Here is a 60948-nt window from a genome sequence, read left to right on the forward strand (position 1 = left end):
ATCAGGGCGGCGGAGACGCAGCTGAGATGGGTGGAAGTGCGTGGGCAGGACGTAGGTCAAAAGAGTGCCCACGTGTGTGACCGAGGAAGGAGCGGTTTGGCTCCGAGCTGAGGTTGAATCAAAGATAGTGCTAGTTGGATTCGGATTAGAGTCAGGATTGATCGCTCTAGAAAAAAAAAACAGACACCTACTTTATACTGTCTCCATTCCAAACTATAGTTCACTAGCCAAACTTCTCTAATTTTGACCATGATATAAAAAACATCTAAGACATCAAATTAGTTTTGTTGAACCCACAATAAAATATATCTCAATAGTGCAGTTTTTTTAGTATCTTAGAGGTTATTATATTTTCTGTAAGTTGATTAAAGTTTGATTTAGAATAATAATAAGTAAACTGTGATTTGGAATGGATGGAGTCATAACAAAGCTTACTCGGATGTTGTCTTTGGTCTGCAGGTATCTACCACCTTACACCACATTTTTGCCCGTGCCGGTGGAAGACCACCACCAGTATAGGGAGGCACAGTCCAACGAGAAGAGCAAGACCACCAGCAGCAAAAACATTTGGCAGAAGCTGCTCATGTCGCCTCTCTCGTGCCTCGCCATCTTCATCATCGTCATCTGCATCACCGAGCGGCGGCAGATCGCCCACGACCCAATCAACTTCAGCGTCCGCAACATCGTCGTCGAGATCATCAGGTGCTTAATTATTACGTCAAAAAATGTCAGGCAATATTATTCCATCTTCCAAGCACAACAATGGAACTTCGGCTCAACCAAACCACTGTAACATGTTGCAGTGCGTATGGCAACGTGGGATTCAGCACCGGGTACAGCTGCGGTAGGCAAGTGAAGCCCGACGGCAGCTGCAGGGACGCCTGGGTCGGCTTCTCCGGGAAGTGGAGCAGGGAAGGGAAGCTCACGCTCATGGCCGTCATGTTCTATGGCAGGCTCAAGAAGTTCAGCATGCATGGGGGTCAGGCATGGAAGCTGGGCTAACGGTGTTGAAATTCTATCACATATGCGCGCGCGTTGTACATTTCTCTCTACGTCGTCCGATCCTAGCAGCTATAGATCTACTGCCTGACTCCGAAGAGTGGTACTTGAACTAGGATGGAATCGTGGGAATGTATGACCAAGGAAGTCTGTCTGTAATATAACATGAAAAAATGGCTGCTAGCTTGTCTTCCCCTGATTCCCTCCAACTTGCGAAGCAACGCTATTTGACCATGTACACAGGAAAACCCTAGATCGCAGGGTGCAACTCTTGTGAAAATGGTATAAATATTGAAAAAAATAAAAATGTGAACATAATTCACATCCAAAAATATACTTTGAAGATTAAGAAAAACTGAAACCTGGCACATCCATAGTTCATCTATATATAGATGTACTTTGTAGAAAAGTTAAGACTCAAAATTGTTTCTGGGAAAAATCATGTGAAAATGAAAAGTTTCCATCGAATTGGACGCTTAAGATTCGTGCATAGGGTGAGGCGACATTAATTTGAGGTTCTAGTGGGTTCGGCAGAGAGATATGATAGATGAGCAGGAGGATGGGTCCAATAAGTGGGTCATATTTATTTACTACAATAGGATGTGCGATAGAAATACTGGATTTGAATTTGAGCTTGGGACATATCGTTGTCTCAAACCATCTGTTTATTTCATCATACATTGAACTAGGGTGTTACTAAAATAAACGCAACAAAATTCAAACATGTATTTTATTCAGATTATAAGTTTTTTTTATAAGCTGAACAATTCAAATATAGTTTTTAAAAACTTAATTTACTAGCTATATTTTTTCGTAATTTTTAAAAAACCACATGTAAAAATTTGAAATAGTTTTTTCAACTGTTGAAATAGGGTTCATAAATCATAAGTTGATGAATTAAGTGGTTAGGAATCTAGAGAGGCTTGGAAAGTGTGGGAAGTAAGAGACAACGGAAGGCGGTTGGGACTTGGGAGGCTAGTGAGGATAACGAGATGGTGCAATGGACCATGGCGATAGCAGGCTCGTTTGTGGGCTATTGTGAGCCGCCTAATTTTGCTCCTCTGGTTCCGGACCAACGTTGGGAGGTTCTGGTCAACACTTCATGTCTGTCCAAAAGGGAAGGAGGAAGAGAGGAGCATGGTCATATCATCTGGGAATAACAGATTGGGACATGATTCTGTGTACTGCTCGGTGCTTGAAAAGGAATGGTTATGGATGAGTGGATGGCAGAGGAAAATCCCATTCCAGGATACATCTTGTGTTCTGTTTTAGCAGCACAGCACAAAGTCCTGAAAAGTGTCTTCTCTTCATCTACGTCGGGTCACGAAAATGTTGTTAAAGTTTCATAAACATCATTTTTAATCTTCTCTTTCGAAGTCATATCACAGATAAGATAAGAAAGCACATCTTTTAATGTTGTTTTGTGGTGCCATATGGACCATTACAGCTTTAGGTCTTAATCTGCCTCTGAGTGTGTTATATATGTTTGGGACCTGGCTATATACTAAGAATTTAAAAGGATTTGGAACCATTAGTTTTACTAGGGAGGTTGCTAGCAGGTGTTAGTCACCGTAACTATATAGAAATGATTTGGTTTTTGGAAAAAAATGAAATATAACTCTTTCTTATTGCAGATTATTATCTTGTAGACTATGCATGGATTCCGTACTTGGGCTATCTTGCATAAGTTAGCTTCACAGGATTTGATTGATGCGGCATCACTACGATTGACACATGTGGTCATGGTATATGGGTGACAGTCTAGATTAGAGTTGCCTATCAAAGTATTTAGGTAAAATTGCTTTTATTTTATAAATAGGTCATGATGAGATCGGGAGTACTGTCAAATTGATGTAGTGCTCTTGAAATTCAATAAAGCTTATTTTAACGAAAAAGATAATATTATATTGTATAATCAACAAAAAATGTTCCTCTTTAATCTTCATTTCCTTTGAGAAAACATTTTAATATTGTTTCAGGAGTCCATTTTATAACTATTTTAGATGTTTGTTTGATTATTTTCTTTGAGAACGGCCATGATTTTAGATGTCAAAAGCGTTTGTTCATTTTATAACCATTATGAAAAGGGCTTGTTCTTTAACGGGCTGCCCATACAAGTGTGTGAATAAGCAAGTTTGTCTTAGGATGAGGCCCATGGGAAGGGTGGGCTGGCCTGTCAAGCATTGCTCTACTTTTGTTTTTCCTTTTCTCCGAGCAGTCCTCTAAGCATGATTTCTCGCTCCTAAAGTTTTTCTTTTATGGAAGAATTTAACATTTTACTGGATGAAAGTCTCAGCGCATCTCAATGGCAAGGTTTAATTTCTTGAGCTCTAGAATGCAAATTTGGTCTCTAAGAGCATCTTCAAGAATGCCCGATAAACACTTCCAATAACTAGTTTTGGGAATGAATAGAAAAAACAACGCTCCAATAGTTGTTCAATCCGGTTCCCAAACCGATTCCATCCTGAGACAAATTTATCCCTCCTCTCCAAGCTCCCGAAACCTCCAAAAAAAATGGGCAGAGGGAGTAAAACTCCGCGAGTTACTGCTCATACTAAAAAATCAGCTTCTGAGCCCACATATGGATGATGTGGTAACAATTGAATCTTTTTAGGACCAATTTTTTGGAAACTGTTGGTTGGATGGATATTTTTTCCTCCCAATAATTTTGACAGGGTCCCAAAACTAGTTTTTTAAACTTTATTTTTTAGACGCTCTTGGAGATGCTCTAATGCACACATCATCCCATCGTTGTTTCTTTTCAAATATATATCACTATATTAGTTTACATACATATTAGATACAAGAAAAACATCATAAGGTGTTCAATTGACTATCACACTTACCACTTTCTTCATTTCAAAATATAAGATGTTTTACTTTTATCTTATGTCAAACTTCTCTAATTTCGATCAAATTTATAGAAAAACAAACTTACATCTACAATACCAAATAAAAACACTATAAAGACGTTTGATGGTGGATTTAATGGATGTTACTATGTTGCATATGTTGGTGTATTTTTCCATAAATTTAATCAAGGTTAGAGAAGTTTGACTTATAGCAAAAAATAAGATACAGATAGGGTACAAGGAAATATTTGTAAAAAAAAGGTGGGATTATTCTGCATGCAAAATGACCTATATGAATCATACAAGCTTTTCAGTGAAAGCTTGTATCCATGCCATCGGTCACGATTCATGAAACAAATCAGGAACCAGATCCAGCTTATTTTTAATTTTGGTAGGTTTTCAGGTACTACGATCAAGAGTCCAACGTGAAAGTTGGCAAATAGATGAAGCCCATGGTTAACAAATTTTCATGTCATCCACATTGAGGGATGGTTCAAGCGACTCTGTTGCCTTAATTAGGTGTTGGCATCCCCTCCCACCACTACTTCTATTGTGCCATCATTGGAGCTGGCTCACAAAAGCCCACATGCTGGCAGGATGGGGAACCAGAGTATTTCTCCCTCACACTCTCACAGTGAGGCCTCCATTGGATGCAGAGGGAAGCCACGCCCAGGGAAAGGAGGCCCCGAGGGGGATTTCACTGGACTTATCAAACCCTGTTGTTTCCCTCCCCTAACCCCTTTTCCATTTGGCTTTCCCTCCCGTGGCTTCACTCCCCCTCTGCCTCTGCTGCCTGCTTCACTCCCCTCCGCTTCTGCTGCCTGGTGCTATGCGCAAATAATAATACAATTCCAATATTACAGCAGTTGTATAGCTCCCGTTGTATAGCTCAAATGTAGACCAAAATTCAAGCAGTAATAATACAGTTCCAATAGAGATTACGGCTCCAAAATTACAGCTCCAATAGAGATTATGACTCCAAAATTACAGCATAATTGCATAGGTAATTTAGCACAAAGCAAGATAGTTCTCAAAGAAGCTTGAATCTGCACCTATTGTCAAAGTACAGCTCCAAAGTCGAAATAATACAGTTCTATTCATCATGGAACACGAACACAAATTAAAAGTTCAATCTTAGCTAGCTACCCTCTACTCCTTTGTGTCCAGTGCTAGCAGCAAAGAGATGAACACACAAGACGAGGCAGGTAGACATTTCATGTCTAATTCTGCAGAAAAAAACATGTAACATCAGTGGAATTAGTAACTTAGCAATGAGATGAATAGAGGAAAAAACCAAACAAAGCAGGACGACTGACGAAAAGAAATACTTGGGATTTCTTTTTCACATAGTGCAACTTATCTTAACTCTGAATTTATTTACCACTGCATTTCCATATACTCTTGCCATACTCTCTCTAACACTCCAGGTCATGTTCTAACACTACAATAGGTCACGTTTAGATAAACATTCATACAGGTCCAGTAGGTCATTCAACAGATGAACACTACAATAGATAAACATTCATTCATTTAGTAGATAAACATTCACACATGTTCTAACACTACAGTAGATGAACACTACAACAGTCTCCAATAATCAAATTAGAGTCATCCATTCAGATAAACATTCAGGTCATCATAAATATCCACAACATCAGATGAACACTACAGTAGTCTCTAATGCTAGAAGAAGAGGAGAAAACTAAGACAAGCAAACATACCTGTGAATTTTTTTCTTTAGCCAAACTAGTCGAACAACTGGATTTTTAGCCATCATAAATATCTGTCGATTCATCTCAGATTGAAAGAGCTCATTAGCATCTGCCTTCTGCTCAATAGTTAGGTCTTCTATACTATTCACAACAACAATGTACTTTTCTACAGAATAGTCATCTTCTTTTTTCTTCTTCTCATCTAGTTTTTCCTGATTTTTTTCCATCTGGATCTTTCTCAAGTCTATGAATTCGCCGAGTTTAGCTGCCATTTGACTTTGCTTGCATTTTTTTTCCACTAGCACTTTGTTGCTCCTCTAGATTGAGATAGGGTGGTGCAGATTGCACTTCTGGGCCCTCAATTTCAGAAAAAGGATTTGTACCAAAATTGATGCCAACAGAATCAGAGCCAGCAGCCGTGTTGTGTGTACTTTGTTCAGAGTGACTTCTTTCAATTGGAGGTCGTGTCGTCATGTTAGGTGGCTCGGTTGATGTAAAATTCAAATCTCCAATGGCTATACTTCCTATTAATACACACCAAAGATACACTCTTAGGTATTATTCAAAGTTATTCAGCACCATAGGCACATGTTCATTTAAGAAACAGAGCAAACAAATGGTAAGGCTATAATGATAGATAAAATTGTGGTATTGTTCTTTTAGACTCATGAGCTGAATAAAATAAAGAGCACACTTAGGTATTGTTCCTTTAGACTCATGATCTGAATAAAATAAAGAGACACTTAGGTATTATTCTTTTAGACTCATGAGCTGAATAAAATAAAGAGCACACTTGGACAGTTCTGAATACTCTTACTGCAGCACAGATGAGCTGAATAAAATAAAGAGCACGCTTGTACAAAAACAAGAACAACACTAAAACAAGAACAGAAGCAATGAACAGCAAGATGAAAGCATTACCTTCATACAATAATTCCAAGTTGTTATATAAAGGAAATGGCTTCTTGCGGAACTTGGCAACTTTGTGGTTATCCTATTGAAGTAAAAAAAACATATGATTAGATGGTTTGTATAAAGGTTAGCTGTTATATAAAGGGCTGTTATATAAAGTTGATTCTCCATTTAAGAGATCTAACCTTAATCAACTTTTCCCAACCTTTTGGCTCTGCAATGATCATACCCAAACTGTCATTCCAGCCAACACCACTTTTCCTCGCTTCTTTTATTATCTTATAACTTCCTTTTAGCTCTTTCTCCTTTTCTTGCACTTGTTGCTTTGTGAAATGTGTTGTTGGAAACATATCATTGAATTTGTTTGTGATATTCCTCCAACCTTCAGCTGTCCAGCCATTTTGTGCCCTGTACATTGGGATATTGACATGCTCTTTCATTACATCCACTAGCCCTTTCTCATACGTGTAGCTCCATGCAACCCTTGTACCCTGGGACGTTGACATTGTTGAAAAATGGTGAAAGATAAAAGCTAAAATTCTAAAAATATAAATGTAAGGTAAAATGCTGAAAATGATGAACGATTCTCCAAATTACCATCTAATTATTATAGGCAGCCCACATCGCTTGTGCGATTTTATCTCGTAATGTGTTGCCATCACTCGATTCTATCTCACTTGGATAACTGTTATCCCCCTCCGGCATATCAACAAAAGTGGTTGGATTGATATATTGTGGTTGGTGATCTAGCCAATTATCTTGCCCATTGTGCGCTCTAATTATATTGTGAAATACCGCTGCTGCTGCAGGAATCTTGATCTGAGTCTCAATTGGATAGTGTGTTCCCACTTTCAGAATTGGAAACCGTTTTTTCAACACCCCAAATGCCCTTTCAATATGATTCCGAAGTTGTGCATGCCGATGATTAAACAACTCCTTGTAGTTTGCATACTCATTTCTCTGCGATGATCCACGCCTTCTAAACTTGCCAAGGTGGTACCTAAGTCGTTGACACGGTGCTATGAATGATGGAGTGTTAGCATATCTGCCATCTGTAGGTAGAATTTCCCTGACGTTACATGAAACCCCTTCGTAAGAGCAGAACGTAGGACTCCTACATCAGACGCAGATCCTTCCCACCCACAAGAGATAAAAGTGAATTTGAGATCAAAGTCACAAGCGGACATAACATTCTGGGACAATGTCCCTTTTCTATTTCTAAAAGGAGGGGCCTTATCTTCATTGAGAGTAATAAGGATATGTGTCCCATCGATGGCGCCAATGCAGTTCCGCACGTAAAAAGGAACCTAATATTGTTGGAATAGTGTGTTTGGAATGATACAAGGGCAAGAAGCATATATGACTAACCTGGAAGAACGGCATGAACCGAGGGTTTGATAAAATCTTGGCATGTGTTTGGTTTGGATTGGAAGCTTGACGAATCTATGAGTCAATGTTGGAATTATAACGAAGACCTCATTGACTTTCCTATGAATTGTCTCACCGCTATGTTGGAATGCTTTCTTCAGCATTTCAATGCTAGCATTATGGGAGAGTATGAACAAAAATATTCCTAATTGCTCCTCAATCTTAACACCATGTGTGTCACGTAATAAGTTTTCTGCTCTGAGAAGGCTATAGCTCTACAGATCTCAACCTCCATTCTAAACTCTGACTTGCACCAATTTTCGTGGCCTTCTAGGATTTCTTTGACCTTTGTGGCACCAGGAAGAGATGACGTGTGTTCTGGTATCTTTTCATCATAGAGACATGTCATGACAGCAGGGACAATAACAAAGAAAAGTTCATCGTCCAATTCTTCCTCATCTAACATGAACTGCCTAACATCCTCCTCCCAAGAACCCATTATCTATTATATAGGGAATAGGGATAATATTATTAACTAGGATATAATATAACTAAAAACAAGAATTATAACTAATGTGCCAAATATAAAAGAAGAGTTCTATGAACTGCCAAGCATAAAAGGAGTTCTCTAAACTGCAATACAATTTTCAAGTAGACCAAAACAAGATTTGCTTTGAGCACTACCCAAAGTAAGTAGACCAAAATAAGTACTTACTCAAGGAGTAGTGGAAGTCTTAACAGCTTTTTTGATATATGTTAATAATGTCGTTGTAACTTCTTTGAGACTTCCAGTCAACTAAGTACTTGTTTCTTGTTAACTCTGATAACTCATATATAGTACTAATTTATAAATTTAACATGCATAATATATTATATATAGGATGTGTTTAATGAACTGCGGCAAACGACGAATGAAAATGTGTGAGTGTTTAGTCATAATTTGGGCAACTAAAGAATGTCACCCAACTGTTTTCCTTTGTGCAACATCAAAATACAAACACAATCCTAAACAGTACATTTTTTATACACTCAAGACCGAGTAAACAATCAAATCACAGCAGCACAAACCCTCTCTTCATGATGAACAATCAAATCACACGATCCTGCATCAACCCTTTCACAAATAGCATTCAGCACATACCAGATCAGCAAGCAGTCGTCGAGCTTGTTGACGTCATAGCTGAAGTTTACCTCGGCGAGGATGGCCTAGAACTTGAGCTAACATCAAACCAAAAAAAAACTTCAGAATCAGCAGATCCAGGAGATCTAGGAGATGGGCGCCATAATCTCCCACAGCACCTTGACTACCTCTTACCCGCGCCTGTCTCATCACCGTACGAATCAGACCTAGGTCAGACCTAGGAGAGGAACTTGGACAGGTTCTTGGAGCTAACTTGGAGTAGATCTTGAAGCTCGGACGGAGGTGGTGGCGGTCGCGAGGCCGGCAACGGAGATGAGGAAGAAGCCGGCGAGGGGCGAACACGGTGGTGGCGGCGGGGGGCGAGCTCGGTGGCGCTGTGGTGGGCAAGCTCGATGGCGGTGGCGGGGGGGGGGGGGGGGCAAGCTCGGTGGCAGCGGTGGGGGCAACGACTGCAGTGACGGTCCTTCCTCTTCGTCGCCCTCACTCGTGCGCTCGCTCGCTCGAGTCAGGGAAGAGCCGCTAGGACCCCTGCGTGCTGGACGAGCCGCCCCGGGGAAAGTACGGGGCTCGGGTCGCCCTCTCTCGGGTGCTGGGCTTCCAAGTGCAAGGGCGCTTCTCCATGGGGCCGAAATCCGCATGGGAGCCTGGCCCAGGGAAAAGGTGGGGAAACCCCCGTGGATTGGGTCTTCCGAAGGAGGCCTGAGTGGATCGGTAGATCAACGCTCTAGCTTCAATTGAGGATAGATGGTGGTAGGGGCGCAGCTTGCACAGATCCGGTATGGGAAGGGCTGGACCCATGCTTTTCACCACGTTACATGGGCGGGCACATAACCTACACATGCGGCGATACTCATGTGGCGGTGCCCACGCAGTTCTGATTGTGGTCGTTTGCGGTCGTGGCTTGATATGGCCCCGTTCTATGGCGGTTGTGGTGGACTCGATGAGCGGATGGACGAGGTGGTGGCCATCAATAATGGAATCTATATGTCCAATCCTTGGTCATTTCACGTGATCTAAATCCACCTTGTTTGGGAGCAGTCTATGCTAGCTGGACATCCAAATCTGCGAGTTCGGGCCGAATCCGGCTAATGGCTTCCTTCCTGAGGGTGGCCGGCGGTTGAAGATCAATAACATATCTAAGGGCCTATCTTGGTTGATGATCCGCGTGGACATCTCCCACCGGGCACCTTGCGGGATGTGGCGCATAATGGTTGTGTTGCCTATGCGACTACTTCTCGCGAAGACGTATTCAACTATATATGCTTAGTGTCTCCTGTACAATCTTGGAGACCAATGCAAGTTACCTTGACATCGACTAATGGGATTACTTACTTGGGTGATGCATTCCTTATTCACATGGATCGTGTGAATGTTGCTACTTGATACTTGGTGACATGGTCATTGCGGAGTGGAACGTCTAAAGGTTCCAAGTCATGAAGTTCATTGCCGGTCGTAGTTGGTCAAGATTGGGTGGTACGGCGGCATTGCCGTAGAAAGAAGGGGACACAGCACAAAGGGATTTGGATTTAGTGGTACCGATTACTCGTCTTCAGGAAGAAATCTCTAGGTCTGACATTAGTTGCACCTAGCAATGGCCTTGTTGAATGGACTGGTTTGAATAATTCATATATGAAAACCTATGGTTTATACTTTACTGTTTGAACTATGGCCGTGATGGTGCACGCATACACTGTTTGCTTGTTGGCGGCGTTTTTTTAGACAACTTTTCTCGTGATCCAAGTATTGCCATATTAGGCCCATAACTGAAGATCAAGTTATGTGTTGTGTAGTTTGCCATGACATGATATTTGACATCATGTCATTTTGCATGCTAAATAGTTATGCAGATGTCGGGACGTAGCACCTTAATGGTCTAATTTAATGAAGACAGTTGTGAAAACTACATTTAGAAAAATCACGTCGATATTCAAATAAAAAGCGTCCTATATTTAGGAACATACGGTGAGTAACACAGGAAAGCCGCTCTAGAAGCAACTGCAGAGGTGACATCAGTGAAAAAGCATATACCAGCAGTAGATGACTGAGTGGAGCATCTACAAAAAGATGGACCAAATATTCAAAGTTCCACAATTACCGGTCCTATTCGATATGGAGAGGGCGAATAATATGGCTCCTTGGTAAAAGCACTGAGATGCCAAAATTCCAGTTATCCTTGCACCTTTTATCTTGTGAATGATAGTCAACTTGGCTGCACAAGTTGGCAGCTTTATCCAAGGCTCGGCCATTGCCGACCATTTGTCTGTGCACTGAATATTCCGTCCACCCATGTGAAATTGCCACGTATCCCCACAAGACTCTGACGTGCTTGCCCTTGCTGCTTTTAATTGGTTTGCAAACCGGAGCTTTCTTGCATGGTGGAAATTAACCAAACAAAAGCAAGAAAGCCTTGGAGAAAGCTCCGGTTAGACTGAAAGAACTACACTGTTGAATTTTTTACGCCTAGCTAGCCTGATTGGAACCTGAAATTGCCGCACAAGTTTGTGATCCTGACCTGATATACCCAGAGATTATTGTAATTTATGGGCGTGGACGATGGACTGCCCAAGTGTCCATTTTGGGGGGTACATGCACTAACCTAAAGCATTGATGAGCTGTTGCGTTGGGTGCAACCGTGCGAGCGATCGCGATAGCCAACACCCATCTGGCCATCTGCATCCGCGTTTCTGTTTAGCCCTTTATCAGCTAGTGGCCGGGTTCAGTTCAGTCGGTCCTACAACCCCATGGGCCGTGTCAGCCGCCCCCAAATTATCGTATCCTTTTGGTTGGCCAAAAGACATGATAAAACTGCCACACACGTTGTGGGTGGGCGACGGTTTCCAGTGGCACACACGGTACAATACGAACTGCTAGCTTGAGTGACAAGAGGGAGACAACGAGACAGCAGAACAGAACACGCCATACCGCCATGGATTAGATTTGCAGAGATGAGATGTCACGTGCCCCCGCAACGAAAACATTGCAGGAGTAGTATAATTATTTATAATCAGACCACAACACAACGTTTCGGAACTAATCAATTCAGAATAAGAGCGTTTACAGCGTGTTGGAAAGCGTCAAAGGAGACCGAGTCAAGGCTTTCAGAAGTTCTTTTTTTAATGGTACAGGAGGGGTAGGTTCCCTATTGGTTATATATTAAAAGAAAAAAAAGTTTTTACATCAGAATCAAGAACAAGAAGGAAAAAAACAAAAATTACAAAACAAACTGTAACCATGAGCCGATGGTATTTTACCTTTTGCCTTGTATAAAACTCTGGAGAATTTCTTTCTGAAAATTTCTTTACATGTTTGTATTGTGGCTGCTTGATCTTCAAAGATTAAATCATTTCTTGTTGTCAATATACTCTAGGACATGATGACTATTACCTCCATGAAGAAGGGTTGTGCTAATTGAAGGATTTCAGAGTTTGATATCTAGTCATATTGTCATCAACCTACAGACCAATCAAATTCCAATACTGTTCGTAGAAGGGGCAGTATAGAAACAGATGCAAGACAGATTCCTCTATATTATTCTGACACAGTACACATGTGTAATAGGATAGTTGCATATTGTATTAAGCCTGTCTTTCAGAAGGAGAAAAAAAAGACTTTGTGGTTTACTTAACAACTGCATTTCCATAACCATTTGTATGTTGGGTGGATTTATATGACTGTATTCCTTACTCGGAATATATCGCCACGTGACATGATCAGTTGATCACATCCACATCATCTGCCAGTACTCCACGATAATGCAGCAAAAGCAAGAGATTACTGCTCCTGATTAATTAGACTGGCCGGCTGCCATTCTGCCATGCACGACACGTCGTCTCGATCGGGAATTGCAGGTCCATCTGAATAGTACAGTACAATACATCACCAATGTGAAGCCGGATGACCTCTCGTTCGTTCCTTCACGCGGCATCGATGGTTATCCGACGTAGCATTGGTTGGTCAATTTAGTTGGTTGTTGTTGGCCTCTACGTATTTCCTATTTAATTGCCCTCTGAATTCTGTTTCATGCTCCAGGTTTAGATGCTACTGGTGTTGGGTTCGCATCGGCGTACAACAGTTTTCTTCGGATCCCGACCGACTTTCTGAGTAGTGTGTGGATGCCTGCCAAGGAAATTTGAATTGAAAGTTACACGGGCTTTACCGTCTGGATCATGTCCACTACGAGAAAACGATGGGTGCGTGCTGCGTGGTTAGAAAGATGTTGAAAACATTGATTTGGGGTTGCAATGTTTTCCTCCGTGGGATTTATTTTCAGAATCCATCTAATTGCTAATGATTTCAGGTTTAACATGGCCTAGAATTGCGGTAAGTGATGTGGATCGAAAAAACTATATGCATGATTAATAAGAGTTTATAGACCTAAAGTGAGAATCCAAAAAAAAATTTAATAACCCTTGTTGCATTTCGCTCAAATCAAATTTATGGATGACAACTTTTAGGGTGAGTAATAGAATTTTCATTTAGATATATATATCAATACTAAGAATTTCACTTTTAGAAGTCTAGGTTTTTTTTGGTTTCTATTACCAGCAATGTGACACTAATTCACTGTTTTAATTAAGCTGAGGATGGAATACTTCATATTTTTTTTCCTTATGAAACGTATTGCAGTGCTATTAAATTTATTTTCCATTTTTTTAAGAAATACATAACAAAACAGATACTCACGTGAACATATGCGCGCTCACTCTTGTGATTGCACACAAACACCCTTGACACAATGCTGAGAGCTTCTCGGTTGGTAAATAGTACCACTAGACTTACTTAAGCTGGAACTCCACTACTCGAGTATGCTCATTTCTATATAATCATAAAATTTCTCATACTATTGTATCATAAAAATCACATAGTTCTTTGTAGTTCAACAATCAGGAGCATACTGTCCCCCGATATAACCATGAACTCATGCTTCAAAGATACATGTTTTCTCAAGAAACTCTGGTCCATTTTGGTGAACAAACTCTTCGAACACTGCACTTACGGTACTCTCGCGGTGCACGTAAACAAGAAGTGACCCGAAGCCACATTGTTCAACACTTCAACTCCTATGTCAAAAACATTGAACTCCGAAAGGAAGAAATTTTCTTTTGAAACGGCACTGCCCTTTTGGCCTCGTTTGTAACGCGGAGAACAGGAATTTCCATCAGACTTGTAATAAGCCAAGAAAATATAGAAACTTAGTAAGGGTCAGTTTGGCATACTCTATCTTCCGCGGCTCTAGCTGAAGTTCTATCAAGTTCTATCAAATATAGTTTAGTAAAAAACGACCAGTCTATGAAGCACTGGAGGAGTCCGAACCATTTTATACGGAGAAGGCGGAAAAAAAATCGGTTCCTCCGGCTCCAGACCATATCGATGAAAGGAAAAAAAAAGTTGCAAACCTTTTTAATTAATACCGACTGTTGCCGCCAGTCGCCAGCGCGCCCTGGCCTATCCCCATCTTCCCCTCTTCCCCGTGGGGGGAGTTTTTTATTCGCACGCTCCCACTCCCCCCGGCACCACGAGCAAAGCAAAGCAAAGCGCCGCAGCCTTTGCCTCCCTCCCCCCTGTCCGCGCTCCCTCGCTCCCTCCTCGCCCATCCGCCCACCAGGCCACGCCGCCACCTCCCCCCTCAGCTCTCCACGCTCGCGTCCAGCGGCCCCGCACCGAGAAACCCTAATCCCGAGGCCGGTCCACACCGGCTCCTTTTGAGGCCGGCGGCACCGAGCCGCGCCACCGCCATGTCCGTCCCCGGCGTTGCTTCCCGCGCCGCCGACCGCTTCTACTGCCCCCCAGCCCGCCGCCACCTCCTCGACAAGCAGCAGAAACAGCACCCGCCGCTGACTGCGGCGGCAGTCGAGGAGCCGGCGAAGCCGACGCCGGAGCTCCGGCGAGATCCTCCCCCTTCGCCGGCGCCGGAGACGGCGACGGCGGCGAATAATCTCGAGAGCTTCATCGCCTCCACCGCCGTCCGCGTGCCCGCACGGCGCCATCCCCGGGTGCATCCTCTCCTCCAGCGCCTGTCGCCTGCTCGCCGCTCGTGCCTTGGCGTTCGACGACTGACTGAAGGGGGTCCGGTTGGGCTGTTTTCCGTGCGCTTGCAGGCGGGCACGCGAGGGAGGGGCGCAGGCGCGGACGGACACGGGGGCGCGCCGTACTACGAGCTCGCGGATCTGTGGGACGCGTTCGGGGAGTGGAGCGCGTACGGCGCCGGCGTGCCGCTGCTGCTCAATGGCACGGACGGCGTCGTGCAGTACTACGTGCCCTTCCTCTCGGCTATCCAGCTCTATGGCTCGCGGCCGTCAAGCAAGAGGTATAGTATAACGGCCGCACTCTTCTGTTGGGATGTTACCATCGTTTAATTGGTCAGGCTCCGTGTGATATTGGTGGTTTCTGCTCCTTTTGCTCTTGTATGCTCTGAGATCATTCGATGAATTCGCCTTAAGAGGGAATATTTACTTGATGTAATTTGCGGGTACCGACGTTGAATTGAATGGGATGGCATTGTGGACAATGACTTACTCTGGTCTGTTATTCTGTGGATATGTTAGGCAAAACGTATTTGAAGGGTTTTTACCAGTCTTTTGTATGTTTTCCAGATATGCTGAACCCAGGTCAATACGGGGAAAATGCTGAGGTGCAGCGTCTGGCTGCTAATGAGCAGCTCATGAGTTGTGCTAATTTAATGCTTTTTGGTGTGATAATTGAATTCATCATTAAATCAAATACACAAAGAAAGGAAACAAAAATGAAGAAAGTTCTTGACTTCTTGTAGTTTCGCATGAGCTTCTGCCTCATGGTCTTGCTAGTTGTATGGAACTAATGGATGCATGTTATCATGACATGTTCATGATTAAGCTGGTCGAGGTGCTCTTCTTGAACCATAATCTCTTTGCCAATATTTTACATATTTCAATTGTTGATGAGGGTCTTCCTTAAATATCATAGTGACCATTTCCTGGTATCTGACAATGTGTCTGATTTTACCTTTAATCTTGCAGCACTACTAGGTGTGGACTTTCTCTGCAGTTCATTTCAAAAACCTGTCTGAATATTTTCCATGTTGCTGTAGTTAGTCTTGGTTAGGCATCTGAACAAAGTACACTCCATTTTTTTCAGATTAAGTAAGCTCTCATACTTTAATGCTGCATGAGCTTCTGTATTATGTCATGTTTGGTTTGCCCAAGCTAGTCAAGCTAAAATTTGGTACCATTGACCATTTTGGCTACCATTTGGTTGGGTTAAAAAATGTGGCATGGCGCCTCTCCCTTTGGCTACCTAGGTTCAATTCGATGGACAAAGTTGGCCAAAATTAAGGCAACTAAATTGATGACTTCAATTTGCATTCCATATTTTGGCTTTGCTACTTGGTGACAGATTTGGGTGCAAATCAAACAGCCCCAGCTGGATGTTCACACTATCATAGTTAGACTTGATTAGGCATCTGAGTGCATATTTTGTTGAACAAATTAGATTCTTTTTTCTTCAGAACAACACCCCCTTTTTTATTTCTCAAAATGACAAGTAATAATTCAGTCAGGGTAACTTGTCCAAGGTTGTCAGCTTAGTTTTAGACACCAGGATTGTGAGTGGACTGATCAGATGAACGGTGTATCGGCCCAATCATTGGTTTTACCAGTCAGATTGTGATTCACGTCACTAATGGTAATAGTATTAAACCAAAGGTTAACTGTACTTCATGCTCAAGTTGCCTAATACCATAGTTCAGAACAACTTTGACCGACTTCTGAGAGCTGGAATTTAAGCTATCAACAAACCTAGCAAAGCCCTGAACTAGCACAAGGAAGTGGCCATGAAAGCTGCTCCTACACCTCAAAGGATTGCTCCCACTACTTGTAATTACATCACATTTCCGTAAAAAGCATTCTAAGTTAATGCCATCTGTTCTGAAGTATTGCAAACAATATATATTTTCCTATAATGATACCATTTCTTTCATTCTATTCTTTTATATTTCTTAGAAAAATTATATGACAATAATTTCATCTGTGGTATTGATTCAAAAATAGGCTGTCAGAATTGTTTGAACACAGAAAGAATGATTGTGTTACTGCACTGCTTGTTATTTAGTTACTGCTCCTGCAGGCTTCAACTTGGATGATAAATCTTTGGCTGGCTTCCCTCAAAGATGAAATTTTATGTCTTGAGGCAGCCAGACTTCCCTGAATTTTTTTTCGAAACTTATAAAACACAGTTTTCCCAGAAGTCTCTGATTTGTTTTTCGGGAACAAAAGCCTCTGATTCATAATTATTTTGCATTTTTATTACGATAGCATTTATCTTCTTGTAGATAATGGAGGTAATCTCTGGCCTTTGCAACAAACCAAGGATGGATGTGGACATTTTTTCTCTCTTTTAAAACGTGAGCACTAGGATTTAAAATTTAAACCTTGGTGGGTGGAGTCGTGCACCCACAACTCTAGACAACAGAAACTGATTTGTTTAGATCGAAAGATAACTAGTTACCAGTGAATCAATAGATTAGAAAGCTCGCTTGTGTTTTATTTTCTGTCAAGCTTAGAAACATTTTGTGCTATTTCTTCTGTGATGCATTAATTAGTACAATTATTGTGTACTCTTCTGATCAACTTTCCCTATACAATGATGATCTTTTATTCCTTTTTGTTTTCAACTGCAGACGATTTAATGAAGACAGTGATGATGGCAGTTCTCCAGACACAAGTAGTGATGTAAGCAGTGTGAGTGATAATGAAAGGTCCATTGGAATAACAACCCAGTGCTTAGCAGAAAATATTTGCACCGATCAAGAAGATTTTTCCAGTGATGACAGTGATTCCAGAAACCAGGAATCATCCCCTATTTTCCAATATGTGGAGCATGATGCACCATATGGAAGACAACCTTTAGCAGATATGGTATGCCTTTTGTGGTTCTTGTCCAACCAAATGTTGTATTTGTAACCTAGATGACAGTTGTTCTTTTATTAATACCTACAGATTTCAGTATTTGCACGTACGTTTCCTGATCTAACGACATACAAGAGTTGTGATCTTCTGCCATCCAGTTGGATTTCTGTAGCCTGGTAATTCCTTTAACTCATTTAGCTATTGACTCATTACTTACATCTCTGTATTAAGCAATGGAAGTTGTGCAGGTATCCCATATACCGGATACCAACAGGACCCACGCTACAAGATCTAGATGCTTGCTTCTTAACATTCCATTCATTGTCAACAGCACTAGATGGTGAGCTCTCTTGTTTCTTCTTCGTGCAAAATGATACTAACTAGCATTCGTTGCCCTGTCCAAATTAGATGTCTAGTTGCATATCAAAAGAAACTGTAAACATGAAGAATTGCAATTCTGAATCATCTGCTAATTGAGATGCAACATGGACAGGTATGTTAACTGGGCGTCCTGAGACAAATAACTTCCATAACAATAAAATTGCTGATGTTCCTGGGAAGATCACACTGCCTCTGATTGGTCTAGCTTCTTACAAACTACATGGTTCCATGTGGATGTCAAATCAGCACCATGAACAGCAGTTAACTACATCTCTTCTGAAAGCTGCTGATGACTGGCTTTGCCAGCGGCAAGTAGATCATCCAGATTACCGCTTCTTCCTCTCACACTAAAATTGGAACTTGATCCATGCTATCGCCTGAATACCACCGCTCAGATGCCATTAGTTAATCTATGAACTTGCATTATAGCTATATAGTCCACAAGCACAAGTATCAATATCCTTTGAGTATTATCATTTGTGGGGCTTCGTTTATGTTATAGCCCGGTATTGATATCTAGGTCAGGATTAGGTGGTGGTTGTTTTGCTGTTGTGCTGTAGGAACTAGTTAGACATAGATCACCTAAATCGTTTTCAGTAGCAAATAAGGGTGGATGCTGTGCAGCTGAGCTAGGTAGGTGGTGATTGGAGTGGTGGAGTGATGTACATTGGTTTTGCTTCAGAGGTGGTTCTTGGATATATTGATGATGGCGATAAATTATTTTTTTAATTTCCCTCATTGGGTTCTATATGTTGTAACCTATATATTTCTCTGAGTGCGGGAACTACAATCATATATGTACTTGATAGATTATACAGATACTATTTTCATTTTCTGTGCTTATTGCTTGAAAACAGTTGCAAATGTTGGTGTTGCTGGACAAAAATATACTTCATCAGGCCACGAATATAAGCCCACTATTTAGGACATTGATGCAGTCTCTAATATGACACTTTGATTAGCAATATTCATAGAAATGTATTATCTTAAATGATAATAGTTATATATTATGAAAGCATTTGTCATGTTGAATCCAATTATGCTAATCTTGTATTGCCAATCGTTATAGAAATATCTAAAATTTTAGATACTGATGTCATAGACTCATAGTGATTAGCCCAGATGGTCATAGACTCATATCTAAAATCTGGTTTTGGATTAGCCCAGATGGGCTTACATTTGTGATTTTAAGTAGTTAATTGAAGTGACATCTCCAATATGACATGATACTAGTTCAAAAGGGTGAATTGATGTCCAGTTGTCCACATCAATGCATAGATAAGATGATCAGGGAGCCCTGTCGTGGCTTCTATATGTAGGAATTTTCAGATTTTACCGGCTACTGGTAAGTGATGCCAAGAACAATATTTCCAGAATATTCGGTGAGTATTTGTTGTATTTGAGGAACATGAGTGAACACAGACACGTTGCTGTGCCAGCCATCAGAAACAAGCTGTGCCAGCCATCAGAAACAAGCGGATACTGTACTGTACCGTAGTGTGTATAGTTTGTAGGTCTAGCGTGCCCACAGGGCGTGTGTGGCTGTAGTGTGTGTTTGTGTGGCTTAAAAAAAACAAGCAGATACGGGCACACCACATTTCAAGATTCTATTTGGGTCATTACTCATTGCTGAACAACGATTTACACAGGAAGATACACTCTCCAACAGAGAACAGATACCCAGACTGCTTGCTACTTGGCAACGTTGCACCTGAAACTGAGAAGCTGAAACAAGCATGCACGAAAAGAGAGCGAGAAAGGAGCTGGCACAAAACAAAAGCACACCGCAATATAGCACCACTGGCCCGGCTGACACACACGGCAGCGGCTTGGCTTCAGGAACGGACGCCTGAGGCCTTGCCAACGCCAGATGCCGTCGCCGGTGGGTGGCCGCGGTCGCAGTGGCAAGGGCTCGAGCTGAACGCGGCGTGGGTCTCTGCCGCGGCGGTGACGCTGGTTTCGCCATTGGGCGCGCCATCTTGAGCCGTGCGGGGCGACGGTTGGTTCCCGTGGCCGGTGGCAGGGCTAGGACCATCGTTTGTGGGTGGGTTATACATGATCTCCACGGCCGGGGCACCGCCGGCGCCTGCCGCAGGCGTGTGTCGCGCGAGCGCTTGCGCGGCCAAGAGCTGCACGACCAGGAGAATGGGGAGGAGAGCTCCGGTGAGGTACCCGCCTGCCATTGCTTGCCTAGCTAATGCCTGTCGTGAAATGAGGTCTGGGGAAGGACGGGAGGGAAGTGTTTATGTGTTCAGTGCTGAGACTGATCGAGACAAGGTGATGGCTTAGAACGTGTGTGCCATGGATGCCTTATATAGGCAAGCTTGAGATAGCGAGTGACACACTGTGGAAGGATACGATGTTTGAGTCTTGCAGCTTAAGGTGGTGCTAGCATCAGCAGTGTAGTGGGAATCAGAAATTTGAACCAGAAACATCCTGCCGTCAGCATAGCATTTGAGGTTTGATTGCAGTAATTTGTAGAGTGTATTACTGTATTTGGGAATGACACATGGCAGTGGCAACGGCGCCGGTAGGTAGCATTTGTGGGGCTAACCCACTAATGACTTCACTGGGACTGACCAAGAATTCGACAATCATTTGCATGAATTATACAGGAGGCAAGGATCTTTTAGAATAAAAGTTCCTGATCGAATCATGTTTCCGTCAGATCCTGAATGCAACACTCATCCATTTGTTTGGTCTGAAAATGGAACATTTTGTTCAATACCATCTCAACCCCAAGCACATGTACTTTACAAACAAAATGATGGACAGTATCATGCAATATCGAAAGCATGTAGTAGGATAATTCCATGATAGACTTGTAATCTATTCCAAGATGAGTTGGCTACTTAGATCATTAGTTGTAACAAGCCAAGAGCTCATGTAAGTGTACGAACAAAAATTTTACGCCCTGCTTGTCACTGTTCGAAGCCAAGCCTACTCTGTGCTGTCGATGTCGAGTGTTTGTATACACGCAAGATCCCCTTCTACCCCATCCCCTATTCTTAACAAGTTTAGAGTACTTCTCTACCTTTATTCTTTGCTCTTTCCTGCACTTTTTCATTTACAGAAAATCTAGTGCTTCAAGTTCTGCATTGGACGACAGAAAAATGGTGTCATACGCACCAAGAATATATCTGCAACCATTATTACTAATTGTTTAAATTAGTTGGAACCTAAAGAAGCCAAGAGTGTTTGTCTAACCAGTATTGTCATAGGGGTGCCCCCAAATGGAATGAAAGTACCGGCGGAAATGGATGGGAAAAGGCATGTTTGGTTTATGCCCCATCTTGCCCTACCAAATTTTGGTCATGACCGAAAATCATGGGCAATACTAAAACGTTGGTAACGTTGTGTTTGGATTGTAGTCAAGCCAAATCAATTCAACTTCTTAGTATGATTAGGCCCATCGACATTCTGAACATCATTTTGGTGATTAGGGCTTTGATTAGCATGCCCCTGTCCCGGTTGACCAAAACCAAAGAAGTCAAAAATTTGTGGTTGAATGTCATCTGGACCTGGAGGCTGATCCTCGTCAACTGCAAAAGCACCAAGCATCCTAGTCTGAATGATCTCAGTTTGAATAGTCCAAGAGTCACCATCAAAGGCCAGTCCATCCGTGCCCACAACAAACCATGGAATTTCTTCTAGAGTGACAACTCTGGCTTTAATCAGGACCCTAGCAATGTGATTAGGATCCTCTTCCTAGGCAATGAGCTGCCCATGATCCCCCAAAATTCTATGCACATGCTGTTCTGACCAATAATCAACACTGAATCCGAGCAACATTAACCAAACCTCATAATTAAGTTTAACAGCTCTATGATCCGACCCTTTATCATGCTCAACAAAAGAAATACGAACATCTCCATAATCATGTGGGCTATTTTGAATGAGCTGATCTCTGTCATGATAAAAGTTGAAACGCACATATGCTTGGCCAAACGGACATGGCTGGATGGAGCTAAAACCAATGCGCATGTGATCGCGAAGGAACTCAGTAAGGACATTGCGGATTCCGTTGAAAGATACCTGGTGGAGCGGGAGAGGATCAATAGTGATGATTGCCAAATCCGGATTGCGGCGGGCAGGCTGCCAAGAACTACCCGCGTCATCGGCTTGCGACCAGGGACCATCACTCGGTTGAAGCCATGGGGATAAAGGGCGTCGGGTCAACAAAATGATACTCTATGTCAAGCTCTCCTGTGGATGAGAACGGTGGCGGCGGCGGAGGGACTGTAGCACCTACTGGGGTTTTCTGGTGAGAGGCCTGCGGATTGGGGGAGCGAGGCGGCGGGTGATTGACGCCAGAGGCGGTGGCCGGCGGCAGCTGACCAAGCACGAGGTCAAGCAAGAGGGGATCGCAAGCTAACGGCTCACTCATCCGAGGGGACGAGGTGGGGCGAGGTGCTAGCACCAAGAAAGGAATAGTTCTTACTTGCCCAGGGATTGAAGATGAAATGCCAGCCACCTCGTTACCTAGGTGCACCTGAGAAAAATGCCCAAGAGACACAAACGCCTGAGGACCATCAGACTCGAGCCCAGCTGTCATGGGCTTGGGTTGACGAAACCAGGAGTTGACATCCAGATTGCCCCAAGCAGCTGGACAAATTTGGGAAGAGAAGATACTACCCTTAGCAAGTCCTAGAAATCGAGGCGGGAATCGACAATATATGGCAACATGTCCCAGGCGTAAACAGGAGGAGCAGTGAACTCTATTCCGGCAGGCGGACCTTGAGTGGGTATTGGAAAGACAGCGAACACAATGGAGCCGGCCCAGGGGAGGAGCCGCAGTGCCAGATGATGGGCTAGGCAAAGAAGAACGACCCGGGATATGTCGGACCGGAATGGCATTAGCTCCTGTTAGGATGGAGGCCCACAAGTTTGAATTTGAAACTGGCCGCGAAAAGGAAAGTTGCGGTGATTCACCGGGTTAGGCACCCTTGATGGCGCTCGAACATGACTGCATGTTAGGAATGAGATTCAGATCAGGAACTGAGCTGAAATTCAAGCGTGAGAAAACCGATTTGGCTTGATGGGGCTTGCAAGCTGTCGATCTTGCCTGATTAAAACCCATAAATGAACGCTTGAAAAATCCCTCGGCTAGGATCGACTGATGACTGCGCTCAGCCTTGGAAGTGCCCAGGGGTCCCCGGTTAGATTTTTTAGAATGAGCAGGAATCCAGTCATAGATGGGCCCTGATCCAGAGTTCTTGAGATTTTAGCACGCGAAAGGCCAGATTCATTACAGAGGTGAAAGAAAAGCTTGAAAGAGGCACAGGCATGGGATTTCAAACCATAAACCAACAGACCCACATGTCGATCCAGAACTGTAAATTTGAAAATGCGATCTTCCACTTCCACCACTGAAAAAAGACCGGCAACTCCTCCCAAGACAGATTCAAGAATGGCCCCCAACAGATTCATCATTGAGACGAAAACGATATCGGTTAAAGGAGGCCAACAACCAGAAACTTCGAGCATCATCCGGCGAGGGGGAGACCACTGGAGCGCCGAGGAGTGAGTGTACCTTGGAGGAAAAGGCTTGACCTGGAGAGGGATCAAGCAAGGAGAGATCCATGGGGGACGCCGGAGAGGTGGATCAGATGCGAAGAAGGTCGGTGATTAGGGGCCAGCGCCATGGCTGACGCCTGTAATCGCCATGTCCCGCCTCACCATCACACACATAATCATTATATAGTCGCAAAACTTGATTTTGTTCCTTCTCTGTAACTGATTTCTCTTTTTCCTGACTATTATGAATTTGAGCTATGGAAAATCCGCGATCATAGTGGTTTCTTCGGATATGCCATCATGAGAGTTCTTTTTTAAAAAAAAATTAAGGATTAGTCCATTGCAACGGACATCTTTTGTTTTCCTTTACAAATTTCTTTTCTGCCAATGCAATTTTGCTTATCTGTAATTTGCCAATGTCAGCAAAATTTATGGCACTGGTCCATCAATGGTGAATAAGGGATTGTAACAGTTCACAATGAATTTCTTTTTTCTGTTCATCTAGAAAGCACATAATATTTCTCGGACGCTTAACATTGGAAATTTATCCAACCAACAAGTTAGACACCTTGTACAAGCTCTTGTACCCACACCGTCGTCACCTAGCCATGGTGGGGTCTCCTCCCACCATTGCAATTGTAGTCCTTATCGCCTGCTCTCCCCTCTCCCTTCTCCCGACCCTAACCTTGCTCACGCTGGCCTGTCTTTGTTGGGTGGGGTGGGGGGTATGAAGTTCAATCAAAAGAAATAAGTAGCAGTAAAAAGTGCTCAATTACCTCGCACAAGTTACTGTTACTCAAAAGGAAAATGCAAATGCAAGGGTACCTAGGCCTAACCTCTGCCTCTAGCCATGTACTCCCTCTGTCCCAAATTGTAGGTTATTTTGATATTTCTATGTGCATAAGTTATGCACCTAGATATAGTTTATGCCTAGATGCATAATAATATCTATGAACCTAGAAAAGGTAAAACGACCTACCATTTACAACGGATGAAGTAGCAAACAAAGAGCTCCCATCATGAATCAGGTGAATAGTGATGACAACCAAAATCGGATGTGCGAATGGGGGCAAACACGAGGGCACTACGTCACCTTTATTTCTTTTTCTGTAGAGGGATGCCAGCGTGAAAAAGTCTAGATTTCATCGTGAAATGTAGTGAGAACAGTGGATTGGCAATGCTAACTTACAATGGAATTATGCTCTTTTGGAGAGCACTTTTACGTATTCATATTTTCGATTTGAACGCTAATGTGTACTAAGAATCTTAGTCCAAGATATAAAAGAAATGACGCTTCCAATTCTTCGCTAACTGTGTGGGGGTACTCTCACAAAAAAGAGAAGAATGATTAGCCCAAGTGACATGATTCCCTGGAAAAGAACGATAGGCGGTAGCACATTACTTTACTGATGCTCTGATGCCTGATGATATGGAGTTAGTCCAATCGATGAGAGGCAAGCAGAAGTCACAAGAGGGAAGATTTGAGTCCGTTCAAATGTTTATTCTGATACACAGCTTTATTTGGAGCACAATGGAGATGCAACTTCTTTCTAGCTGTAGATGACAAGTCTGTGCCTAAAGATGAAAACAGAGTGGGTACTCTGTTTTGTGCTGAAAGATGGAGAACAGAGTGGCTACTCTGTTTTGCACGATCTTTTTACGATAAATAGAAGCTTTGCATGACCCCATCAATTGAAAATTCTCATATCGGTTTGATAAACATAATGTTCTTTAGTCATTGTACTCTTTTACGATTGCTCCAGGTGCGAATCAGTTTTGTATTGTTACTTTGGGTGAGAACTGAACAACCACATAATTTCAATACATGTCCACATGAAAAGAAAGAAACAATAGGGAAATGAAGAGTAAATGGAGATGTTAACTTTTTTTTTTTGAAACAACAGAGAGTTGCCAATTATATTGAAAAAAGATGAGTGTTTAGATTGGGCAATACCGCAATACAACAAATGAAAAAAATAATAAAATCAACAAGAATCCGATCCAAGCAATTCCAACAAACACACCTTGCACCACTCAAAAGTCAAAATACTACAAATTCCAAGCCACTGCTCCAATGCTACACATGTGGAGATGTTAACTCGGAACCTGTCATTCTTGCTTTTGTGTTTGTTGCCATTGTAAAGTCATTCTTTGCATCTATTTGGCCATTGAACTTTTTTTTTGCGAGAAAGAGATGCAACTTGTATTAAAAAAGAGGTAGCACAATACATCTCGATTTTACAGTAAAGTCCTTGAGTAAAGTGGAGATTACAGCAAGAACCCTACTGTTTATCTTCCTCCTCAAGATCGAGTGCTGACGCCAGATCCAAGATCACGAGACTGCACACGGAATCTTCAAGCCACCAAACTCACCTGTCTAAATCGAAGGGCGGACTCCAAACGTTGGCAATGTGAAGCATCCAAACCTAGAAGAACTAGAGCGCAGCACAAGTTTCCCCAGAACAAGCACCAGCACCTTCGCTGAGGAGGGCAACCCAGAAACAGAGTCCCATCCGCAGGCAACCGGATGGACCCAAAACAACCTTATCGGACAAATCGAGAAAGAAGCCTTACCCGATTCATCCGTATGAGCAAAATCCACCTCACCATGTCACCGTCACCGACGAGAGGAACAACAGCCGCAGTGGAGCTTTTTTCCACCCAGAAACTAACGAAAACGAAGGCACCGCACCCCCGACAAACCCTAGCTCCGCCGTCGAACTCCAACGATGAGCAAGACCTAGGCCTAAACATACTCCTATCTAACCTATATACATCCGCAAGCCGATTCCGCTGCCCACCTCCCCCTCCGACAGCCGAGAACCGGCTTCCACCTCGAGGTCGCCCTTTTCTCCTCTGAGCACTATAGCAGGGGATAAGAACCAGCCGAGCATTACTTCTTGGCCATTGAACTTTAGGAGATGTGATGGAGCTTCGGAGTACATTCAGAGGAGGTATAAATCAGCTCAGTTCATCTGTGTAAAAATGACCACGCCTTTGCTCGTATCGACAACAAGACATCGGATCAGACCGACAGTTAGACACGAACTCACCCGATTCCATTGATGGATTCTCTGAAATCTGCTACAGACACACGAAGTACGCGCGGTTGGTCCCGAGACTGGGGCAAACCAACTCAACCGACCAGGAGAAGAAAAATGGAAAGAGAAGACTCCGACGAACATGACTGACCCTTGACGTTGACACACGATGACGCTGGACACTGACTCTTGAGACCAACCCGAGACTCGACGACGGCCGTTTTGACACGATGAACACTCAATTAGCGCGTCATGACGAACCAAGACACATGACCAGTTTCACGACGCCGACAAAGAGCAAGGCTCTGTTTCCTCTTATTGCCAACATTTTGTTGGGCGGACACAGACACTGACACTGACATTGACATCAACGGCTTAATCCCCATGCACGTAGCAGCTCCCGTTCTGCTCTGGTGCATTGGGGTGTGTTGGATTGGCCACTGGCACTAGACGACCCGCTGGCCGCCGTGGCCGGAGCCCCAGTCGCGGCCGGCGTGGCGGACGGCGAGGTGGAACCTGAGCATGGCCGCCACGAACGCGGCCGCCTGGTCCGGCGCGAGCAGGCCGACGACGCCGCGCAGCGTGCGCTCCCGCAGCGCGTCGGCCGTGCCCAGCAGCACGCGCAGCGAGCGCCCGACCGCGGCCACGGCGTCGTCCGCCTCCCCGTTCCGCGGGAAGTGCTGGCGGCGCAGCGCCGCCAGCACTCGCGGGCCCGCCAGGGACTCCTGCACGGCCGCCACCTCGCGGTCCACCTCCCGCTCCGCGGCCGCTGTGGCGGCGCGGAGGTCCTCGAGCGCGCGCCGCTGCGCGGAACCCATGCCGCCGACGCCGACGGCGCCGGTCTCCACGAAGCGGAACACCAGCGCGGGCTTCCAGCCCCAGGCCCAGAGGAAGGTGCGCTCGAGCGGGTTGAGCCAGCGCGGGTCGAGCGCGGCCACCACGTCGCGGTCGGCGAGGCGGGCCTTGTGCTCGTAGTAGGCGGCGACGTGGCCGACGGCGACGTCCACGAGCGGCAGCAGCGCGTCGCGGCGGCGCCGGGGCGGCAGCGCCAGCGCGGCCGTGAGGTCGGCCACGATCTGCTCCTCGCGGCCCACCCAGGTGTCGTAGAACGCCTCCATGTCGTCGGAGTACGCCATGGGTGACTTCGGCGTGAGAGGAGGACGGGGACGGCCTCCTTGAGACCGGCGCGGCTGCTGAGGCGGCGGCATCTTTGCGGGCCGTGCAAGATGGCCGGCATAAATGGCGCAGTTTCTTTGCTTTTAAGGATCTCGGTTGCGTGATTTGCTTTCTTAGATGCGGAGGCAAAACGCGCAACGGCGAGGGGAGGCCGGGGAAGAGACGTACGGGCGGAGGATGGCGCGCAAGGAGACGAACTGACGAAGGCGTGCGGCGACGCCAGTTGAGGAAACACCACTTCCAGCGAGTCATGAACTCAGTTGGTCAATCGATGCGTTTGTATTTCTTTTTTTCTCGGCTTCTCATGGATGCTTGACTGCTTGGCCTCCCCTGTTCTGTCGGGGGAGCGGGAACAGAGCACGCCCACGAGGCCAAGCGCAAGCGAGGAGACTTCCCCGGCGGCACGGCAACGAGCCAACGAAGCTGGCTGTGGCCTGTGGCCACTTCGCCGTGGTCGGTTCCGCGTCGTCTTCCAGCTCGCTGACGCTGGGCCTGGGCTGTGCTGGTGGTCTCCCCAGTAGCAACCAACGGAGCCACAGCTGTGCGCAGGCGACTGGATAGACGGGGGAAGCAGGAGGTAGCTGTGCCGGAGGTTTGACTTGCTTCCCCGCGTGCGACAGTGGTCAGCACGTGATAATTTTGACCAAAGCTGGGAGGTACACGTGGAGATATTCTCGTGGTAGGTTGGAGTTACCTTTTCCCCTGGTTTTTTCATATTTATATAGTGGTGCTTGAAAACTCGAAATAGTATACGGAACTTCGTCAGATAGTTTAATATTTTTATTATACATATATAATATTAGTTGGAGGCTTAAAGCCAAATCTTCTGTCTGATTCATTCTGGTTCATTTAGATTGCGCAACTAGCTTCAACTATTACTTATACGGTCCCTCGAGTAGAAATGTGTCTTGTGTTTAACTTGATAGTTTTTATGTCAATCTCTTTTGCATGCAGCTCGGCTGCCAATCTCGGCCTGCTAGGGCACTCAGCCTTTTCTTCGTGTGAGGATTCCTTCTCGATCTCTTTATTTTTCCCGTTGCAATGTTTACATGTGCTGAAGTACTTTGCCCGTGACCAAACTTACTGGCAGCACGCCAGCGGATTAGGGTGTGTTATGTTGCTCGCATGGAGTTCCGTAGACTTGTATTGTATACACGGTACGAGGGAAGTAGACCGAACAAATGTAGTGATTGTGAAAAGAGTTAAATACACCAGCGGTCCTCGAACTTGTCCCAAGATGCCACTTAGGTTCACGAACTCACAAAATCGAAATCTGCCTTTTTTATCTCTGAACTTGTTAAGTTGTGCCACTTAGATCCATGCCCCTTCGAAACCTGACGTGGCATGTCAACATGGCTCCACATGCATAAACATATACTCAAAAAATACTTGAGTTTTATCTTCTTCTATCTTCACACTCTCCTCTCTCGCCGGCAATAATGGCGGCACCAGCGGCTGATGATGTCGCGGCCACAGGGGCGACGCGGTCTCACCTCCTCCACATCCACACCGCGCCCTAGCCTCCGGAACTCCCGGCCACTTATCTTTTCCTCCTCCCTTTCTCCATTCTCGCCTCCACGAACAGAGCCTAATCGCTGGCCCAATTCGCCACCGGCACTCCACCACTCCTCGATTCCTGCTGCCCAAACTTCCTCCACAGACCTCCTTGTCGCCTCCTCATCCATCGGAAGCCCCTAAATCACCAGGAATTTTGAATCCCGCGGACGCCCGAGCTCACCGTCGCCGTCTCCTGCCTCAACGCTGACGACTCACCTCTAGTCTCCAGGAGGGTGTACAAGCACAGAGCTTGCCCGAAGGACGCGGCCGTGGACGCCCGGTACCAGTCCAAGGCTGCGGTGGAGGCGCTCGAGCAGCTGCACCATGGCGGCTGCCTCCTATCCCGGGCCGCGTGGGGCGCGGCGTATGCCCGGCTAGCACGCTGCTTGCCCAGCTGCACCGCTTTCGGCTTGTCAACCTATATGTTCTTCTGCTTAGTTGTAGTTGTAGTCGAAATTAGTGTTTTTCAAGACTTATAAGTTAGGAAGAATTGACATAAAAGATTTCCAATAAGCTAAAGTTTTTGCGTATAAATCAAATAATCTAATTAAGAGGCTGTTTTCTGCCAAGGTTTATTCTTTGGATAGTTGATGTGTTAGAATTTAATCTGATGCACTTGCTTTCTAGATTGTACTAGAGATTATTTGAGAGGTCTCTTCATTTTCTTATAATTTTACTAGACACTTCGACAATTCACACCTTAGCATATTTAATGTGTATCTGCAATGTCATGTATATTTTTATAGATTTGGATCCATCAACAAACTCATTTATTTTGGATAATAGTTTGTCTTGCTTTTTATTGTATTAGATAGCCATGAAAAGAAAATTATGCAAAGATGATGCACCGGATGATGAAGACCATTTTTTAGGTTACTTTTTTTTCCTACGGGGTCCACAAGTTGGGGAGAGGGAACCAACTGGCACAAGTGCCAATTTTGATTGCCTGCCAATTTTTTCAGTTGATGCAATGCAACCTGTGTTATGTGTAGTTTATAAACAAACCCAAGAATCGGTTGCAACAAATTAATTCGACGTTTTCCCAACACTAGCAGATCAGATATGACCATTCAAAATGACCCCACTCCAGCTAGCACTCTTAAGTCTTAAGTACATGTAGATGCATGCTCTCTCTAACACATCTTGCAAAAATGCAATAACCATGGTCAATGGAATGTACATATATAGTACAACTTCTTTTCTTCTTTCAACGCACGGCATATGCGCAGGGAAGGATATTCTTGCAAAAGTTGTATTGCACCAATGTCATCTCATCATCTAAGGGAAACCTTGGACTAATTGTTTTTCCACTTTAGAGTTTCGTAGTAATATGCTGTCGCTGCAACACATCAAATGGAAATCTCCTTTCCCAATTTTCTCTTGTGATTGCCTATAGTAGTAATTTGTATACTGCTGGCAAATATCTTGTGTTTATTAAATAATGATGAGAGGACCAATTGTGCGGTTCTGAAGTCTTTGCATTTGCACCAATGTAAAGCAAAAGCTTATCATTATCATAAAGCAACATATACTTGAGCAAGTTGGATGGAATGCCTTTTCTTTTCAAAGCTAAAAGGATCATAAAGCTATTCAACAGACATACATGAGAAGGGTGTCTAACATGGATTAAATCACGCAACAACGAAATCGAAGCTGACTGATATTAAAAACCCATGATTGATTGTCAATACAAGACCAAACGGTATAAAAGCAAGGGTGTTCGAAGCCCAAAGCGACTACTCCTCCTTGACCCAAAAGTAGGAGCAAACTACCATTACAGGATATGAACTGAATTTAGCATTATATTTTCCTTTTTCCGAACACTATATATGAACTGGTTACAAAATGTTTGTTTGTATTCATTCTCGGGTTCCCAAAGAAGTCTCCACTGATCTTTATTTCAATTAATTAAACTAGTTTTTCAAAATTTGACATATTTTTAAAGTCTAGTTCAACTACTTCAATTAACCGTAACAAGTACTGCAGTAAGAAGACTTGTTTTGAGGGGCCCTTGTCCAGAACTTGTTGCTGTGTGAAATCTTGAAGTTCCCGTGCAAATACCTTGGACTGTCACTTAGGAAGCTAACTGTTAGGAAGCTAACTGTCAGGTGTGTCGTTCGTCGGGGACTGATGGCTAGATTGTAGCCAAAGGAGGTGCAAGGGCGAGGGGAGAAGAGACGCCGCTGACCCGTGGTCGCCGGCCGACCTGCAGGGAGGAGTTGGGGCCGTGCGGGTTACTGTTCACGTGAACAGTACTCGAGAGGGAGGGGTGGGGGTGGAGGCGAAGGAGAGGTGGAGAGACAGGGGTAGGGTAGGGTTTAACCTTTTCCTTGCTAGTCCAAAATAAATTACACCCCATTTAATTTTATAATGACTCCTAACTTAACCCCCAGCCAATTTAAGGATGGAATCCTTCCATCTTACAACTCAATCTCTAATTATTACCTAACTTAAACCAAAGGACTTCCTAATGTTTGAATAGACTAAAGATAGAAGGGAGGGGGCTGTTGTGCGCCTGGACTCCCTAGGATGGTGCGGCCAGGGCTGCAGGTTCCCTGCATGCCTGCATGCTGCTGTTGGGCCTGCCTGGCCCATGGCGCCAGGACCCTGGCTGCCCATGCACATGACACTAACCCTAGCTGTCTGGTAGGAAGGCCGACCCGATGACTCGGGCAGGAAGAGCCCTCACTGCAATGCAGATTTCTTTGGCCGTGGCAACTGACCTACCCCCATGGGCAATCAAAGCCATTGATAAGATTAGAAGAGCCTTTGTGTGGCGCGGTCGCAAAGAAGCAAATGGAGGGTACTTTCTCATTGCATGGCCTAAAGTGTGTCGCTCTCGGGAGCTTGGGGGATGGGAATCTTTGATCTGAAAACACTAGGTTTCGCTCTATGAGCAAGGTGGCCGTGGCTTAAAAAATCTGAGTCTAACAGACTTTGGCTAGCTTGCCGCTTCAGGTTAGCAAGGAGGTTGAATACCTTCTCTCAATGGCCGTGTTCACTGAAATTGGGGATGGATCTAATACGTTATTCTGGAAAGATGAATGGTTGGATGGTAAGAGTATCCAGGGTCTTGCACCTCGGCTTTATCCTTGGGTGCCAAAAAGAAGAGCAAACAGACATATTGTTAGGGAGGCCATTGACAATTAGTACTGGTTGGAGGATGTTCAGGGTGAAATATCCATTGAAGCTTTGATGGAATATCTTAAACTATGGGATACTCTTACTATTGTGGAGCTTCATCAGGGCATTCCAGGTAAACATGTCTGGAGATTATGTTCATCTGGATAGTACACAGATAAATCTACCTATGATGCTCAATTTCAGGGAGCCATACTACTTGGGCCATATACACAAATATGGAAATCATGGGCCCTTCCCAAATGTCGCTTCTCCATGTGGCTAGTGGCTCACAATCGCTGTTGGATGGCAGATCGGCTGGCTCGGCATGGTCTTCCACATCCTACTCGATGCCCATTATATGACCAAGAAGATGAGAATATCCAACATCTCCTCATCAAGTGTGTTTTTGCTAGACAATTGTGGTATTCTATCATGCAATATGCAGGTTTCTCGGCCCTTGCTCCGCGGACAACTGATGAAATTCTAGATGATTGATGGGCGAGAGTGGTGAATGTTGTGGATGGCGATGTGCGTAAAGGCTTGAACTCTCTTATCATTCTTGAGCCTGGATCATTTGGAGACATCACAATGAATGTGTTTTTAATGGGGCTTCCCGCAGGGTTGGTATGGCTTTAACTCTAGCCAAAGATGAAGCCCACCTGTGGAGCATGGTAGGAGCCAAGGGCCTCCCCCTACATGCTAGAGGGGGAGGGGGTTGATTAGGCGTCGGTTGTTATTTTTTTTCTAGTGGTCGTCTATATCGTGTAAAAGGTGATTAGGATCTTCGGTTTCTAGTGTGTGTGTGTTTGGGTCTCTGTATGACTCTTTCTTCTCCTATTAATACAATGATACACAGCTCTTCTGCATGTTCGAGAAAAAAACTTGTTTGGAGGATCTATAGCGACGACCGTTTAGCAAGAAAATAGCATGCCATGAAAATGGATTCGAGTAAGCAAGGAACCACGCGCGCGTGAACTTTTTGCTGGCTGTAGACATGCCCACGCAGTTCCAATCCAAATGGGTTGAAGGAAGGAGAAAAGCATGATTAGGACGTAAGATGTTGATGCTTTTCGTGGGCGCGCTGCAAATTGGTGCTCATGCTGTTCAATTACGATATATGCCCATGACCAGAGCCACTAATCATACGGTGTTCCAAATTCCACATTATTTAGTATTTCTAGATTCATAATGTTTATTATGTATGTAGACATAGTGTATATCTAGATGAATAGAAAAAACTATGAATTTTAAAATATCGAAATGACCTATAATTTGGGACAGAGGGAGTAGCGCCAAAGGACCAATACTAGCATTACTGAAATTTGCAAAATAGAATTATTCAGGTAGAAACTGCAACTCTCCGTTTCAGTGGTCTGCCACACGCATATGCCTATAAAAGGCACCATCAGCCAGCCAGCCCAACTCATTGACTATAACTTCGTGCAAGTCTTATATATGTCCGTTGGATGCATGCCTCCTTGATTCCTTTCTTCTTCATTCATTCATGGTGTAACTGAAGAGGAATCCAATAGCACATGATTTTCAACCAACAGATCGCTCTCATGGTTTTCAATATAGTAATCTTCACAATCACAAGTGAACCATTTTATGCAAGCAACTAAACAGTCATTATCTGGCTCCACAGTTGCACCATTTATGCGAGCAACTAAACATGCACCGTCCTTCCACCTCCCAATTTTCTCTTCCTCAACTGATTATTTATAAAAACTATCTAATAAATGTTCCACGGCGCTCCACCTTGCTGGCATCTGCCGCCATGGCTCCACCCTAGCGCGAGCCAGACATCCAGTCCACGATGACGGCTTCCATTCTTTCAACCTTGCAACTCCTGCAAATATGAGGCCAGATAAGTGATGAATATAAATTAGAGAAACATGTCCTCATTCATATCAAGGTGCCTTGCAGTTTTCTTATACGACATTCAAATAGCATTTTTTATGGAAATATTTAAATAGCATTGTCTCCCATTTCATAATGGCACGAAAATAAAGTGATTCTTGCTTATTAGTAGCACTATCAACTGGGGAAACCTTACACACTTATGCTTTTCCACCATATACGAGATCTAGCTGTTGCCTCAGGACGTCGCTTGTCTCTATACCACTTGTCAGATAGCCATCGTTTTCTTTTCCAACTTGTGGTTTCAAATAATACCATAGAATAAATATAGCTGTTGCTTTGTTATAATTGGAATATATGTTATTATGTACGATTTTACAATAACCTATTGTTAGCCATTCATGAAAGATTGGGAGGGGGAATTGTGCGGTTTTGCATCTCCTTTTGCTACGATAGTTGCTACCTAGGATTTGCTTGTATACACACTGTTTTGGAGTTCTAAGATAGCCATCATTCTTCTTTCTTCATCTTTCCCTCTTGTGGTTTCTAATACTAGTGGTACCATAGAGCAAATATCTTTGCTTTATTATGTACAATTATAATAAGAAATAATATGTCATGATTAGGAGGAATTGTGTTTGTTGCATTCTTTTGCTGTGATCAATGTAACGTTGGATTTGTTCGTATAAACTATGTCTTTGAATTTTCAAATTGTCATATCAAAAGCCTGAGTATCACAAAAATTATATATTTTAGAAAAATAAAATTTACGGCCTTATAGTCGTCCCAGCCACTAGCCACAGTTTGCCACGCATTTGGAGGGTGATTTAGGTAACTACTGGGCTAACGCCACCACCGATATCTATAAAAATTGTATGCCTAGTAGTTGGTTAGCAGACTTAGAAAATAAGGAAAAATATTAATCTTTATGGGGTCGCGGCTCTTACGTGGTAATATGGTGCACTCGTAATGATGTAATTTTTTAGAAGAAAAGATAATTATTTTGTGCATATTATTTTCCAAGCGGCATATTAACTATGTTTATGGTCCTTACTGCAACGTAAAGGAGCAAAGGAGACCACTTCCTTTTCCTTTATGAACTCTTTTCCTTCAATTTATGATAATCTTATGTGCTGAATGCTGTAACGAATTAGCTGTGTGCGGTCGCAAAGGACAGTAAACAATTCAAGAACAAAGAAAATCCCATACAGCCTCCTGTCTCAAAGCACCCAACTCATCTATCGATCATCAGCAGATCAAGCAGCACTTACTCAACGCCTAGCTTTCTTATCCCCTAATTCCCATATGCTGAAGTCGATGGCCAAGTCATCTTCTTCAACCTTTCTTGCGCTCACCGTGGCCGTGCTCCTGATGAGCCAAACCCTGCCAACGGCTCACTGCGCGCGGGGTGCAAGCCCCATGCATGTTGCGCGCGCCACCGGCGCTGAAGGTGCTCAGTGATGACTCGTGGACGACTCCTGGTCCTAGCCCCGGCAGGGGCCACCAGGGCAGCAACCGCCACGACTGAATGAAGGAGCGCTGCTCGCTGAATGGATCGAGTACCTGCATATATGGTTTGGAGTTTGGAGGGTGAATAAAACACTTCCGGCGCGGCGGCCCCTGAGCTGTTGATGTAAAGATGTATCTCCGGACAAGGTATAGTTTGTATATGCTTGCAGTTCATGATCATCGCTTGCATCTTTACGAGATGAATTGAAGGTTCATAGATATATGCCTCAGTGTGTGTTGATCATGTGCTCATAGTAATGAGACAGTAAAAGATCAAATATTTTGTTTTCAAAGGAAATGATTGGTTTTACTACATTACAGTTCTCCCCTTCGGAGGGAGTATCTTTGGAAATTGGAATAACTAGACGTCTAGATATAAACATACCTACTTGTCGTGGCCATTCTTCAAAATTTAAGGTATGACAGAAATCTCATACAAAATGTTCCAAATGAAGCAACGGAGTCACAGCCCCACGTTGTTCCTCCCTCCATATTCCGTCCTGCACTCGCGCCTCCACCTTTTTCTCTATGGCCAGTCTCCACCACCGCCCATCCCGGGGCGATCCTTTCCGGCCATCCACCGCACCCTATCACTCCACCGCCCGCCCGAAGAGCCCATTCCCCCGAGAGATCTACACGACCGCGTCGCTGCCGCCGCATCAGCTCGCCATGGCGCCGCAGGAACCCTCTACCCCGCCGCTGCCTGCAGCGGGCATGAGGCGGCGCGGCGGCATCTGCGGTGGCGGCGGCGTGCGCGGGGTCCGCGTCGGCTGCTTCGGCGACCCTGAGATGAAGCGACGGCGGCGGGTCGCGGGGTACAAGGTGTACGCGGTCGAGGGCAAGGTGAAGGCCTCGATACGCCGGGGGCTCCGGTGGTTCAAGCGCAAGTGCTCCGGCATCTTGAGCTTCTGACCACCACGGTTCGGCGACGGCGGCGTGTTCCCAATCTTCCTGCAAGCAAAAGGACCGTTCTTTGGGGGCTGCAGCACTTCTGCCTACCACGCACTCTCCGGCGGATTCGGGCTTGACGGTGCCAGTTTATTTGATCAAGAACTGTGTAATTGGGTCTATTTCGACCGATCGATTGTTTGTGTTTCAAAGAAATTTTGGACACAGCGATCTCTCTTGCGTCACTTGTGGGGCTGATAGAGCCCCCGCGTCGCTCTCCCGGAGGGCGACACGGACGGCGCCTCCAGCCGCCGCCGCCGACCCCCCCCCCCCCCCCCCCCCCCCGACCTCTCACCTCGCCGCCGCCGGAGGAGGCCGTCGGAAGTCCATCCGACTTCCGAGGACGGCGGCGGCGGGGCACAGGCCATTCGAGGCTTCCACGCCGGGCCGGGACGGCGGCAAAGCTCCGGCCGGGCGGCGCGACGGGGGCGGCAGCAGCCAAATCCGGCCGCGCCGTGGGCGGATCCGGCCTCCCCGCCCCCGGATCCGTCGAGCGCCGGCGGCGAAGGGTGGCGGCGGTCCGGGAGCGAAGTGTGGCAGCGGTTCGGGGCGAACGGCCGCTGTCCGGGCGGAGGAGGAAGCGCGCGCTAGCGGCGAGGCGGGAGGCTGCGGCGGGGCAACGCGACACGCGAGTGCGCGCTGCTGCTACTGATGGCCTTGGTTGCCGCGGGCGCGCGCGAGTCGAGGGTGGAGCCGGGCGGCGCGGCGCGTGTCCACGGGTACGGCGGCTTCGGCTTCACGCACGGCGGGGCGAGGAGGTCGTTGCTGCAACGGGCGTCGTGCTGCATCAGCGACGGCAGCACGGAGGGCACCAAGTGCTGCCCCGTGCATCCAGCCGCTGTCCCTCCTGGCGGACGGCGCGGACGACGAGATAGCGCGGCGGTGGTCGGCCCCCTCTCCGGGTCAGCGACGGGCGGTGCTGCACCGCGTCAGTAGCAGGCTCAGCAGCGCCGCGCCGCCGATGGACCAGGCGGCAAGCCCGGGGCGGAGCCGGCGCCGGCCCGGAGGTCGACGCGCCCGGAGGCGGCCGGCAGGACCCCGGCGGCGGTGAGCAGCACGTCGTGCATGGCGGGTGGCGGGAGGAGAGGGCGCCGCAGAGGCGCCTGGAGGTGGGCATGCAGGGTGCTGGTGGTGGTGCTCGTCGGCGATGCAGGTTTGCAGTTTGCAGCACCATCATGGTGGTGGGGCCGAAGGGTGCGAAGTACGCTCATGGCACCATGGTGGTGACACGTGATGTGCCGGGCCATCCTCCTGGTGCAGACGTCGTAGAGGCGATGGGGAGCGCAAGACTACCGCATGCGTTGCTTGGCGACAAGTCATCAGACGCCGGGAGGCGCGCCGCCGCTGGGAGGAGCGTGCGGTCGGGAGAGCGCATAGTGGCAGGGAGGAGAGCGCACAGTGGCGGGGAGGAGTGCGGTGGCCGTGAGGAGCACGGCAAGCGGATGCACGGCGTCGGCAGGGAGGTGCAGGCGGTGGAGGACGCTGCATGAGGGCGGCGATAGAAAAGGAGGTGGAGGTACGGCGGCATGGCGAGTGGAGGCGCGGCGGCAGCGTCGACTCGGCTGGGCTGTCGTAGTAGTCACTCAGAAGTGCTGAACCAGGTACGTGCAGCGAGGGGTTGTATTGCTCTGGACGAAAGCCCTCACCGGCCTTCATGCTGGTGGGCATGACGGCGGCGTTCTAAGATGTCGTCTTCCCTGTTGGGGGCGTCATGCTAGAGCTACAACCTGCTGCACGGGGTTTCTGGGTGAAAACCCTGTCCAGATCCTGGACGAGCGTACCCTTCTTGGAGGCATCGTCTCTAGAGACCCAACTTGGTTCGTGGCACTGCTAAGCTATTGTCATGGGAGGTTTTAGTCGAGGGCGGCAACTCTGCCGCGCGGTGAGCTGAATGGGTGTTCCCGAGTCCATGTGCAGGTGTTCCAAGTTATGGTGGTGGCCAAGGGTTGTTGCATGGTGGTCGGATTTGGCTGCTTGCAGCGGATCGCGGCGGCTGACGTTGCATGGTAGCGATCAGTGCGGTGTGGAACTGCGTCGGAGGACGGCGCTTGCGGCAACGACAACGTGGGACGACTAGGCTTGCAGTGGATCGCAGCGGTTTGCTCAACCTAGCTGGGTTATCCGGTGCGGTACATCATCGGAAGACGCGTGCAAGCGACTTCTTTGGCTTGCTGACACGGCGGAGAAGGCTATGTATGAGGGTGAAGCAACGAGGCGGTTTCGACACTCTGAGGTGGCTTGGCTGATCGATAGAGATCTTAGGGAGCGAGGCAATATCAGTCAACACTCTGACAGCGATATAAGAAACAGATCCGTGACGTGGAGTACTGCAGCGGGCGTGGCGAAACCCCCGCGCGCGGTGTATCTTCGAGGCGATGAGGGAGAGGCAGAGTCCAACGGCGGATGAGGCGAGGCTCCCGCGCGTTGTGTTATCGTGGCGACGACTGCGAGACAGCCTGCGAGAGGTCCGGATTCGGTGTTATCACCCTGTCAGGTGGAGAGTGATGTTACAGCAGCACTACGACGGATGGTCCTGCATGGCGGTGACCTTCTCGGTGCGGTGTTGTCTGCTTCTCGGTTCTACATCGATGCTAGGTTTCGCTGTAAGGTTTTGGCGACTTGAAGACCGTGTGTATGGTGGTACGGGCTGCGGTAAGGCTTCGGTTCTGTCACCGAGGTGTTATGAGGAGTGGAGTTTAGCGACGGTTGATGTTCCAATCTAACCGGCCGATGTGTTGTAGAGTTTAGTTGTGTGTGAGGGCGTGGTGCAGCATGCGTTGAAGACCCAATCCAACCTGTTGGTGCCTGCGTCATTTTTTCCTTTTTCTTATTTTCATCCAGTTTGGACTTCATCTTCTTTATTAATATAATCGGTTCGTTTCAAAAAAAAATTCTGGAGGATGCAGTTGTCGTAAACGAGTCCAGGGCTAGGCTGCATGCCGCCTAGAGATTAGGAGGTGCCATTTTTTTTGCTCTTGGGAGTTCATAAATGTCTGCCCTATACCTAAATGGTCAAACCACGATTGTTTGTCCTCATTGAATTCAGATTTTTGGAGTCGATTAAGGCCAGATCGGCTCTCAAATTGCTTCACCAAGGTAATACCCCATCTCCTCCTCCGTTTATATATCCAAGTGGAATTTTTTTGCGTTGGTTGTTTATTAGCTAGAACCCTAAGTTTGTGGAGCATGCATGGCAAATCTGTGGTTGAATTTTTGGATCCAAATTTTATTCCCAAGTTGGTGAACATTATATCTATACCGTGTTTTGTATAGATCTTGTAGGTCACTAGGTCTTTAGGTTAAGTTTGATTAGGGGAGCATGTGATAGAGCAATGGCCATCACAAAGGATATAGTTTTTTTTGGAATTTATGCCGTATTCAAATTGGCATTATCCATGCTCACCAATAGCCTATCCATAGCCACCTATATACAATGCAATTGTTTTGTGAGTATAAGATATACTGCAATTTCTCCTTTTGTTTTAGTATAAGTAATGTTGGTGTAGCGCATATTCTATTGCATGTTTTATTGATTATAGTCTCTTGTTGTGTAGGTTTGATGTCATTCGGGGTCAAATGCTTGCAGTCTATGGGCTATGGATAGTATCAAAATGAGTGGATTGATGATGCCCTCGTGCCTCCACCGTCCCTGGTCCCTAATTGTTTATGCAGCGTGCTAGCGGATGCTAGCGGAGGTGAAGCAATCAGGACACTCTAAGATCATCGGGAGAACCTAGTACTATTGCTAGATTAAGTATAGTCGCCCCATTAATGAGTCCTTGCTATTTGTTAGTGGATAGATGGGCTCAAGAAGTTTGACCCTAGATCCGCCTATTTCATGCTACGACATGGAGCTTAAGCCATGCAACGAGTTGAGACGTTGGGTTCCTTCTTTACCAAACCCACCCTGTAACTATAGTCCCACACCTGCGACACTGTTTTTGTGCATCGTGTACGTCCAATGTTGGATCCCCCGCAATTAGAAAGTCAGAACACTTGCTTGTGTAGCGTAGCTGGTTGGGGAGCTTGACCCAACGCTACAAGAAATCTTCCGACACGAACCAAAAAATATTATAAACGTATTTTTTATCATAAACCGTGATTATTTATGAGGCAGGAGTAACGAAAATACTTTATCATTTGTCGAGCGTTGTAAACCGTAACTAGTGACGTTCCTTATTCAGTACGTCACTAAGATAATGATGAATGAAAATTCGTCCCACATGTCGTTATAAAATTGTTTCAGAGGTTGTACCACGTGGGACAAAAATCCAACGTGGCTTCGACATGGTAGGGGTGTTATTATGATTTCGGTTTGAAGCTCGGTCCATATAAGAGCCTTTATGAGCCCAATTTTGTTGAGCCACTTTTAGCCTGTCTTAGGTTTCCGCGCTATTTTTTTTTTTGCCAAAAGCGTTTGTTGCACGCCATATTGAGCCGCTTTTTGGGGCCTTAGCCCATCTAACGAAGAGCTATTATTGCATTTCGCAATACCATATTGAGTCGTTTTTTGGGACCCTAGCCCATTATTGGATTTCGCAGTGCCATATATTCAATTTTATCTGCTGACCATCACAATCACATATATAAAAACAGCTCATTTCCAACTTCCATATTATTTACTGACTTAAGAAATACAAAAGGCTCGTGTCTGGTTCGAGTGTCTTAAGCTAGCCTGAATAGTTACGACTATGTTTGGTTGGTCGCATGGTGTGATAGGATAACCCGTTTGAAGGTAAAGTTAGCCCAGCATCTCTCCTTGGTGCCCAAGCCATCCTTCTCCACCTGACCACCTCGACGCAGCTCGTCCTCTGCCTCCACCGTCGCCTCCTCCTCCTTCCTCCCTTGGTGGGCACTGACACAGTCCAATAGAGCTACAGTAAAGCTGAATCGAGCTCCGGCTCGCCTCAATCGAACTCGAGCACATCCCAATCGAGCTCCGACGAGGCTGAGCTTGAGCATGGTCGGATCGATCGCTCCATCTTCTTCCCGCTCAGCCCGACGCGCTCCTCCAAGCCCCACGTCCCCGAAGCCCATGCTAGGACCGCTGACCCCACACTGTGTCATCCCCCTCGCCCACAGCGACGTGCTCCACGCCGCGCTTGCCAAGCGCCCGAGCTCTCCTCACCCTCACTGCCAAGGAAAAAGCTCGCCTTCATGGCCAACGCCGTTCTCGCACTTGCCCCGCACAAGCCCCGCCAGCAAGGTCTTCCCGCTCAATTGATCTCCGGCGAGGCTCAATCGAGCTCGAACACTGCCTAATCAAGTTCCAGCGAAGCTCCGTTGAGCTCGAGCTGGACCAAATCAGGCTCAGCTCGAGCTCCCTCCGCCTCGGACTTGCCCGGCTGCCGTGGACTTGGTGAGGAGCAAGGACGCTGGTGGTGATGAAGTCCCCTTGCTTTTCTCTCCCTGCTCTTGCTTTGCCTCCTCACTGTGCCGGACTAGGAACCTGATGTCACTGTGCCCCGCATCAATGGAGGCCAAGCGATTCAACAAGGAGACAAGCTCCGACGTGCTGGAGCTCCGTGGGTAGGAGCGGCGGCAATGATGGCGTGAGGCGGACGGGAGTGAGCGGAGGCCGGAGGGGGTGGTGAGCTGATTCCATCACCTGCACTACCGATAGCTAGTGCAGCCCGGATAAGCTGGAGGCGGAACTCAAATGCGTTCCCAGCTATGCATGCCGTACATGGAAGCTACATGCTCATCTTGTTTTCTAATGAAAAAAATTACTGATTTGAACGGCAGGGTTACCAATCTTTAACCTGGAAGCTTGTTTAGAAAAATAAATTTAGAGCACTCAGGGTAAAGTAGTAGCCCAGCAGTGTGCAGGGGGCCTTTCTCATGGGCACACGCAACTCTCCGACCGTTGCTTTTTTTCTACGGCCTACGGGATTGTGCACGGGGGTTTCCTTTTCCTTTGGGCTGGGTGCGGCCGTGCGGTTACCGACCGTTGCAAAACCCCACCAACCCCATTTCGAAACTTGAGGCCCGGCGCACCGCGAAACCGCACCACCACTTGCGCAGTTGCAAATCACGCGTTCCGAGAAAGCGGAGGCAGAGATGGAGAACGGAGGCGGTGCCAAGCCGACGACCCGGTTCGGCTTCTCGTGGGCCGACGAGGTCGAGCGCGAGGAGCGGGAGCAGGTCGCGATGCAGCAGCAGCAGGAGGAGGAGGCGAAGAGGGAGCAGATCAAGGCCAAGGCGGATCCGTTCGGCGCGGCGCGGCCGCGGGAGGTGGTGCTGGCCGAGAAGGGCGTCGACTGGCGCGCGCGCGACCGCGAGCTCGACCTCGGCACCGCCCCGCGCCCGCCGCGCAGCGCCGCCCGCGGCCACAGGCGCACCGCCGCTACGGCTGCGGCATCCGCGTGTGCGGCGACGCCGGCGCGCGGTGTGCTGCCGCTGGACCGGGACGCCGGACGGACGCCGCACCCGCGGCGGCAGGCTCCTGCTGCTGCCTCGGCGCCACGGCCGCCGCCGACAGGCCGCAGGATCGAGACGCCGGTTGGCCGCAGCGCGCGGGGCGGCAGCAAGAGGAAATTCGCCGGGGACGGCCCCGTGCGACGAGCCCCACCTGTTGGCGACCACGCCGAGCAGGGGAGGAGGGTCTTCGGCGAACTCAATGTCAGCAACGGCTATGGATCCTCGATCTGCGGCTCTGCGGCCGGGAACGGCTGCAACTGCAACCCGGGTGGGGGTCAGGCCGACGGGATGAAAGCGGCTGGTGCCGTGGCTGCGGACGGTGCGCCATCGAACGCGGTGACCGCAACCGGGCTTGATGAATCTGCTGCTGGTCAGAAGAGGAACAGGGGAGGGAAATGGAGGAAGGGGAGGGGATCGGGCAAGGCAAAGAAGCAGCAGACTCTGCCGGTCTAGGTACTGGAGCTGCTACACTGATTACTGAATAATGATGACTGGTGAACTGAACTAAAATTAGATGGTGTTTAGTGTAGTGTTAACTTTGGCTGGAGCATCGATTGTGCATCAGTAGGAGATTAGTGCATTGGTTGTGTGCTGTGAACTGATTTCATCGTGTGGAAATGTTCTGTACTGATTGGATTGTGTGCTATCAACTGATTGGACTGATTTACTGTCAGTGACGTTATGTTTGAAATCATTCAGCAAATGTTGAGTAGGGCCTAGCTGAGATGTTAACATTGCAGATGTTTGCGATGTTCGTCTCCTTCAGATGTTATGTAGGCTGTTCTGCTGAAAGTTGTGCATCTCAGTGAAATTGCATTTGTGTGCACAATGTCACTCGCATTGCCAACACATTGGGTCATGTTGTAACTTGTGACAAGTGTACTAGGATCGTGGGGAAATGCAGGATGTAACACCCAGTTTCAGACTTTCAGTGGCAATTATGGATTTATGACTTCACTTGACAATGAGTTGAATAGCATGTGCTGAATTTTCCTATAATTTAGCCACTTCACAAAGGTGAATCTGCTGTTGATCACAAGAGGAGGGGAGGGAAGGAGATTGGGCAAGATCAAGAAGCAACAGACTCGGGTGGCCCAGGTACTAGATCTGCCGTGATTACTGAATAATGACTGACTGGTGAACTGAACTGAAATTAGATGATGTGTAGTGCAGACGTGCACTGTAACTTTTGGTGGAGCATCGATTGTGCATCAGTAGGAGATTAGTACATTGATTGTGTGCTATGAACTGATTTTATCGTGTGACGATATTCCTGCCGTGATTACTGAATAATGACTGACTGATGAACTGAACTGAAATTAGATGGTGTGTAGTGCAGACGTGCAGTGTAACTTTTAGTGGAGCATCAGTTGTGCATCAGTAGGAGATTAGTACATTGATTGTGTGCTATGATTATGAACAATATTTCGTGCCGATTGGATTGTGTGCTATCAACTCATCCGACTGATTAAAGGTCAGTGACGTTCTGTGCAAAATCTTTCAGCAAATGAATAGGGCCCTTGCAGTCTTGCAGACCTTTGTGATGTTCGTTTTCTTCTTTCAGATGTTAATGTGCAGGATGTTCTGCTGAAAGTTGTAGATCTAAGTGAAAGCCTTTGCCTGCACAATGTTACTCGCATCGCCAGCATATTGGATCATGTCGCAACTCGTGACCAGTATACTTTAATTATGGGGAAATGCAAGATGTAACACTTGGTTTCAGTGGCAATTCTGGATTTATGACTTCACTTGACAATGAATCGAGTAGCTTGTCCTGAATTTTCCTATATGATTAGTAGTCCTAGAGACGTTTGCCGCCGAATTTTATGTCCGGAAAGAATAGGGACTAGCCGACAATGTCAATTCGTGCAGCCTGTTGCGATGTTCCACCAATTTTACCACTTGGAATGTCCCAACATCTGAGTCAAAACGCTTCACCCCTACATGTCCATCACATTTGTTCATGTGCAACTAACGGATATCCGAATACCGGGAAGTCTCCCCATTCCACGCCAAACTTATTTGAACTGTTCTACTAAGAGCAACTTCAGCAAGCAATGGTCCCTAAATCAGACCCCCTACTTCCTAAGTAGGGGCTCTCTCTATTTTTTAGGGCTCATTTTCTATATTCAACTCCACCGAGGGCCCCTAAATCTTAAACCCTATTTATTTTTCCTCCTATTTTCAACATATTCTCCATATGTGCCCTTCGTATCACACCACTATAATTCAAATGTAAATATTTCTAAAGCATAGCAATGAACCACATTCAAAATCACAATTTCAAACATGACAATTTAAATATTTTTAAAAATAAAAATCACATAGGCACATTGAAATTGTCTAGCACACCAAATTGTTCAACGCATAAAAAATATGGTCAAACTACAGATAATCATACTAGCTAGAACCATGAAGTGCCCACAAATGCTCCACAAGATCATCACAAAGTCTCTCATGCACACGTCTATCCTCAATCTCCTGATGTATCTTGAGGAACTCCTCGAGAATGAGGGGATCACGTCGCTGGTTGTGGCGGAACCACCCAACTTAAACTGGCTTAAGTGCGTCTAATTGCTGTTAGAGCACAATTATCCAAAACGCACTTAAAACAGTGTAAGTCCGGTAGTCCGTCAAGGGTTCTGTTCACAGAACTCCTTGAAAACCTCCACGGTGTGTTCCATAGCCAAACATCAGGATCGCTTCCACGATGGGATAGCATCAACAAATATTACATTTTTATAAACATATCAAAGGTACGATATATTACAACCATAGATTGAAGAAAACTTAACAGTGCAAGTTAACCCCTTGCTAAGAGTTAAATATAAACTAGTCCGGGGTAAGTAATTAAACATCTAAGTTTATTCTAGAGTATTATGAGACTCCTAAGATACCCTAGATCTTCGGAGCTTCCTCTTCGGTGGGTCCCTGCTGGGTTTCTGAAAACAACAACAAAGGATCCCCTGAGTACTCAGCAAGTCTGACCCATCTAACCAATATAATAGCTTTTCTGGAACTGCATGAAAGCTGTTTAGTGCACTGGCTGACTCACATTTTGCCAAAAGAGCTTACTAAAAGTGAAACCTTAACTTTGTCTTTTATTTCAATTGAGTTATTACCTAACCAGTCTAGATGATGAAAAAGAAATACCTTTGCAACAGTAGGAAATTAATTCACACAACAAATTAATTTGGAAAGACATTGCCTTCATGATATTACACTACGATGCTCAGCAGTGATCAAGTGCATTCATAACCGAGAATTGCGGCGATCCGGATCAATTTACATCCTGCAGGAGAGCACCTTGATCACCAGTTATGTACAACTCTCCGGGTCGTACATAACGACCTTTCGATTAGTATACCCAAAGATTGGGAATAAGACTACCCGAACCCAGGGACGCACCCCCACATGGGACCCCACGTCTGGCCTGATCTCCATGTGAGTTTCAGGCTACGCCCCTGCCAATCTCCAGCACGTCAAGCACGGGTACGAAATATTCCCGATCGAAGAGTCTACTAACCTACCGGGCTTTACTGGTCCCATACCCAGTAAGCAACCAGGTGACATTCACTTGATCAAAGGTTAAGACAACGATCGGGCCTTAACCAAATTAATCTAGCAGACAGAACTACATCTCTAGCTTCTATCCGCTTTTCAAAACTTCCAAGCTATCTTTCCATATCCATCATGTATGACCCAACAAATTATCTTAAGGTTCAATAACCAAGTTACTTTAAGCCCCTAAGCATTGCTAAGCATGGGTTAAGTACTAATCATTGAAAAAGTGGCAAAGATGTCCTTATAACAAGGTAGGATCATGCACAAAAATGGGTTTCAATCAATTCCTAGACTTAATGCATTCATATAGAAATTAACCAATAGTTGGACACATGAAATAATAACTCCAAAATAGATAGGTATAAATGCACCGGGGCTTGCCTGGGATCAACAAAGTTTAGTTCTTCGGAAAACCCCTTTAGTAAAAGAGGCACTTCAACAATTCGCGGACGCTATCCATCTCCAGCTGAATTCCACGAATCCCACTTCAGGAGTTTTGACGTCTACGATTCAGCATATGCAGGAGTTAGAGATGCAAACCTTTGAATACAAGACTAAACAACTTTCCTTCACGATAAAGTTGCAAGCCAACAGTGACAACACAATTTATCATGATAAAGTTGCAAGCCAACACACAAAAACCCGAAAAGATTAACCCACCATTTTTATTTCCTTTACTAATCCTACCTTAGACCTTTTCTTTTATTTTTAAAAGCATTATAATAATTTTATAATCTCAAAACTTATTTCTTATGACTTAATAATGATTTGTGGATAATAAAGCATTTTTCAGGTTTTATACATTTAATAATGTTTAAGCATTTATTTAAATACCTTAAATAAAAAGGCATTAAATAAATACCTAAATTTTTATTATTTTTCCTAGGGTTTAAGAATTTTAATGCATAAAGGAAAATAAAATAATCCTAATAAAATTGGTTTCACTAATTTTGGGCACTTCTAGAATTTCCTGTGAATTAAATGGTGTAAACTGAATTTTAAACTCTTTATCTATAAAAGGAAAACCTAAGGTTTATCCAAAACCCCGGCTCAAAACTTTTCTTACCCAGCCTTTTTCTACCCACCACCACTTCCACCTAGGGCCCACAAACCGGTCTCTTTACAGGCAAAAAGGCCCACCCGGCCTCCTACCCTCCTCCCCTTCTTCTTACTAACGAGCGGGGCCCACGGCCGGCACCTCTCCTTGGGCCGAAAAGTGGCCCGCCAGCTCTCCACCTCCGACACGTGGGCCTCCTGCGGTAGGCCCTTGTGGTGGAACCGCCCAAATTAACCTGACTAAAAGGCATTGAAGTCGCCTAACACGCGATTATGCACTTTAAGCAAGTCAACTTGGTCGACCGTCGGATTTCCTCCGATAAACCACGTAACAGGATCGAGAAGCAATGCTCACGCGAAGGTGAGTAGCACAGAGGTTACAACATTCCATCATGACAACATAGTTCAACAATTTATTACATCAGAGTTTTCGAAATTTAGACCGAAATTTTGCATGGTTCGAAGTCAAAGGAAAACAGCGGAAACTAAACGCCGATACATGACATCACGACGGAGCCGATTGTGACATCAAAAATTCCTTCCTTCGCCATCCGAGGAAGGATCCCACTCGACGGTCCAGCCTGGAGGAAGCTGGGTCGGCCAAGTGGTACCAACACCCAAGCTATTGACATTACCTGAAAAAGATTAGCCACAACAAGGCTGAGCAACTAGTACTCAGCAAGACTGACCCGTCGGAAAGACACGACCGAGACCTAGACATGCAAGGCTTTCTGGCTCTGGGGGTTTCTTTGCCAAAAGTGTCTAAAGTCAGTCCTTACTTTCAACATTTTAGCTCATGTTCTATGTTCTTTATCCATTCTAGATTAGCAACTGATACTAAACAAACATGGTTTCCAAGCAATTACTGAACAAGCATCAAGATTAAAAACCTCATCATGTTCCATCTTTACTCAGTGCAGAATAGCGATCAAGTAGTCCCAATCTGTGAGAGGCAGACGAATCGATTCGAATTTATTAACCATGCATGGCAAACCTAATCTCACGACATCCGCGCACCACGAAGGGTCGCTTCATTTGTCAGCCGTCCCCATCGATCCCTTAGGCACGTGTCAGGGCCAACTTCCTTTGGCATGCAATGCTCCACAGTCCCGGCCTATTGCTGCACTGTGACCGCACTTGCACCCACATGATGCACCCATGGGAACGACGTTCCAAGGACAGCCGGAGGGTATGCCACGCCCCAGTTCAATCAGGTACTAGGCTTCCCCATCCCATACTAGGTATGAGATTAGTACTTTCAAACACTTGATCACGAACGCCGACACGTTTCGACCTTAGTTCATTTTCATTTAGACAGACGGGGCAATCCACCAAGTATCGAACACAAGCCTGACCCTGTCCGTCGTCCTTATAGTTGCGACAAATCTAAAACATTCAACTCCTATAACTCGCGAGTGACAGGAAATCACTCGACTTTTACCGAAACCTATTAAGCAATGCAACTACTCGGCCTTAGCAACTAGTATTCAAAAACAAGGTACTAAGTTATGCATCTAAGGTTCCATTACAACTCCTCGAAACGTAAATGCGCAATCAAGTAATCAATAATATTGCATGAACTCAAGATAGGAATTTATGCTCCGGGGCTTGCCTTCAGAAAAAGCTTGCGGGTCCTCGGGGTCTTGCTCCGGTTCGGGCTCTCCGTCGAAGGGATGCAGTTCCTCGGCGGGGTCTTCTTCCGGTGCCGGGTGAAGCTCGTACGTTCCGTCGGCGAGATTCAACTCTACACGGAAATGCAATGCAGGGGTTAAACATTTTAGATGGTTATTTCAACACACTCATGTTTTAACACGGACACTTGTAGCAAAGCTACAGGAAAGGTGGGGGAGTTCAACTTCTGTTGGTGGGGAGCAAGATGAGAGGATCGGATTGGGGAAAACTTAGGGTCCAACCCTCAGGTTTAAGGAAAACCGTACCGAGGTCCTCAGACTCAACACAGAGGAATCCCCGAAAATATTTCACCGATACCCTCGGGTCAAAGAAAAAGTTACAACCGAGCCCTCGGGCGAGGCGGAGAAAGGGTCGGCGAAACTTGGCAGGGTCGGGCGAGGCGAACGGGAAAAGGTCGGGCGAGACGAAAAGAAAAGGGGTCGGGCGAACCGAAACAAAGGGGTCGGGCGAAACGAAAAAGGACAGGGGTCGGGCGAAACGAAAAGGACAGGGGTCGGGCCAGACGGAAAGAAAAAGGGGTCGGGCGAGACAGAAAGGACAGGGAGGTTAAGTAGCTTACCTCCAGGTCTACCGGTGAAGCCTTGGGGCCGAACAGGAGTAGGCTGGGGCGGGAAGTCGTACGCGCTAACACTTGGGCAGCGGCGAGACTTCGATGGTGGTCCGGCGGTGGCGGTGCTTCTTGCGGACACCAGCAAGCTCGAGTACCGCGCGGAGGAGCGGGTGGCTGGTGTGTTGGGGGAAACGTCTTGAGGGTGGCGGCGAAGTCGCCAGAGTGTGGGGGTGGCGCAAGGGGGTGAGCTCCACGGAAGCTCAGCAGCGGCGCGGGGAGAAAGCGGCAGCTCAGATGCGGCGGTGGCAAAGGGGTGGCGTTGCCGGTGAGGGGGTCCCCTTTTATAGGGCCGGGGTGGCGTGGAGGGTCGAGGCGGGGCTCCGGTGGGGAAAGGATAAGGCCGGGAAAGACGAGTGCTCGGGCGAGGCGGCCATTGGCCGACGACGCCATTGGGCAGAGGAGGCGGAACTTCGGGTGGTCTTCGGCGGCGATTGGCCTTGGGCGGCGCGTGTCTGGGGCTTCCGGTCTGTCGGGCGGGCGAGGCGGAAGGGCTACCGTGGGGGTTGGGCGAGCGGGCGAAGGTGCGGGACGTCGGGGGCGTCTCAGCTTTCTCGGCGAATGGGCGGAACAGGGTTGGCGGAGCAGAGCCGTGGCAGGTGGAAGGCGACCTGCGCGCGGCCGGCGATTGGCTAGCCCTGCGCTTGCTCCGTCCTGTCGCGGGCGCGGGATGGGCGCCGTGGCTCTCGTCCTGTCGCTGTCACGCTGGTGATAGGGCGCCGGCGAGCTGCTGGTGGCCGGCGGCCACGCGGCGCGCGGCGCGCGAGCGAACGTGCTCTGGCGCGCGGGCGTCGAGGCTCCTTTCGGGCAGCAAGCCCGACCAGCTTTGGAGCGATCCTTCTCCGAATCTTTCAACACAACTCCCGAAACTCCCTTAAACAAACTTGTTCAACTCTGATCGTTCTTCAAACTTTGTTTAAGGTGTCGGTTTTGATTGTGAGAGGATTCGAAGATATTTTACGCCAAAGTTAGCCAAAAATCTGGAATTCCAGACTTAGGATTTTTAAGGCACCAGGGGTGAGTTGACTAGTTTACCTCACTTTGACCGGGATTTTGAACAAGTTCGGGTCCGATTTGGATCTGGGTCAGTGTAACAAAGTTGGAACACTCTCGAGGTACTACAACTTCTATTAAGGCTCTGACTCGAGTTTAGATAGGAAAACGGGAGATGAAAGCTTGCAAAGATGGAGGAAAACTCGAATTCCAAGACTTAAGAGATTTTCAGGGTCCTTTAGGAAAGCCGGCTTTGGTTGCTGTTTTTGACTTCCTTCCACTCCGAAATGGTCAAAGTGCCTTTAACAAAAGTTGTTGGAATTTAAAAATTTTACAACTCTTATTTGGGCGGAAACTTAAGTTTGTATATAGAATTTCAAGCTTTAAATCAAACTCCAAAAGGAGCTTCTTAGGTTTATAAAGGTCATTTCACTTCTTAAATTAAGGATTTATCACTGGTTTAGAGTTAAAAAGCACTTAATTTAGGTAGAGTTGTTACAGCCCTCTTGGGCCGGCTCCCCCCCTTCTTTCCTCCTTCTTAACCACCGGCCGGCCCACCTTTCTTATTCCTTTTTCTTCCTCCGACGATCGGCCTGCTAATCCGGCCCACGGCCTTCCTTTCACCCGACCCCCCCTTCTTTCTTCTCCACTCCCACCTAGGCCTCACGGCCCACTTCCTTCCCAAGCTGACAATCAGCCCACCGGCTCCCCTCCTCCTTTTACGTCGCGCGGGCCAGCTGGGCCGGTGCTTTCCCCTAGCCCAAAACGGACGGTTGGCCCTTTTCCTTCTCTTCCCCCCCCCCCCTGCGGCTGACGGGCGGGCCCCCTTGGTCAGGGGCTTCTTCTTCCCCTGGCCAAGGTCGGGCGCACGCCGGCGGGGGAAAAAAAACGGGGCGGCCCGGCCAACGGCGGCTCGCCGGCGGCCGAGCGGGCCGGGGCGGCGGCGCCTAGGCCAGGTGCACCCGCGCCCAGCCGCAGCTCGCCGGGAGGCGGCCCGAGCCGGCCCCTCCACGGGCGATCACGGCTCAGCCAGCAGCCGGCCCTGGCGGCGCACGGAGGTGGCGCAAGCGCCTGCCACGACTCCTCCTTCATCTCCAACACGCTCGCAGGATGCCGCTAGACCCGCCAATGGAGAAGAAAAGGCCGGTTCAGAGGCTCACCTCATGGATTTGGTGACGGCAGTCGGCGGATTAAAACAGCGGCAAACCAGAGCTTGACGGCGGGGAGCTGGGAAACGGAGGGGCGTGGGGCGTTGAGGAGGAGCTGGCGGACCCTTGGGCGGGTGGAATCGCAAAGAGGAGCGGCGGCGTGGGTCAATCGGCCGGCAGCGGCGTTGCTTGACCGAGCTTTGGCTCGCACGGCGGCAAAACAAAGGGCGGACGGTTAACTGGATGAGGGCAAGGCGGTAGTGGTGCAAACTTTTACCGTGCATGACATCCAGCTCGGCTCGTGGTAGGCGGTGTGGCGTGGACGTGGCCGTCGCGCTGACCGGCATGCACGAGAGCCGGCGACAGCACGGCACTGTCGTCTCTGTTCCTTCTGTTCTTCTTTCTTCCTTCCAAACCGACATGTTCATGCCTCAATTGCTCAAAATGTTCCATCTCAACTCGTAGAACTCCTTTAAGTAAACTTGTAGAGTAGTCCAGTACTCCATTTGATACATTGGCCTCCAACCAAAATAAGCACCCTAAGATCGAGATTTTGAAGCTCAAAGTTTCTGTCAAAATTTCCTATTAATTGAACCTCCACGATTCAGTTTCGACAGTCCTAATGTGTGGTCATTTACCCTCCTTTGGACCCAATTTCAGTAGCCCAAACTTATGCCATATAGTCCAACCACTAACCATTCGTGCTCTACAACTAATAAGGATTCCATTTTGCACAAGAAACCATATAACCTTTGCACTGGATTTTTCTAAAATTCACTCCAAACATTGCTAGTCCATACTGTTTTCAGACTTAGGATTAATGCAGCTCCAAAGTTTGGTCGAAATGGTCAGAGTGCTGACTTTGAGCCTTGATTTGAATTTGATTCTTTCACTATTCCTAAGCAACAACACCCTATTAAACATGTCCAAGGATCATACTTCACTGCTGTTCAGTTGCCTTTGTCCACTTACTTGAAAAATTGGGCAGAATTCAATTTCCAAAATGGATACTCATCATGTTTTTCTGAATTTTCCTGTTTTCGGATAATGAATAGTACTTTCTTGACTTTGATTTTTAAATGCCTTTCTTGAGGAGTTTGGGACTTGATTTCATGTCCAAATTTATTCCCCTAAATTCTAAACTTTCCCAAGCCTCAACTTCATATTCTTGGCAAATTTTTCCGAGTTTAACTCTCCAAATTGCAATTTTGGTCGAACTCGGCTCAAATTCGATTTTTGCTCAAATTACCTTCCTTTAATCCAAATTTCACCCTTACTGCTTGATGTCATACTTAAGTTGTCATTAACACTGGGTGTTACACTGGTACTCCTCCAGCCTCAATAACTCACCACCATCTTGATCATAGTCGTAATCCTCTTTTTTATCTCTCATTTTCAATGATCATGTTATGCATGATAACAGCAGTTGTCATTATATACCATAGAGTGTTCTTAACCCAAAATCTAGCAGGCCTCCTCACCATGGCAAAGCGCGCTTGTAGAACACCAAATGCTCTCTCCACATCATTCCTCACCGCTTCTCGTGCTTTTGTGAAATGGACTTTCTTATTGCCTTGTGGACTCCTACAGCTCTTCACAAAAGTCGCCCAAGAAGGGTAGATCCCATCTGCAAGATAGTATCCCATGGTATACTTGTTACCATTGAGCATGTACTCAACAGGTGGTGCAGTCCCTGAAGTTAGCCTTTGAAATAATGGTGATCTCTGCAAAACATTGACATCATTTAAAGAGCCCGGTAGACCTAAGAAAGAATGCCAAATCCACAAAATCTTAGATGCAACAGTTTCAAGTATCATAGTTGGCCCATCCACATGCCCTGAATACTGCCCTTTCCAAGCTGTTGGGCAATTCTTCCACCTCCAATGCATATAATCGATGCAACCGAGCATACCAGGCCATCCCCTCTTAGTGTTAATGGCCAACAATCTTGCAATGTCCTCAATAGTAGGTGGCCTCAAGTATTGTTCCCCAAACACCTCAATCACAGCCCGCACAAAGTGGTGAAAAGCCTCTACTATGGTGCTCTCAGCAAGCCTCACAACTTCATCCATTGAATCAGCTGGAACATCATATGCCAGCATGCGAAATGACCCAAACACCTTCTGTAATGCCGTGGCACCGAGAAGATCTGCTGCATTTGGTTTTTGTCTAAAATAGTCATCATGTTCCTCCACACCATCAACGATACGTAAGAAGAGGTCTCTTGACATTCTGAACCTCCTAAAGAATGTTGCATTGTATATTGGAGGATCTGCAAAATAATCAACCACAATGTGCAGATTGCCACTAGACATGTCCCTCGAAACTACCTCACGTCCTGGGACTGAACTATGATGCTTCTTCTTGTGTCTCTCATAGTCCATGTCAGCAAGCATAAGAATTACAATGAGATCGTCATCGCCTGACTCCTCTTCTTCTTCCTCCTCCTCTTCCTCTTCCTCCCACCACTGAGCAATGAGGTCATCATCATCGGAGAAGATCATCTACAATATTGCAAAATTGTCAGGTTCAAATATGAAAAAAGGCAACCAAACAAATAATATTGGAAAACGGAAATGGGCAGCACAAGCTGCTAGTACCATGTGAGGCACAAATACTATAGCCATAGCAAGACTGCATTTAGCTAACATGGCCTAAACTTCTGCACATGCTAATAATTGTATCCTAGAATTTTGGTAGAAAAGAAGTTATCTAGCAATTCTATCTTGCACTCCTACTCAGTTTGCTATTCATCTGAAAATGAATGCCCCAGCAGCAACACGACATACCTTGAAAATTGCGAAATCAAACAAATAAACAAAACAAGAGCATGCAAGCCTCGATGCACCGATTGCAAGCCTCGGCAACCTGGTGGAGGCATGGTGCTGGTGGAGGAGCGGCAGATCAGGGAAGGTTCGATCGAGGGAGGCGCGCCGCGCGAGGAATGGGCCAGTGAGGAGGGATGGAGGTGCCGGCCGGAGTGGAGCACGTCCACGCACGCTGTAGCCCCACGCTTCAGCGAGAGCTCAGGCTGGCCTGGATCTTATCCTCCTCGCGACCTAGCGAGGTCCTAGTGGGGAAAAGAGATAAAGAGGGAAGGATGTGGCACAGGTCTGCGTGCAGGATACATGGAGGTGGTGGTGGGCGGCGCGAGCGAGATGGAGGGAGGCGAGCGGACTACCACGTGCGGGACGGAGGTGCGTGAAATTTTCTGTTCCGCGCCAAAATAACTGTGGATAGGGGCTGCGGAGGGACCCTCCAAGCCCGGGGGTGAGGGAATTTGAAGGGCTTCCTAAAATAGTAGGGACCCTGCTGGACTTCATTTTTTTTTTACTTAGCCTCCTAATTAGAAGTAGAGGCTCTATTTAGAAGGTCTACTGTCAGTTGAGCCACTTATTTTTCCACATTTTTCTCCGTTCTCACCGTTCATCAGACCAGCCCAACGGACAAAAACCTCACTGAAGCACACTCCTATCTCACTCATCACCAAACACACACCGAGCTCTACCGGATCAAAGGCTAAAAACATCACAGAAGCCAAGCTAAAGATGCACAGAGCCAGCAACTTCCTCCTACATGTTGTCCAGGAAGAAGAGGTCTGACACCACGTCCTCCTGCTGCTGCTGGTGCCCACCATCCGGGACCACGATGTCCATGTCAGCGTAGTCCCACACCAGGGGGTCCCACATGTCACCGGCGGTCGAGATGTCCAGCCCCATCAAGTCCCAGTCCATGATGGCCTTGTCGTTCTCGCCCAGCTCTTGGGCCACGTCCCCCGTAGGCCCACCAGGCCCACTCTCGCTGTCCACGACCAGGGACGACGGGCCACTGTCACTGTCCATGCCCGAGCCGTCCGGGCCCACCTCCAGCTTTGGGCTTACTGGGCCCAGAAGCGCACTCATCATCTCCTCGCTCAGGGCCAGCGGGTCCTCCTCGGGCCCATCATCAGAGGTGACGCCACTGGCGCTGGCCTGCGCTTGCTCCTCGCCGCTCTTGTCAGTGGCGCACGGCTGGGAGTGAGAGCTCGGTGTCGACACGGCCATGTCCTCCTCCTCGAGCTTGAGCTGCTGCTCCGCTTCTGCAGCCTTGTTCTTCCCCTTGTCCTTCTCTTTCTCCTTCACCTTCTTCTCCTTGCCCGCCTTGGCGGCAGCCATGATGCCGCGGCTAGCCCGGCCGCCGCGCCGCTTGCCGCCGCCGGGGAGCTTGCTGAGGTCGACGTTGACGACGACGCCGTCGCGGAAGTCGGCCGCCCGCCTGCTCAGGTGCGAGTTCCAGTAGTTCTTGATCTCGTTGTCCGTCCGGCCGGGCAAGTGGCCGGCGATCAGGGACCACCTGTGAGCCACAACAGCAAAAAAGGGGAAATTTCAGTCAGATTCAGACACGATTAACTGCACTGTGCTGTGGGCTCTGCTACTGCCTACCGCAAAGAACAGGGGATGCTGCACTGTGCAGTGTGCCCACACAAGAACTGCAGAGGCCGTCGCAGTCCATGCCATTGCCATGCATGGCCGTTGGCCGGCCACGAGGCTTCACATCGGCAGCAGAGTAGTAGACGCATGTGGCAATGAATATGCGTGCCGGTGATCCAACAACCCTAGCTGCTGCATCGAGTTTCATTCGCGGCATAAATGAAGGCCTCGTTTGCAGCTGCATGCGCTGCGTCCAGAGCAAATGCACCATGTGTTTTTGCGTTGGCAAGATTGCTGTGCAGCTCGTATCCATGCGTTCCTGCGGCCTATCAGATCGGGAACGCAAGTGGTTTCTTATTCCGGTCACGGCATTCACTAGTATTTTCCCAGTCGTGGTCTGTGCCAGTACACGTTGCCCTCGCTAATCAATGCGATGACAAATTATATAAGCACAATCCTAATCAAATTCGTTTGGAGACAGGTATTCTAGATCAGAGGTTGTAGTGGTAAACTCCTTTGTAAATGCAGTGGAAAGAAACAAAGTGTAGATGCGGTGGCTGCATCAATGTTATGAGAGGCCACTGAGCAATAGCAATCCTATGTTTGATGATTGGAGCCAAGAAAAATTCTGCTCCTCTGCACAGCGGCTAGAGCCTAGAGGGACAAGTTTCGTAGATACACACAACACAGTGTAGCCACGCCCCACGCAGCCATGCCGAGGCGTGTGCTTGCGAGAGGAAACGTCAAACGTCCGCCGACACCACGTGACGTGCGTGTGGCACGCGAGAAACGAGAGATTCCAGGCTCACTCCAGAGTCCAGACACGTAGGACCAGCAAAGGCACGTACGTGGTCTTCGTGAGTGTCAGCGACCAGCGTGCTCGGGGCACCGCGTGCAGTCCGGAATGGTACGTGCGGCACTTGCCGGTCCAAAACTCCAAATGCTCCACCAACAGCGCACGAGTACTACCAATCGCAAAAGGGTAGAACCGTAGAAGTGTGTGTGTCAGTGTGTGGCCATGAAATGGAAAAAATTGTCAACTCACGTGGATGAAACACAGTTACACAGATGCGCAATACCAGCAAGAAATCCCAAAACGTACAGGCCTTGTCATGGTGAAAATTCATTTTAGGTGCACTATTCCGAGCTCGGAAGAATTCCACACGAGTTTTTAACTGTCGCATCTACTCTCTCTCTCTCTCTCTCTCTCTCTCTCTCTCTCTCTCTCTCTCTCTCTCTCTCTTCGTCAGTAAAATCAACCCACGTGTTGAGGAAAAAAACAAGGGGATCACGCGGCGCCACGTCCACTGACAAACGACAGGGCACGCCGTCAGCTGCCGTGCGTGTGTCGCCAGAGTAGCCGGGGTTTCAATGCGCGCGTCCACAGCGAAATCAATGCCCGACGCCGACGGGGATACGGCTACCGGAGCCCTGTCCCTGGCCTTTGGCTGAGTCGACGGCGAGATCAGAGCCTCTGCCGGCGGCCGCCGCTGTTACGCAACAGCGCGCTGCCTGCTCCGTCTGTTCGGTTGCTCTCACCATTTCCGTCCTCGTGTCCCTTCTGTGCTTGTGTGCACGAGGCCAAAGAGGGCGGATGCAAAAATATCGGCCGCTCGTCACCTTGGCGCAAAGCGACAGAGGAGGAGGCGAGATGGACTTTGGCCGTGAGGACTGAGGAGGAGGAGGTGGCGTCTCTGCTTCAGCCCCTTGACAAAAGTGGGCATTGGCAAAGGAGATCGTCGAGGTCTCGCTTGCATTGCTTGTAGCAGTAGTAGATGTTTTGTTTTGTTCATCCACCAGAAAGAATGTGTTTTGACTTTTGACAACGTTTTCTGCGAACAACAGCTAAGCGAGATGGTGTGTTTGCAGACGAAACTTTTTTCTCTTATCATGAGGCATTTGGACATAACTATGATATTGTTTTAAAATTATGATCTTGGACCTACTCCACTTGGTTTTGGACGCCTCTACTTTCTGAAACCACATTCCTTAAACTATGGTTTTTATATCTAGACAAGACCGGGATATTACTACCTTTCGTTTTCTTCTCTTCTCTATTCTCTATGGAGGAGGAATATATCAAACAGCGGAACAGAGCTTCTAGGCACATAGCCGCAGTTGAAGGTGGTTAAGCCAAATTTCTCTTGGGTCAAAAAAAAGGTGCAGTCTCTATGGTGAAAAGAATGCCAAGTTACGGTAGCAGAATTCGATGCTACAAACGAACAAGATAGTTCCATGTTTTCATTTTCCTAATCAAGACTAGTATCCTGGGTGCCTCGTTCAGGCTTAATTTTGCAGCGTCATCTGTTAATTTTCAACGCCACAGCTTTTCCTACAATTTTTCTGCCAAGTGCCAACCAAACCGACGCAATGTTTCAGCCTGGAACTTTCAGGGTCCCTTCAATTGCCCATCAGTTCTGACGAGCTCATCGCCTAGAGACACACGGAGTTACCATAGGAAGCACAGAATCTTTTTCTACTGCTAATGATGCAAGAACTCTGAACTCTGACGCCGTGCAACATATAAATATCACTACCAAATTCGTTCAAATGCAAGAATAATCAGGCAAAAGATCGATTCTGCACACAATCCAAAGCAGTTGGGGGGAGGTGAGCACTGAGCAGGGTGTCTGACAGAATAGAAGCGCACCTGTTGCCAAGGGTGGCGTGGAGCTTGATGATCATCTCCTCCTCCTCCTCCGAGATGTTCCCCCTCTTGAGATCCGCCCTCAGGTAGTTGATCCACCGCAGCCTGCAGCTCTTCCCGCACCGCAGCAGCCCTGCAGCAGGATCGATCAGAAATCAATCTCAGCTCAAGCACTCACAAGCAGGAACCGGAGCAGCTCTCCAAAGAATCCATTTTCCTCTCCGCTTGTTCCTCCGTACCAGCATTCTTGGGCAGCGATCTCCATGACCCTTCCCCGTGCTCCTTGATGTACCTCCCCAGGATCTCGTCCTCCTCCTTCGTCCACCTCCCCTTCTTCAGCCCCACCTTCTCGCAGCACGGCGCCCTCCCCATCCTTACGCGTTTGGGAGAGGAAGAGACGGGGGAGATCGATCACCGCCCCAGCTGCAAGAAATGCGGCGGCTTCTTGTCGCGCCCCTCGCCGGCGCTGTGGAGTGGGCTGGCTGGACGGGTCGTGTGAAAAAAGTAGGAGGAGCTCGGGGGTTCTGCTGGGGTCCGTGGATAGATATACACACGGCAGACACGAAGAAGAAGGGGATCCAATTTGCTGGGGACGTTTGCCTGGGGTCGCGTACCAACAAAAGCTCTGGGCGCAGCTCCTCCTGCGTCGGGAACGCATGGCGCTGGTCCTGACACGTGGAGGGTCGAGGAAATCGGAGGAGAGGGCCCCGTCGTTACGTGCACCCCAGGGGCTCCACGAGAGACGCTGGTAATTGAGTAGATTTTCAGTTTTTCTTTATTTGCGCTTTTCCTAATTCCATTTTGGATGGTTGCTGTCTGATTAGTGTGGAAAACTTTCAACCACTTTTTCATGCGTTTTGATGTTATCCACGGAAAGTATCTAATAGACGGTATGCAATTGACACGTAATTTTGAGACGACTTGACAAATAATCTGTACAATAGGTTGTATTTTTAAGTTGTCTCATAGTAATTCTATTTCCTTAGTTTGTACATAGAAAAAAAAGAAATAGTATGAGTTGCATCACAACCACAACTTGTGCACGTATAACGGTGGAGTAGTTGTTTCATAGTTCTAAAATCTAGCCAATGAGCTGGTTGTTTCACAAAACAACGACCTCTTTCTCTCTCCTCCACATCAACAAAAATTCTACGTGACACTGCATGAGACGATCTATGAGACTACTGAGGTGTAGCAATGTAATTTTTCTTAGTGATGTTTGGAACTAAATCTTTCATGATCTTGACTACGTGGCAGTGTGGCATGACCTCGTTTGAAAATATAACCGCAAGCAAAGTTCCAACTCATTCGAGGATGCCCAAGAGGACAAATAATTGAATGCATCCAACCATTATGAACAGACAAAACAATAAAGAGATAGAATAATGCGGGAGAGAACTTGGATATCCCAAACGTTTAACAGGCATTTGAGCC

The 60948-nt window shown here is 46.9% G+C and overlaps 7 protein-coding genes and 1 pseudogene across 8 annotated transcripts in view; 3 read left to right on the forward strand and 5 right to left on the reverse strand.

The window, feature by feature from the left end:
- LOC117858061 (cation transporter HKT1;5) overlaps positions 1-1182 on the forward strand; it is a 3871-nt gene extending 2689 nt beyond the window's left edge. Inside the window, exons 2-3 of the mRNA XM_034741045.2 lie at positions 460-702; positions 804-1182. Of these exons, the coding sequence (XP_034596936.1) occupies positions 460-702; positions 804-1002 (442 nt within the window). The 3' untranslated portion in view covers positions 1003-1182. The remainder of the gene's footprint in view (positions 1-459; positions 703-803) is intronic.
- A 3438-nt stretch (positions 1183-4620) lies between these two features.
- LOC140223028 (uncharacterized) lies at positions 4621-6981 on the reverse strand. The gene is made up of 5 exons (XM_072294329.1): positions 6661-6981; positions 6485-6557; positions 5912-6087; positions 5573-5775; positions 4621-4678 (listed from the first exon to the last, which is right to left on the reverse strand). Exons 1-5 carry the CDS (start codon positions 6979-6981, stop codon positions 4621-4623), a joined length of 831 nt encoding a protein of 276 aa, XP_072150430.1.
- A 94-nt stretch (positions 6982-7075) lies between these two features.
- Positions 7076-8342, reverse strand: LOC140223029 (uncharacterized; annotated as a pseudogene).
- A 6119-nt stretch (positions 8343-14461) lies between these two features.
- LOC117857576 (uncharacterized) lies at positions 14462-19082 on the forward strand. 2 transcript variants are annotated; one of them, XM_034740313.2, is made up of 6 exons: positions 14468-14977; positions 15083-15291; positions 17638-17875; positions 17957-18042; positions 18115-18206; positions 18360-19082. In XM_034740313.2, exons 1-6 carry the CDS (start codon positions 14720-14722, stop codon positions 18596-18598), a joined length of 1122 nt encoding a protein of 373 aa, XP_034596204.1. In that variant the 5' UTR covers positions 14468-14719; the 3' UTR covers positions 18599-19082. The 2 variants fall into 2 exon arrangements, with proteins under 2 accessions (XP_034596203.1, XP_034596204.1); XM_034740312.2 differs by having other exon boundaries at positions 14462-15291.
- Positions 19083-26740: 7658 nt separating this feature from the next.
- Positions 26741-28708, reverse strand: LOC117858508 (protein DOG1-like 4). The gene has a single exon (XM_034741579.2). The coding sequence runs from the start codon at positions 28011-28013 to the stop codon at positions 27252-27254; it is 762 nt and encodes a 253-aa protein (XP_034597470.1). The 5' UTR covers positions 28014-28708; the 3' UTR covers positions 26741-27251.
- A 13486-nt stretch (positions 28709-42194) lies between these two features.
- LOC117855433 (uncharacterized) lies at positions 42195-44315 on the forward strand. Its single transcript, XM_034737785.2, has one exon. The coding sequence runs from the start codon at positions 43039-43041 to the stop codon at positions 43849-43851; it is 813 nt and encodes a 270-aa protein (XP_034593676.1). The 5' UTR covers positions 42195-43038; the 3' UTR covers positions 43852-44315.
- Positions 44316-53840: 9525 nt separating this feature from the next.
- On the reverse strand, positions 53841-55085 carry LOC117858839 (uncharacterized). Its single transcript, XM_072294330.1, has 3 exons — positions 55059-55085; positions 54371-54962; positions 53841-54220 (listed from the first exon to the last, which is right to left on the reverse strand). Exons 1-3 carry the CDS (start codon positions 55083-55085, stop codon positions 53841-53843), a joined length of 999 nt encoding a protein of 332 aa, XP_072150431.1.
- A 751-nt stretch (positions 55086-55836) lies between these two features.
- On the reverse strand, positions 55837-60082 carry LOC117858840 (uncharacterized). Its single transcript, XM_034741977.2, has 3 exons — positions 59754-60082; positions 59518-59647; positions 55837-56790 (listed from the first exon to the last, which is right to left on the reverse strand). Exons 1-3 carry the CDS (start codon positions 59884-59886, stop codon positions 56031-56033), a joined length of 1023 nt encoding a protein of 340 aa, XP_034597868.1. The 5' UTR covers positions 59887-60082; the 3' UTR covers positions 55837-56030.
- Positions 60083-60948: the final 866 nt, after the last annotated feature.

The sequence above is a fragment of the Setaria viridis genome, chromosome 5 (assembly GCF_005286985.2).
Source record: "Setaria viridis chromosome 5, Setaria_viridis_v4.0, whole genome shotgun sequence".
Classification (NCBI taxonomy): domain Eukaryota; kingdom Viridiplantae; phylum Streptophyta; class Magnoliopsida; order Poales; family Poaceae; genus Setaria; species Setaria viridis.

Bases quoted from the DNA above. Each gene is read 5' to 3' on its own strand.
- LOC140223028 (XM_072294329.1), bottom strand. From the start codon at position 6,981: ATGTCAACGTCCCAGGGTACAAGGGTTGCATGGAGCTACACGTATGAG. The intron at 6,088-6,484 runs GTAATGCTTTCA...GTGTATTAATAG, and splicing joins CTTGGAATTATTGTATGAAG to GAAGTATAGCCATTGGAGAT. The intron at 5,776-5,911 runs GTGCAATCTGCA...GAAAAAAATCAG, and splicing joins CTGAAATTGAGGGCCCAGAA to GAAAAACTAGATGAGAAGAA.
- LOC117857576 (XM_034740312.2), top strand. From the start codon at position 14,720: ATGTCCGTCCCCGGCGTTGCTTCCCGCGCCGCCGACCGCTTCTACTGC. The intron at 17,876-17,956 runs GTATGCCTTTTG...TAATACCTACAG, and splicing joins GACAACCTTTAGCAGATATG to ATTTCAGTATTTGCACGTAC. The intron at 18,207-18,359 runs GTGAGCTCTCTT...CAACATGGACAG, and splicing joins ATTGTCAACAGCACTAGATG to GTATGTTAACTGGGCGTCCT.
- LOC117858508 (XM_034741579.2), bottom strand. From the start codon at position 28,013: ATGCCGCCGCCTCAGCAGCCGCGCCGGTCTCAAGGAGGCCGTCCCCGT.
- LOC117855433 (XM_034737785.2), top strand. From the start codon at position 43,039: ATGGAGAACGGAGGCGGTGCCAAGCCGACGACCCGGTTCGGCTTCTCG.
- LOC117858839 (XM_072294330.1), bottom strand. From the start codon at position 55,085: ATGGCTATAGTATTTGTGCCTCACATG. The intron at 54,963-55,058 runs GTACTAGCAGCT...GCAATATTGTAG, and splicing joins TAGTATTTGTGCCTCACATG to ATGATCTTCTCCGATGATGA. The intron at 54,221-54,370 runs GTATGCTCGGTT...ATTCTTTCTTAG, and splicing joins CACTAAGAGGGGATGGCCTG to GTCTACCGGGCTCTTTAAAT.
- LOC117858840 (XM_034741977.2), bottom strand. From the start codon at position 59,886: ATGGGGAGGGCGCCGTGCTGCGAGAAGGTGGGGCTGAAGAAGGGGAGG. The intron at 59,648-59,753 runs GTACGGAGGAAC...ATCCTGCTGCAG, and splicing joins ATCGCTGCCCAAGAATGCTG to GGCTGCTGCGGTGCGGGAAG. The intron at 56,791-59,517 runs GTGCGCTTCTAT...TGTGGCTCACAG, and splicing joins CACGCCACCCTTGGCAACAG to GTGGTCCCTGATCGCCGGCC.